Here is a 72,089-nt window from a genome sequence, read left to right on the forward strand (position 1 = left end):
AGGTACATTACCAAATTTGCCTGAAACTTTGTTCTTCCCATGTGTCTTTATTTATATAATTTCTTTTAGTAATTTGTGTCAATTTTTGTTCTGTGTGTATCTGTTTAGCTTGAATTTGCAAGTCAGTAATGAAATCCCAGAGTGGTAAATGTACAGGTTCTGCCTCTTAATACAACCAATTGAAGTTTAAAAAAATGTTAACTTTGATGTGACATAATATCGAGTATCATGAAAACAATTATAGATTTGTATTCATTTTGATTTCTACTGTGATTCTTAATTCAAGGATGTACGGGCAATACTGACGAGGAGAATTGAAGGGGAGACTCTGATCAAAGAAATGGAGGAAGGTTTGCTCAGTTACACCCTTGCCTCTAATATGATCAAAAACTATGGCAAACAGTAAGCTCTATCTACATTTTCTGTGTCCTCTATTTTTGTCAAATATGAAATTACATTGCAAGCAATCAGAGCAGGCGCGTACGCAGGATTTTTTCAAGGGGGGGGTTTTAACATTTATAAATCGGTCCGAAAATTTCGCAACGACTCAGCCAGCCGCTGAATAAGCGGGGGGGGGGGGGGGGGGGGGGGGGGGGTAAGAGGACATATTTTTTTTTTTTTTTGGTCCCAAAAAAATCGCAACGACTCAGCCGACCGCTGAATAAGCGGGGGGGGGGGTAAGAGGACACTTTTTTTTTTTTTTTTTGGTCTCGAAATTTGGAAATTTGACATTTTGCTCCGTTGGGGGGGGGGTAAGGTCACCTTTTTTAGGTCGGCCATGGGAATAATTTTTTTTTTTTAATAATTAAAAAAAAAAAAAAAAAAAAAAAAAAAAAAATCCAAAAGGGGGGGGGGGGGGGTTTTAGGTTTTTTTTAGGGGGGTTTACACACACAAAATTTCCAAAGGGGGGGGGTTTAACCCCCCAAACCCCCCCCCCCCCCTGCGTACGCGCCTGAATCAGAGAGTATGTTTTTTTTAACTAAACTGATGTGTTGTTGTGAAAGTTTGCAAAGTTGGATTTAGCTCAATTATGCTTAATTATAATATATGTATTTGTAAATGTCCAGCACGACCGATTGTTTATGCTCAATATGGAACACTCTTTCTCAAGTGATCAGAAATAGCAGTAATAAGTTGAAATAACTTCAAAAGTACCCGTATCTGTTAATTTGGCATATAATTATTTCTCTCTTATTGCATCTTTCTCTATTTGTTATGTGATCTTTTGCACAGGTTGCGCCTTGAGCATTTGATTATCATGTTGATCTAGTGCCTTACAAATCATGTTTATTATTTATATCATTGTAATTCTCTCTTGGTAACCATGTGTTCAGTTGAATAGTGATTTTTTAAATTGTGTCACAATGCCTTCTTATTCCAACAGTTTCAAGTCACATGTCAAACTGGCCTTGGCCAAAGCTATTACCGAGCAGTTTCCACTCTTGGATAACAAGGACGGTGATGGTTATGTAAGTCTATGTCATGTTCCGATTTAAGGAAAATATCATCGTGCTCATAACATAAAGGTCATTAGAGTGCGGACATAGACGCACAAAAGAATTATAAAGAAATGTAGACAGTAAACCATATGTGATACTTGGTTTACATTTGACCCGGATGCCGTACGATAAATTGGTCTACAATTTTTCTGGGGCATAGTAGGTGGCTACAGACTACGATGTTTGTGTTTACATTATCTACGAGCATCATGCCATTTCTTGTATTTGTCATCGGAGGCAGGCCACAGCATATCCGTACAGAGCAGGGAAAAAATACACCGAAATGCCAAAAAGAGACAATATTTTCTTTAGTTTTACGTACTAGCATGTAAATGAACAAATTGAATTAACTTGTACCAATGTTTTTTCTAATATACTATCTTTCTAGGCAGCATGGTTCACTCCAGGCAGAGGCCATCGTGATTCATCTGGCTTCCTGGAAAACTAGTATGGATTTCCCATAATTGGTATGAAAATTAAAGATCATTATGGCAGTACGGAATGTTGCCTAAAATTACGGATTACAAAAAAACACTCAGTGAGAAAGACGGGAAAGTATCAAGTATTCTCTTAGTAGAAGACAATTTTTCATGGAAAACAGATGTGTTGTGATGACCTGAAAATCAATATTTAGCAACTTTGGGTGAGTAAAATCACCAACAACAAAAAAAAAGGAAAAAAGAAGAAGATAATCGTGCGTGCATGCATCCGCGCAGTGTTGGAGTGCTGTTTTTCTTTAGATTCATAGCGTCACATAGAAAATTACTGATTTATTCCCAAAATTACTGATTTTGAGCCTTACTAAATTTCTGTTCTGGAGGTTGGCAGCTCTGGTTGTAGTATCTTGATATTTGACATACTATACTGTGTAGCAAGACCACTGACCAATGGTTTGGAAATATAGATCATAGCAGAGTAGCTTGATAAACGTACAGGTTGATAGTCCACCGGATGACCACCCACAAGAAACAAGAAAGCCTTTGTGTTTGTGACAACAATGTATGGTCAGCATGACCACATGGTTATATGGCGAGTTTAAGCATTCTAGCCTCAACAAAGCTTACAGCTACAGTATTGTACGTAAATCCAATATCTCTCGTGTTCATCTATTCATTTGTCTGATTGTAAATGGCCACTCTTGACAGGTGGCCTCCATAGGAAGGTAGCTACAAGACTGGATTGACTGTATTATTAAACATATATTCACATAAAAAAAATAAGAACTATACATTGTAAATATTACCTCACATTTATGATGGCACTGTGCCTTTGGGTGCAAAAATGGTGATTTTGTAGATGGGCAGTAGAGCTAACATGGAGAGATTAGCGAAGATGATGAATCCGGCCACATACCCTGTATGGTCAACGAGCAGTCCGGCCAGGGCCGTGAAGATGACCTTCCCCAGGACTTCAGCAGTGGCCATGGTGGTGTGTGTGAGGGTCTGCACACAGGCCTGAGAGGCACGCTGGGATGTGGTCATCATCAAGGTGAAGGTTGCCGTGGTGATGGCCCCGCCCAGTAAGAGGATGAGGTAGAATGGAAGGCACAATACTGCAAGGATTTGAGAATTTGGTGTGGAAGGGGAGGATGAATATTAATGGAATGAGTGCACTGTCCTTAAATATACTGACAAACATGATAAAGAAAGAAAGAAAGAAAGGAAAAGATCATTTGCTTAAGAAAGATATGACGATGTGCAGGGAGATGTATTGATAATAAAGCAAAGCATCTGAGAATTGTTGTGAGAGTGTGAATGTCAATGGGTAGAAAGATATTGCCTTTTAATTCAGTGACATGCATATATGTTGCAGCAATTCATTGTAATAATTATTTGTTTGTATGATTGCTTGTGCGATCTCAGTGACATCAATGTGACATTCAATGAAATTAAAGTTTAGACAGGTATTTAACAGATTAAAGCAGTCACTTAATTATCGTTTCAGTGTGTCAAGTAATATTGGCTACCTCAGAAAAATCAAAACATTCCTTGCTAATGCTATTGCCCTTGAAATACATTTAAAAAGGTGCATGCTAGAGATTTGGTGGTGTACTCAAGAATCACAAGCAAATAATGGTTGGAAATGGAAAATGATTGACACAAAACGGTAACTTACACAAAGGGTTAAAGCTGCCATCTAGCCATATCATGAAAGACAGAATGGACAACGCGATGAACCTCCAGAAACAGAGACTACCAAGCTCCAGGGAAAGTGATCTACATAAGAAACAGAGGAGTTGTATGATTGTTATTAGGAATTTGTTATTATAATTACGTATCATGTATTATATTGTTGTAATTTGTAGGTTAACATTACTCTGTATTTTATTTTTTGTTACACGCTTAGAAACTTTGTATTAAGCGCTATATAAATGTAATATATTATATACCTCACTTAAGTAATCCAGCAATCTGATTGGTCGAAATTGCATTCATAAACTTTAACTGTTCCTGTAAAAACAGACCTATTTTCCCAATAACCATGGTTATTGGGAAAATAGGTCAGTCTCCATGGTTACCCCATAGGTTTCAGGGAATAATTTTCCTGGTATCGCATCGCAATTTGCTATGCATTTTTGCATGACTGCTATACAAAATATCTTTTGTGTAGCAGTTTTCTTCCATAGAAATGTACAGAATTTCATTTGAAATATTTATCCATCGGCTGAAATTGCTAATCAAAAAATTTGAGGAAAATTATTCCCTGGGTTTACATGTTAAAAAATGGTTTGAGCGATGGAGGATACCGTACGTGTGCGAAGAATTGGTCGGTAATTTCAATACAATTGAATCTTGATCGATCTTACCGACAATTTTATCTTGCATTGTTGACATGAAGACGAAAATAAACTTCCAAAAACAAAAAAAACAACATCTGCCGATAGATCTTGATCTAAGTTCGTGCCAATATGCATTGCAAAAGTAAAAGGAGGGCCCGATTAATGGAGCAGCCGCGAATCATCAATCACGCGAGGCCATTTTCAATCCATTTTAATGTATATATTAGAGAAAACTGTTAAGTATGGTAACAGAGCGAGATAGCCGAGCGGTTTAAGGCGCTGATTTTAGTTACATCACCTTTTGTACGCAAGAGATCGAATCCCATCTTCGACAAAAGTTTTTTTATTTTTTATTTTTTATTTTTTATTTTTTATTTTTTTGGCATATAAAAGTATTAAAGGAAACCAAAACCTTCATACTAAGTTACTTTTATTGTAAAGTTTAAAAGATTTGAATAAAATCAGTGAAAATTTGAACAAAATCAGGCAAGGAATAAGAAAGTTAGAGCTTTTTGAAATGACTAGTCACTAGAGGGCAGTATTCAATTTGATGACATCATCTGTGAACAACTCTCCAAGCCTTTTGTACATAAAATTTCATAATTTTGTTGTTTTCTTTGTATTTATTTGTGTTCTTGATCCGACTTCATACCATGTGAAGTAGAATATCATTTTGCATTCTATATCTTGCTTTCAGGGGATTACATTATCTCAATCACAAGAAAGAAGGAACTAGATGGAACTTCGACTGCGCGCAGTCGAAAATGATGCCTCCGTCATAGAGCAATTTTACAAACCAAAACAGAAGAAATTTTTCAAATTCAAGTTCAATTGTAATCCATTAAGAGGTTCTCAGAATATCGTGATTACAAGCAATTTCTCATTTACAATTAAAAGTATCCCCAAACACTCATTGGGGTACATTAGTTTATTATATTTCTTGCTGTTCTTGAGATAATGCGATCACGAGCTCTTTTTGCATACCTAATGAGCCCTGTGACCTGTGACCTTTGACCTTGTGACCCCAAAATCTAATCAGTTCATCGGCTCTGCAAGATACATACAAGACCAAAGTTTGGCAGGAATCCATCAATCGGTTCTTCAGATAACGCGATCACGAGCTGTTTTTGCATACATAATGAGCCCTGTGACCTTTGACCTTTGACCTCGTGACCCCAAAATCTAATCAGTTCATCGGCTCTGCAAGTAACATACATGACCAAAGTTTGGCAGGAATCCATCAATCGGTTCTTCAGATAACGCGATCACGAGAACGGGACGTACGGACGTACGGACGGACGGACGGACGGACAACCCGAAAACATAATGCCTCCGGCTACTTCGTAACGGAGGCATAAAAACATGAAATTTGGTGTACAAAAGGCATGGAGAGTTGTCCACAGATGATGTCATCAAATTGAATACCGCCCTCTAGTGACTAGTAATTTAAAAAAGCTCTTACTTCCTTATTCCTTGCCCGATTTTGTTCAAATTTTCACTGATATTTTTCAAATATCTTAAACTTTACAATAAAAGTTACTTAGTATGAAGGTTTGGGTTTCCTTTAATGACTGCTTTAATATTCAAGAAATAGTTGTTTTTATACGCTCTTGGGAAGGTTACAATTGGGCTATTGCCCTCGGCACGCCTCGGGGCAATAGCACAATTCTAACCTTCCCTTGAGCATATAAAAACAACTATTTCTCTCAAAGCAGTCATTAATACTATATTATTATTATTATTATCATATCAAATTATTTGTCCAGTAATCATAATAAACATCTGGGCAAGTGGTGCTGTAATAATAATCTCTAATTCATGAAGTGGAAATGAAAAATTTGAATGAAAATGGTTGATTACGTATTCACATTGTATATAAATGTGTATGGGTGCCTACTGTATCAATGGCCCAGAAAGCTAATTGAGTTGATACATATTGGAATCAAGCAGGTACAGTGGAAAGATGCTGACAAAATTCTTCCTCTTTTAACTGAATTCATCGTTTAACAATGTTAAATCTGAGATGCACGGCCCTACATGTTATCAGTGTCTGTGATATGGTGTAATATTGAAGCCCTACAAAAATTGCGCTTCAAAATGATCAGAAGTGCCTCAAAAAAAGTAAAAATCTTTAAGTGACCGATTTTTCCCACTCTCATCTTCCCCAATATACTGTAATGTTATGAAAACCGTTTGGCAAAATTTGTAATTCCAATCATAAATATCTTGATAATCAGACAGGCGATTGGCTTGTAAAAGTTTATAATTATCATTGCAGCATGAGCTAAATCCAGGATTTTGTTTCAGAATCTGAGACAAAGTTACGAGATCCCTTTAACAGAATTTTAAGCTGTGAAAATTTCATATATTTCTCTACTTTCTTTCATAATTTAGCTATTAATACAGGATGGATTTCTTTTTCTTTAAGTGGGTGATAACAACATTTGTTAATTCCTCTGACATGTCTCTATTACCTGTGCTTTGTATTATGGTTGAGGAGCCAACCGCCAAGAAGAGAGCCACTAATAGATACACACTGGGCAAGGAGACCTGTCCAGAAGGCTACTTGATTGGTTGTGACATCACAGTCAAGCAGGTACATTGGAAAGATGCTGATGGCACCTTGTTCACCTGAATAACAGAAGAGGGAAAGATTGAGGAAGAGACTGAGTGAGAAAGATTGAGAGCATGTGTTCAAATTACAGGTCAAGGGACGGAAGGAGTGAGAAATACAGGGGAAGAGAAGTACAGAGAGAGAGAGAGAGGGAGGGAGGGAGAGAGAGAGAGAGAGAGAGAGAGAGAGAAATGAGAGTACATTCAAAAAGCAGGAAAAGAAGAGGAAAAACAGAATGAAAAAAGCAAGTGAATTACAGCGACAAATGATAAGGATGGTAAAACAGGATGCAGAGATATAAGAGAAAGAGAGAGAGAGGGGGGGGGGGGTAAAAAAAGAAAAGGAAGATGTATAAAAGAGTTAGTACAACAAAGTATGAGACAGGGGAAAGATTAAAAGAATGCAAGAAGATGGATTGAGAAACAGTATTATGTGGAGTGGATATGTTCTCTGTTTTAATTTGGAATTAGAGAAATCCAATTCTGATAAGTACTACAGTATATCATTTTAAAGCTGAAAATCTTCTCTTTTATAAAAAGACATAATAAAGCTCCACACACACACAAAAACAAAAACAAAAAAATAAAATTCTGGAGACTGGCATTTGGTAGTTTTGTGGTGCGCTGGGTCACTTGCATAATGTCACAGAATGTAATGAACATTGTCATCTTCTTTACGCTTAATCTCATTTCAGTTCTGACGTCATACAAAACATGTACAATGTATGTTAATCTTAATTAAATGACAGCGAAATACTCTCATCTGACACTATTGCATTTATTTTCACTATACCTAGTTTGTAGATTAGAAGGTATAGCAACAGCCATAGCATGCCTGGACCTCTCAGCACAGAGGCCAAGTCGTCATACAAACTTCCTTGGTGGGCATCCTGCATGTGAGATTCAGAGTGTTTCCCACATTCCCAAGCTGCTGTATGTCTTGCCAATGGTTGGTCATGAACGCATTCCCGTCTATGCTTTATTGCAGTTCTAAAATGGTCATCACTCGAAAAGTCTGATGGTGAAGTATATTGTCTTAGATTCAAGGATGAGCTTCGCAGATTATATCCATGCGAAGGACAAACTACCTGGTGTTTGCTGTACCCGTTCCTCTCAATTTTGTAGGTGGATGTATCATCTTGCTCAGCACCAAGTTTAGAAAGGCACTCTTTATCTTGTTTATGGTTAAACAGATTTTTGGAATCACTGCTGAGAAAATCAGCAGTTATAGAAATATTTTTCTTATCAAGTTCTTCATTTTCGGCATCCAGGTCAGATTTCTTAGTTGGTAGCCCCAAATAAATCACAATTACTGTTATAAGGTACACGGTGGCTACCCATGTCATTAGCACACTCCATGAATAGAACTGACTTGCCCATGTCAGCATGCCGCCTCCGAACATTGCCCCCACTTTGTACGCCACGACCTGGATCGCGTTTCCCATCCCCATTTCTGTCTCTGTTAAGTTCTGAATGGCAAAGGTGTCCACAGCGATGTCCTGCACAGATACAAGGATGTTCATAGTTAAGAGAATAATGCTCAATGTCCAGGCAGATTGAACCGATATCATGGACGATGCAGCAAAGACGACAGAGAGGCCCGAGAGGCTAAAGGTCAAAGGACGTTTGATGGATGAAGAGCTGGTCACCACCGGAACCCACATGAGTTTCAGCATCCACGGAAGACTGAGTGCTCTTAGTAGAGAAACCTTTGTCAGTGAAGCACCAGCAGTATGCATGAGGATGGGTAGGAATGCCACCTGCGTGTAGAAACATACAATTTTAATTTGATCAGAAAGTGCAATGGACACACATCCCATTCTCAACTTCTCATTGGAACAGCAAGAAATAAAATAAGCAAATGTACCCCAATGAATGTTTGGGGATACTTTTAGTTGTAAATGGGCAAATAAAAGGCATCATTTAACAATATCAAATTTGAGATGCATGGCCCTACGTGTTATCAGTGTCTGTGAAATGGTGTAATATTGAAGCCCTAAACAAAATTGCGCTTCAAAATGATCATGAAGTGCCTCAAAAAAATAAATATCTACGTACGCTATATCCTCGCCCGAGTCATGAAAATGTCACGCATACATGTAGCTGATCTTTGAACTTGGTGTCTCTGAGACTGCAGTGTTATGAAAACCGTTAGGAAAACACAAAAATTTGGTTTCGATTCCAAACATATATATCTTGATAATCAGACAGGCGATCGGCTTGTAAAAGTCATGGGGTTCCTGACTGACCTAAAGGTCTATAATTATCATTGCAGCATGAGCTAAATCCAGGATTTTGTTTCAGAATCTGAGACAAAGTTACTGGATCCCTTTAACTAATTTCTTACTTAAACAAGTTACCTTCTGGCTTTGAGCAGACGTTGTCTTACCTGAAACCCATATGGCACACCTTGCAACCCATAGAGAAGCATAAGCCAATACACGTTGGATGATAGGACCTCCATTTAGGATTAAACATAGCCAAGTAGCTAGTAGCAGATCTTACTTCAATCAGTAAAATGTTGACAATTGTTTTGTTGACATTTTGCCTGCAATATATATCAGTTTCACTCTTCTCAACTGGCATCAGATTTGAGTCGTACCTGAAAGGAAACAAAATAACAAATACAATCATTAGTTTGTAATTTATTCAGTACAGTGAAATAAACTATCATGAAAGCTACACACACATACCACCCCTTGTAAGGCACAGTAGATGCCATATACTTGGACTTCATGAAGGCATTCGATACGGTGCCTCACCACCAGTAGACCGAATTTTCCGTCTCTTTCGTTCGTTAGCCTCTTATTGGGGTAGGGTCGGCCGGCTCTCTCTTTAGAGACGGAAGCCGTTTATACACATGTCCTTGCTAACGCCACGGCCAGTCCTGGTCGTAGCGTTTTGCCCCCAAAATCCCCCAAAATGTCATTTTACCTCGAGCATGTTATATTGTAAATTAGGCCTAGGCTATAATAAATCAGTTCCACTTACCAACTTGACTGAAATAATCAGTTTAATAGTCCCTTTTTAGGAAATTATGGGTGAAAGTCGGAATCCATGTTGAAAAAGATTTTCAAAATGGATTCCGATTTTGACCCATAATTTCCTAAAAAGGGACTATTAAACTGATTATTTCAGTCAAGTTGGTAAGTGGAACTGATTTATTATAGCCTAGGCCTAATTTACAATATAACATGCTCGAGGTAAAATGACATTTTGGGGGATTTTGGGGGCAAAACGCTACGACCAGGACTGGCCGTGGCGTTAGCAAGGACATGTGTATAAACGGCTTCCGTCTCTAAAGAGAGAGCCGACCCTACCCCAATAAGAGGCTAACGAACGAAAGAGACGGAAAATTCGGTCTACACCACCAGCTGTTTCTCAAATTAGAATCGTACAGAGTCTGTGGGAATCTACTTGCATGCATGGTTAGAGTCTTTTCTGAGTGGACGGCAGCAAAGAGTAGTGGTCAGAGGCAGGCAGTCTAAGTGGGGCAAAGTACTGAGTGGAGTGCCACAGGGCAGTGTGTTGGGTCCGTGTTTATTTTTCGTGTTTGTCAACGAACTTCCAAAAGTTGTGAACGCAAATATTTCAATGTTTGCAGAAGATAAAAAGTTGTATGTTCGTGCCGATACTGCAGATTTCAGAAAGCAGCTTCAAGAGGATCTGTCACCGATGGTAGAATGGGCTGAGAAATGGCAGCTTTCCTTTCATCCTGATAAGTGTGTAGACTAGTGTTTTCATATAACCGCCATTTTGACTGCACAATACGGGTTGCGGGCGAGCGGGCGTTATCGACCATAATGTCTCAGATCCTCATTACGGTAGATAAATTCACACAGACGCGCACTTGCTCGTAACCCACCATCAGTATGCACTTGTACTGTACAGCGGTTTGCCGTGAAACCTGCATGTGAAGAAGTGACTAATATCAATGTTTTTCCGAAAAATACTACAAAAATAACAAAAAAGTTCAAACGAAATAGAGTCTAGCTAATAAAAATAACGACTTTGAACTCATGATCTTTATTTAACATTTGGTGAATATTTGCTTCATTTTGGGTATGTTTAAGTGGGGTATCTCCACGCCGGAGTTATGGGTCAAATTTTGGATAGGCTTCTAAACTAGCGCCGTCAACGTCTAGAGCCTAGGCTCTACATGCTAGACTTCTTCTAAGTTCTAGCCTTCTAAAATTAAATCAAAAAAATTAATCCATCACTTTTGAGTACAAGAAGAAAATGCATCAATTAACGCAACAGATCATAAATATTTGTCTTTGATAATATTTTCTAACATACATCTTAAAACATTTCTAAAATACCACATGTAAACTTTTTCAAGTTACCGCTTTAATTCAACTGGCCGGGCACACAACAACGAGTGGGTAGGCCTACGTCAACAAGCGCCCCGCCTAGGCCGGCCGTGCATGCATGAGCCTGGCCATAGTCGACGCGTGCATGTGCCCAGTCCTGCTGCATGCTGTCCTCGATCCGGTCTCCACTCCAGGCCTGAAGTTCAGCTGTTTTACTGGTTAGCTTGAAATTGGATCCCTGGAATAAGCCTCACATCAGTGGTATGATACTTTTGCACTTCTATCCCTTGTATTTTCATAGCTCAAACAAATACAATTTCATTTTTAATAAGGAGCTCAGCTCAGCTCAGCTCAGTCGACTCGAGTCTTTTCTGCATGCACTGTGCAAAGTCAATGTAAATTGTCGGCAGTTAGAAATGTGTGGTCCCAAACACTGACATTGATGTGTTGTTGATTTTTTTCTTGAAAGTTTTTTATTTTTCATTCAATGAACCAAATTTAACATAATCGAGATGGAAATGGAGAGATTATCATGTTGATTTTGATAAGATAATAATTACAAGCATTACATTAAAATAGCAAAAAATCCAGCACTTCTGTATAGCGGTAGGCCTAGCAATTAACTGTTAAGAAGTGTTAGTAGTAGGGAGGCCAATGCCCGGGCGTAAGGCTTCTACACCTACGATTTGTGCGCTCGTCGCCCACTTCAAAAAATTAGCAAAGGGAAAAAAATGATGTAAAAATAAAAATTGAAGAAAATATGAAAAGAAAATACAATTATACATTTCACAACATACCTATAATCACGGATCTGTAACAGTCTTTCACCATTTGTTGACAATCTTGCAGATTTTGACGTTTTTTAATCCAATAACTGTGGTTGCAGACGACCTTGACGCACTCGCACCACCGACTAAGAAAATCCTAGAGGGCGTAGAGGTTTGCTCACTAAAAACCTTCTCATTGGCAGAAGGTAGACCCTAAAAATATGGGATCCGTTTTGAGTAAAGAACTTTTGATAGAGATCAACATTTCAGATGTTCACAATTGCCACTTCTAACAACTAGAAAATATAAAGAAAAAAGATTATATCTTTTTAAATACAGATTTTTACAAACTGAACATTCGAAAGTAGATAGAGTACGATGTTTCTGTCAATCTTGCGTTGGTTTGAGCCCTATAGCTACATCCATCTCAAAATGAGAAGGAAAACAGTGAACAGTGACGTCATTGTTCGCGCCAAAAATAAAGGGTATTGCGACATAATCTGAGCTCCGGTCAGATCGTGCGGAAAGCGTAGTCTTATTTATAGACCCTAGTACCTTATTCTCACAGCACTAGATACGAGTGTCGTGCAGTAATGTATGAGAAGTGTTAAAAAAGATATTTCAGTAAAAAAAAAGTCTACGTGAGCAGTCTATACTCCAATTGAGAATTGAAATGAAAGCCATGATTTGAAGGTGTGTGTATGTTACGTATAGCGAAAGGGAGAGAGAGAGAGAGAGAGAGTGAGAGAAATATTAGTACACGTACGTTGCATGCATGGATGTGCGCTATGATTGTGTTCGCTGCAAGATGGATTTTAATTGGACCTCGTAACTTCTCGATCGTTGATAATAAGGAATACTCATGAGGAAATCAAATTATTGGAATACACATCTAAGGTAAATATCAATGAATTATATATATTTCTTTCCTTTTTTGAACCATCGTCTTCGGCTCGTAGTAGTAGAAGATGTAATCGTTCGCACATTGATGGCTGGACTTCAGCCTGCATCGGGGCTTGCCTGTGTCGGTACGGTGGAGGGATCAACTAAGAAGAAGAAGGTGTGTACGTGTGCGACCGATTCAAGGCTAGCCGCTGTTGAGTGATTGCACTTTCGCGCGAAGTTTTAAACTTCATCATGAACTTTGTCCCTCGGGCCTGTCTAATTATGAACGTAACTTTGCGACATGAAATATAATTGTTTCAAGGCTCTTACGTACGGAAAGGCGTAGAAGGAAATGGCTACAAACCAGCTGGATATCTCCTATTTGATGGAACTTATGGAGTCGGCAGATGGGTGGATTTTCTTAGTGAAAGTAAATGCTTTCTTTTAATCTTAGTTTTAGTATAAACAAATTAGTAATTAAAAAGTTAGATTTGGGCATTGGCCTCCCTATTAGTAGGGTGTCTGAACGATTTTTCAATTTTCAATTTGGGATCGTTTTTCACCATTTTTGTTTGATATTTGAATAAAAAAATGTTATCAGAATAATACATTTCAAATTTCAAGTCTCACCGATGTTTCTATCAAAAGTTACAGCCCCTCCAAAACGCTGGTATATTCATATCATTTTGGTCAAAATCGACGAAAAAGACGTCCACGCAGAGTGATGTTGTTTTGCTAAATTTAGCCAAACAGCTGTATCGCGCGATATGCAAGCGTATGCATATCGTACGCATGCTGCTAAGCCAATCCGCGACTTGCAGCTTGAGCTACGCTGTCTCCGCGACATGTGCCATTGACTAGTATGGTTGGCAATTCCCGCTGTAGAACCCGGAAGTGAATACACGTTGTAGTCAATGGCAATATCGCGGAGACAACGCACGTTGTCTCCGCGATATTGCCATTGACTATAGCGTGTATTCACTTCCGGGTTTATCGAGGGAATTGCCAACCATAATTTCAGTCACTATGTTTCGTTCGTGCGCGGAGATGTTACGCGATGTAACCATGGTTTGGACTGAGCGGAGCGCACGCCCCCTAATTAGCTGATCCACCAAACAGCGAGAAGGGTATTTTTAAACTGTTATCAGTTGTGATCCCTGGGGGCTAGCGAAAATATAATCACATAGAATTGTTCCTTGGGACTGGGACTACTTATCGATCGGGGCGTCATATCTCAAAAGTGACAAACCTCAGAGTTAGCCAGGACACAATGTTTAAATTGCTGTTTTGACCAAGATATTTTTAGAATTTCGGGGGCTACGCCCCTTTGGAAATATTGGAATTCACCTGCTCTTTCATATGACACCTCATTCATTGATTTTCACCTTCAGGATCACAACAGATAAAGGTTTGAATCTCGATTTGAAAAAAAAAAAATGACTTTTTTTGCATGGTCGCGCAATGCACGTAGGCTGCATAGGGATGCGTGTAATCTCTATGGGAAGAATTTTAGCACACAACATCGGGTGCGCGATCAGACACCCTAGTGTTAGTAGGGAGGCCAATGCCCAAATCTAACTTTTTAATTACTAATTTGTTTATACTAAAACTAAGATTAAAAGAAAGCATTTACTTTCACTAAGAAAATCCACCCATCTGCCGACTCCATAGGTTCCATCAAATAAGAGATATCCAGCTGGTTTGTAGCCATTTCCTTCTACGCCTTTCCGTACGTAAGAGCCTTGAAACAATTATATTTCATGTCGCAAAGTTACGTTCATAATTAGACAGGCCCGAGGGACAAAGTTCATGATGAAGTTTAAAACTTCGCGCGAAAGTGCAATCACTCAACAGCGGCTAGCCTTGAATCGGTCGCACACGTACACACCTTCTTCTTCTTAGTTGATCCCTCCACCGACACAGGCAAGCCCCGATGCAGGCTGAAGTCCAGCCATCAATGTGCGAACGATTACATCTTCTACTACTACGAGCCGAAGACGATGGTTCAAAAAAGGAAAGAAATATATATAATTCATTGATATTTACCTTAGATGTGTATTCCAATAATTTGATTTCCTCATGAGTATTCCTTATTATCAACGATCGAGAAGTTACGAGGTCCAATTAAAATCCATCTTGCAGCGAACACAATCATAGCGCACATCCATGCATGCAACGTACGTGTACTAATATTTCTCTCACTCTCTCTCTCTCTCTCTCTCCCTTTCGCTATACGTAACATACACACTCACTAACCATGTATCATACAACACACACCTTCAAATCATGGCTTTCATTTCAATTCTCAATTGGAGTATAGACTGCTCACGTAGACTTTTTTTTTACTGAAATATCTTTTTTAACACTTCTCATACATTACTGCACGACACTCGTATCTAGTGCTGTGTGAGAATAAGGTACTAGGGTCTATAAATAAGACTACGCTTTGCGCACGATCTGACCGGAGCTCAGATTATGTCGCAATACCCTTTATTTTTGGCGCGAACAATGACGTCACTGTTCACTGTTTTCCTTCTCATTTTGAGATGGATGTAGCTATAGGGCTCAAACCAACGCAAGATTGACAGAAACATCGTACTCTATCTACTTTCGAATGTTCAGTTTGTAAAAATCTGTATTTAAAAAGATATAATCTTTTTTCTTTATATTTTCTAGTTGTTAGAAGTGGCAATTGTGAACATCTGAAATATTGATCTCTATCAAAAGTTCTTTACTCAAAACGGATCCCATATTTTTAGGGTCTACCTTCTGCCAATGAGAAGGTTTTTAGTGAGCAAACCTCTACGCCCTCTAGGATTTTCTTAGTCGGTGGTGCGAGTGCGTCAAGGTCGTCTGCAACCACAATTATTGGATTAAAAAACGTCAAAATCTGCAAGATTGTCAACAAATGGTGAAAGACTGTTACAGATCCGTGATTATAGGTATGTTGTGAAATGTATAATTGTATTTTCTTTTCATATTTTCTTCAATTTTTATTTTTACATCATTTTTTTCCCTTTGCTAATTTTTTGAAGTGGGCGACGAGCGCACAAATCGTAGGTGTAGAAGCCTTACGCCCGGGCATTGGCCTCCCTAGTGTTAGATCTAGCAACAAATGGACTAAGTCGGACTTATCACTCGAGCTCGAAGAGTCGAAGATGAAAATATGAAAGTTTTCCGGACCCCCCCCCCTCCCCCCGTGTACACTGCCCAAGAAACCTAGTCTCCCTCCCCCATCTCCCTTCCTACCTCACCCTCCGAGTCCTCTCCCCTCCTGCTCCTTCATGAACTACCTGATTTGCGACGGATGGGGCAAATATTAATTATAGGATTAGGAGGAAGGGGTGAAAGAAAAGGAGGAGAAGAAGATAGATGTGAAGAAGATGGAGATGAGGGTGAAGGGAATCGAAGGAAGAGAGAAAAGCATTTGTAATCATTTAAACTCTTCCGGAAACACTAATGCAAGCAAGTAACTGGTTAAATGTTTCTTTCTTTCAGGTAAAGCACACAGAAGCTCTTTTGGCCATCACACATCATGGCGTTTCCCCCCAGTATGAAGACGGTCTTTGTGATTGACCATTCAGCCTCCTTTGCTGAATCCTGCAACCAGCCATTTGAATTTGATGTCGTCAGCAAAGCAAGGACACCAGGTAATGATATTGATGACATTTATTCATCTTTTCTACTTTTCTGTGACGTTTGTGGAAAGTACCTTATAACAGATTGAGATTTTGCAGAATAAACGCATATTATTGGTGTCTCATGTTTCTCTGATATATTGTACAGCATTCTAGGGTGGGTTTTTTTCTCACTTGCTCTCATGTCACAATCAGCCCACATTCCCACTGAATGGTCACTTTAAATGTTGGGAGCGTGTACATGTATATCCACACTTAAACTACACAACTCAAACTCTGACCTTGCTCTAACCTGCTCTGAGCAATCTCTGATTCATCGTATCAGGACAATTACCCCCTGAAAGATCACCCCGCAAAATTCCCCCTGAGAACATCCACCCCTGAACAATTACCCCCCCCCCCCCTCCCACCGGTTATCCAAGGAAGACCAAAGACAACCACCCCTGAGGCCAATTACTCCCCAGAGAATATTATAAACTTTTATTATTTATAAGTTTTTTTTATGACTGAATAGATTTACATCAATTTTCAAGGGGGTAATTTTCCCGCTAGAAACTGGCCGGAGGGCGATTGTCCAGGGGGTACTTGTCTTTAATAAAACCCTGATTCACATAATTGAACTTACTGAATTGATCAATTTCTTCTCTTATTTTTATTTTATTTTCTCCTGCATATTCTCCAGGTCTCATTCCATTAGCTCCTCTCTCCAAGTCTCTATGGACCTGTTGTATTGAAGGCATCATGGAATACTGCAGAGTGGTCTATGATATCTTCCCTCAAAGCCGAAATGTTAGTATGAAAGCCTGGCCCATAGCATGTTGAGAGAAAGAGTTTTGACACATGCATGTTAATGTATGTGAGCGTGGTTCATAGGTCAAATCACAGAGCTCCAAATAGTTCCCTCTCACGTACAATCTCTATGGTTGGTAGCATTTTGGAGTACCATGAAATAACTGTCCAATCAGAACCAACTTTGTTTGTTGGAACTTCATTCGATTTTAATTAGCTAGCTATGGCCTGGCCAATGTAGCGATGAACTTCCTAAATCCCTACAGGGCTACGTCCTAGAATTTGGGATTAGTTTAAAACTTGTCTTGCACAGTGAGTGAGTGATGACAAATCAAAAAGCTTTAAAAAAATACCTATATAATCTCCAAAATTAGTCATTAAAGGTAAAGACCAGTTATGGTCGTGCGATTGCATTGTGAAAGAAACGTTATGAAATCGATCAGAAAAGGTTGATCATCTAGCATATAAGTATTGGTGTGTACTGCAAGGTTCTGGAATCATCAAAATGATAAGAAATATGGCCCAGTCTTCGTAAAGTTACAAGCACTGTACACAGGAAGATGTATATGGGACTATACGCACACGTGCGCGACACATGAGTTTATCTCTCACAGACCATGTAGATAAACTAATTTACCAAATATATCTATTAGTAGGCGGTTTATCATCATGTATTAGTCAAAACATATTCTTTCACATGATTGGTAATAAGAGCTTCTATTTCATTTTTTGAAATTGGGGCGTTTCCAATACTGGTCTTTACCTTTAATAAAAGCAGTACGAATGAGAGCCAAATAGAGGGCCACCAACAGGCTCACTCCTCCCTGGCTTATGATCGATGTCATGATAAGAGAGCAGAAGTGATTGAACTTTAATTTCAATTTTTTTTTGGAGAAGTTTGGAAACATGAAGCAGTGTGTTGCTATCCACTATATTACCTTTGTTCAATTTCACATTCACAACATCATGATGGACTCTCTTTTTAAATATTTCATATTGTTCCTCTCTCTTTCAGGTCTGTCTAATAGCAAGTGATAGTCTCGCACACGTTATCAATGGCTGGAGGGCAGCTGAACAGAACACCACCCATGTAAGAGTTTATTATTTGATTATTATTCAACTAATCTGCAATGTACTTGTAGATGGGGTCACTACAAAAGATGGACTGCATTTAATTGATGAGATAATTCTGTTTAAATAAAAAAAAACAATCAGTAAATATTTTATATATTATCAAATCAAATAAAATGTAGCAAACAATGAACTCAAGATTTGGGGAGTTGGGGTAGCAGGGGAAGAGGGAAGTTAAAGAAGTCAAGAGAGAAAGATAGAACATTTATCCTTTAAATCTTTTTTAAATATGCTTTTTGGGGAGCTTGTACATCTAGGAGCCCACGATAGTTAACTAATAATAAGAGCATTCAATTTGTTGTAGGAGGAGTTGGTTTGAGAATTGCTTTCTTTGAATAATAGAGGTGCTGTGGTCGAGTGGTTAAGTCGCCGGACTGTCGATCACAAGGTCCGCGGTTCGAGACCCGCCGCGGCACTAATGTCCTTTGGCAAGACATTGATCTACATTTGCCACACTCGACACAGGTGATGTAAATGGGTACCTGGCAGGAATTAATTCTTTGAAATGCTAGAATGCTGCAATGGCAGCACAGCTAAAGCCGGGGTAATAATCTCCAAGTTTGGAAGCGCTTAGTGATTCTAATAAGTGCTATATAAAAACTGAGTATTATTATTATTATCATCATCAATTGTTTTGAATTTGTTGAGAGGAATGCCGATTACCCAAGACCTGCAAGTCAAAAACCCAGACTATTAAAGAATTGTTTATATTGCACTGGCTCATGGGAAATCCACAGAATAATATCATTTTCCCCACAAAACACACTCCACTTTGGGTTTTCTTTCATAATTCTACAGATCATGACAGCACTTGCTCACCTAGGACCCCCTCCAGGAGATGGAGAGACGGCAGACGTCAGCATCACTAATGGGTTAGAGGGCGCTGTTGAGATGCTGTGTGAGAGAACGGATCTCCAGCGAGAGCTGTCTGATGATGAAGCTAGTCCCAATATAAACCGTGGCCGTATCATCTGCCTTACTTCTCTTACAACGTGAGCAAATGATTCCCATGGTCAAGAGTCCTTTAACTATTAAATATTGAGCCCAAGATCTTTATAGAAAATTAAATGCATTAATTTATTACACTCTATCAAGAAGTTGTTCTCCACCATGAATGATCTATACTTTCTAAGAATTACGTCTCAGGTTTACTGCCTTCAAAAACCTGTATTTAATTATTCCTCTTGTGTTACTTTTAATTGTGTGAAGTTCCCATACTTCCTACATAAAGGAACCTCACCTCTCCATGACCAGTTAAGCATTGAGGGTGTAGTTTCAATGATTTTATAATCCAATCGTAATAGTTTGCTTTTACTTGTAGATTTGTTTTCTTTTGAAGGCTAGTGTAGTTGTTATGACCTTCTCTTAGATAGAGCATGCTGTACATAGCATTTGTTTACAGATTATGGAAAAATGTAGACATGTACTTTGTTAATGAGCAATTAACTATTTGTACCCCCTTTTAAGTGTTCTTCCTCACATATTACAGCAAATTTATTTTTTTCCTCATTGCTATGAATCTCACCATCATCATCATCAACGAGGCTATTTGACACATAAACATGCCTCTTTCTTTGTGCAGGATTGAACAGATCGATGAAATCAAAGACTATTTGAAGGAAAACATTCAGCACCAGAACAAGATAGCATCAGCTTCAGATGAGTAAGATAATCAACATTCATGTATTCATTTATTTTATTTTTGTTTTAGAAAGGAGACAAACAGATATAAAAAGTTAGAAAGATAGATAGCTTGCAGTGAATTTGTTACCTCACCATGTGAAGGGTAATTCTGAAACATAATCAACTTCTCTATTCTCGCTAAATTGATCACTTAGTACTTTCTACATTCCAACTTTTTAAATCAAATATGTATTATTGTGAGCTTCTTTTGATTTTTATCACGAAAGTTCATCTGTATTGGCAGTACATAAATATGTTTGAGAGTTAAATTTTTGATCTCAAAAACAAAATGTTTACCTGTAGATTTTTTTAGAAATTTGCTACAATCTGTTTTGATTTTTGAAGGCTCTTGGTCTATTAGATTTCATGTTGTCCCAACCACCGTCATTTTGGGGGGCGTTATCTTTATGTGCTCCCAAATAGATGTATCATTTTCTCATAAAATCCCTTCTATGCACTCTCTTATTTAGTCTCTTGCCGATTGACCATTGTGAACTGTGTTTGGTCAACATCCATCCTGTTGACCAGGCTCCAGCTGTGAGGTTGACCCAAGATCTTAGCGTTGTCTCCTCCCATCAGTCATGTCATGTGACCACCACCAAGGCGGGGCGTCACCTAGCAACCAAGCTTGTTTCTCTCCTCCAGACTCACTTTGATCTGGCTATAACCACTGTAACAGGCATCCCCATGAAGGTACATGTAATACCTTGCTTTCCCGCAAGGCTATTTAGTACGGTGCGTCCAAAAAAAAACGAAACCAAGAATTATCGATGTTTTAGTCATAATTATAATTGATAAATGACACATATTTGGAAAGCTTAGATCCTCTTCTTTTATTTGATGCAACTTATAATGATGCCCATTTCACGCATGAGTGATTAAAATCAATTTAAAGAGAGGAACCAAAAAGTCTTTTGGTGGACGGTATCTGAATTTCAAAGAGAAAATCACATTTCTAGAAAGTTCATTTTCTGCCATTTCATATGACACCTTAATCATGAAAAATGAGAGAGGAATAACAAAGTTCAGTTTGTTTAAAGTAGTGGTTGCATTTCCATAATTCGATTAAACGAATTAGTTTTCACTGGGTGCCTGCCGTAGCAACAAGTAGAATTGAGAAAAGACTTAACTCCGTTTCGTTGACAATCAGCCGTGCATGAATTCTTTCGACTATATGGCTGATCTACAATGAAACTTCTACAATGATACAATATGAACAAAAGCAGAAATGACTCTTTAATAGGAGGCGTGATAGCTCAGTTGGTAGAGCAGTGGTCTCGTAATCTGGTGACCTGGGTTCGAAACCAAGGCGATGCGCTAGCGCCCTTTGGTAAGGCATTAATCCTCATTACCAGGTCCCTCGAAGAGGACCTAAAGTTGGCGGCTGTCTCGCCGCTTACTAACAGGCATTTATGCTTTCTTAGCAGCCAGGTAAAATAACCACCACCACCTAATAAATATAACATATATTCAGCCTCAGGAGAAATTATTTTTTCAAACAAACCTAATATTTAGCAGGCCTACTGGAGTATAGAATATAATGAGTTAAAATAGAATGTTTCTATGGGAAGGTTGTAAGAAACAGTTGAGTCTTTCCAAGATCTGGTAAGGGGAAAAGGGGCAAGTCCAAGGTATGTGGCCATTTTATGTCCATGCATCACTAAGTGGTGAGGAGTTAAAAACATAATTTGACACACAAAAAGTATAATTTGATTTCATTGTTTGGTCTGGTCCAAGCTCTAGCAGGATTATTACACAATGAAATTAATGCAACGACCATACAAGTCATGTACCATACTAAATTCTCAGATCCAGGCCCCGTCTTATAAAGAGTTGATATTAATCGCAACTTATTTTGGATGGATATCTATTGCAACTAAGTACAAAAGAGTTAGGGGACTACAAAATTGCAATTGATAAGAGGACTTGCAAATCATTATAAGAAGGGGCCCTGATCACTGATGTATTGGACAAAATAGCTTGGACTCTGCCCATAGAGCAGTCAAATACATATACATGTATGCATGTACATTGTCAAAACATTTGTAAGTATAGAAATCATTTTCTGTACATTTTCAATCAATGTAATTTTGTTGAAGCCCACATGGAGTTTAACGCCTGTCTGTACTAGTTGGGCCGGAAGGGATTAGACCACCCAGTGTGGTCACTGACAGGTGGCTATCTCATCACCTCGGCTCTCAATTAACATAAGAAAAAGATGATCATGGGGGACCAACGGGCACCGCTAAGGCATTGTTTTCTATATGGATGGAGCAAGTAGCTACAAGTAGTACAGTACAAACTAGGCGTTGTGGCGTGCGTCTGTAATCCAGCTAACAGTGGAAGTTACAAACTGATTCAGCCGAGAACGCAGGTTCGAAACTGAGTCACGTCTTTCGGATGGTGACGTTAAAAGTCGGTCCCCAGATGTAAATAATCATATCTGATTGATACACGTCTGTAAAAACCCAAATACACACACACACACGTACAGTGGGGCTTTAACATTTTTAGTTTGGTTCTACCGTAGGAGGAGCAAAATGCAAGCAGCTCTGCCAACTATGACGTGGAGCTGCTCCACCACCGTCAAGCTCATGTGGAGATTCACAAGATGGAGCACATTGTGGCTGCCCAGGAGCTGAAGAGTGAAGGAGACGGCAAGGGAGCAGGAGGAGGAGGGAGCTCCGGTGCAGCAGGAGCAGGGGGAGGAGGAGGTGGGGGATCTGGAGATGGAGGAAGTAAAGCAGGAGGTGTGAATAAGGTGCTTCTCAAATGGTGCCAGCCTAGGGTGGCAGGAGCAGGTAAAGATCCAACATATCATTTCCTTATTTTCTCATTATGTAAACATTATTTTCTTTACTTGTATTAATATGTACATTGAGGGATTTCAACTTCAAGTTAGGTGTTTAGGGCTGTTGTTAGTGTTTAATAAACACTAACATCAGCCCTAAACACTGAAATGCAAATCAACTGGTGTTAAGGCTTTGACCTCTGAATATCGTCAACTTCCAGTGGCTAGTGTTATCGATTTCGCAAAATTGTTGTCTGCTGAACTACCTTTGTGGCTAGTGCTAATAGTTTACGAACAAATGTCCTATTCACTAACGCTAGCCCCTAGGGATTAAGCAAATGTTGATTTCTAGTTTGTTGTTAGTGTTAAGCTATCGATATTGAAATTGGAATCAGGCTCTTAATTTCATTAGCAAATTTTTAGCTCATTTTAAGAGCTCTTGACTGCTCTAAACACTAACATCCAACTTGAAATCACTCATTGTACACGTATTAAAGAGTTGCAGCTGCAACAAGAAACTTGGCTTTTAGAAGAAAAGGAATTGTAGCGAGGTTCCATGCGCATTATTAAGGAGAGATCAGGAGATTGTCTTGCCAAAGGGTGTTTTAATCTTTCAAGAATGGAAATTCTTTAACTCTTTTGAAAGGCAAAGAGAAAAGAAATTTGGCTTTTAAAAAAGAGAGATAGATCAGCAATTGTGTCAAAATTATAAAAAAAGGGTGCTTTTTTCTTTTACATGTATCTTCCACAAAAAGCCATAGCTGGTTTAGAAAGCTCAGAAAATAAAAATTAACAGTCTTAAAAAGGATTCTGTTCATCTCCAGTTCACTGTTAAACATGAGTGGGCGCTTTAGACTATTTGAAACAGATAAATGGTGCCATACAAGTGCTGTGGATCATCATCATTATAGTAATCAGTAGAAAGGAAAGAGAGCTTTAAAGAGAGTGGAAGAGAGAGAGAAAAAAAAGTAACAAAAAGAGTCTCCATTGTAAAAAGTTTCAAAAATGATATTGATGTGTGATTTTTTAAGAATTATTTATGTTTCTTTTTAACCATCCTGAAAAAAGTATGATGTTCTGTCATGCATTAAACATGTATGTTAAAAACCAGCATGTATTGTTTATTCATTTCCTACAGGTAACATTATTTCCTCATTTTGTATTGAAGAGAAATCATACTTCTGAATATTTATTTTTCTTTTCTTTTTTATTTCAGAGCTACTTCATTGCACTGGAGCTTATGGAGTCTCGCCTGTTGATGTAAGTATTGTATAACTTATTATAGTCTGATCTATACACACAAACTTTGTTGCATGCTACATGTACATGTATACAGTTTTAAATCTTTATGTACACCTTTTCCCTCTTTAGTATATCCCTTTTAAAGGCCAAGTCAAATTCCTTTGTCAATTAAATTCAATTAAATTCTTCTTCTTTTCCTTCAATTCTGTTAACAGAACACTTCAGTTTCAGACAATTAAAAAATAAATCTGTAAAATGTTTGCATTAGTTCTCCTTTTATACAACTCATGCACCAGTATCGATATCCTACACTTGCCAAATTGTTCACAGAAACCGGTCACCAAAGACTCCTAACCCTATACTTGACCTAAAACGAAATGTAGATACTGTACATTAACGACATCATATTTTTCAGTTGTCATCATTTTTCTGACTACCCTTTAATGTGAACAATGTCATCAGATTTTTTTTTTGCAAGATCCCTAACACAACCCAACACTTCACCGAATATGTTTGGTGAAATAAAACACAGGGCAGTTGTTGCTGGATCATTCATCAGGCCTGATAATTACCCGATTTAAATTGTTTTTTCTTTTTTCCCCCGATTTTTATTTATTTTATTTCAACAACAAAATTCTTCCCAATTTCTTTCCAATTTTTTCCTGATTACCTTACTCAAAAGGGGGGGGGGGCGGGAATGCTGTTGGATGCCATTTTTTTTCTCCTGAATCTATTTTTTTTTTTTTTACTTAAGAAAAAAAATGGTGACAAAAAAAGGTGGTTTACTCTTACCCCTGATAGATGTATATGTCTGTTTGGGGCAACAGCTCTCCTAACATGCAAACATTCCACCATCATCTACAGAGCTTCCAAGTATCACGCATTAGGCGTGACATCACACATTTCGAGGGTCTGAAAATGCTCTTACGCATGACGCACGCGCTATATTTTGAAAAAACGCTATACCTTATACGTGTGTTATACCCTCGCACGTGCGCTTGCGCGCCAAATCATGAAAATGTCACGCATTGCCGATCTTTGAACTTGGCGTCTCTTCATCGATATATCTACAGGTTAACAGCAGACCGTCTTTGTGCCTCACCAATTTCCTGCTGAACGGGCGTCAGGTGATGCTAGAGCAGCCCCGTAAACAAGGTACGAAGTGTATCTCCCACATGCTGGCCAGCCATGGCGGTCAGATCAACCTCCACTGTCTGTCCACCTCCCGGTCACCCTTAGAAGATCCCCCGTCCATCAGTGAGGGGTGTGGAGGGAGGGTCACTAACTACCGCATCAATGACTTTGGTGACTTCATGAAGGAGAACCGGTTGGCACCGTGCCAGGAAGGATCAGACAGTGAATCTGAGCTGCCTTTGGAGAGAGGTTAGTCAGATTAGGCCTGTTTTCACTAGCTCGAGATTGCCAAATGTCCTGCTATTTGAACTATCCCGATCGCAAACTATCCAGCTAATTTGCGTCTTCATCAGCCTGAAGTTGCAATTAGCGGGTTATTTGGTTGGGATAGTTTGCGGAATATCCCACTATTTGGCAAAATATACAGCTATTTGTCCATTGCGTCTTCACCAGACCGAAGACTAGCATTATGCGCGAACGCTACGCAAAAATATCTGGAGCTAATTTCTAAAGGTCGAGTTTCAAGTTTTGAGGTCAAATCTCGAGCTGATGAAGACGCGATTTGTAACTTCAGGATTATTTCCCAAATCAGAAATAGCGGGCTATTTGGCAATCTCGAAATGATGAAGAAGCGCCTTAAGAGAGGCTTCATTCTTTGTGGTTATTGATAAAGCCCCACTGCACTACTAATAGCTAGATGCACCCTCTAAATAGCAAACAATGCCTAATCGGTGACCATTGGTCTCCCATGATCCTCTTTTTCTTATGTTAATTGAGAGCTGATTTGATGAGATAACCACCTGTCAGTGACCATGGAGGGAGGTCTAATCCCTCCTGGCCAAACTAGTGCAGTGGGGCTTTAAAACCAGGAACTGTCATGAGTTTTGTGACTGGTTCATATTGGTAAAGTTTTATGCTGCAAAAGAACTGAATCACAACTGAAATATTAGTGAATTAATTCAATGTGCAGCAATTTCCCTGTTTCCTTGTGACATGTTCTCCACACGGGCTGGTCCATTCAATAGATTTTGTGATATCAGAGCAGTACTGGTTCATCAATTGTTGATTTGTTATTTGGACTTTTGTAAGGACACCTTGGAAGGTCTTGATATTGAAATGTTAATACCTTAGAGGGAAACCAAACCTTTGTCATGAATTCATTTCTAGGAAAGCAGAAAAGTAAGAGAACTGGAATAGCGAATATTTGAAATGCAAAATCAATAAACCTGTGAGGATCTCAAGTTTGCAATTAAGTCAGTGGATTGGGATGTAGTCACAGACAACTCTCCTATTTGTCTTGCACAAAAATGTCATTAATTTCTGTTTTAATCCTAAGCACCTTCTCCATATGGGCACTGAGCTGTCATCCTCTTTTGCGTTGCTACATGTATATGTTACCTCTGTCATATAAAGATGTCTTTACAAAATAATTGGCCAATTATTCTGCCAGTATTTGTTCTTTTTCACAATGAATTTATATTTCAACATAATTCAAATCAAAGAGTAATAAAATGTTATCTGAAATGATATATTTGTCTTCTACCCCAGCTAAAGCACAACTAGAGAGAATGTCTAGACATTGGCCTCTTATCATCAGTGATACAGTCATCTTCAACATGCTCTCAGTAAGTCATAGGTCATAGATCTGCTTTAGTGACAATTGCTGGGGCTTTAATTCACTTTAGTCAAATGGGTTTGGGATTAATAGGGCTATACATACATGAAAGCCATACAAGACTGCCTACTGGTGGCTACAAAGTTAGAACTGCTCATCATCTATGTGGATGGAACACTTTATATTTTCATAGAGAATACATACAAAATCAATTTTCATTTTCGTTATACTTGTACATTGTGTGTGTAGATATTGTAAATTGCTAAGGACATTGATTCAGTTCATTAGTATCGTATTGTATGGCTTCTCCATGTATATTTTTGTGTTTAGGTACATGTACATGCCTGAAGTTAGAAATATTGATTTAGGAAAGAAGAGAGAGGGGGGAGGTCACGCAACCTCTCGTTTAGTTTATTGATTTTTGTTTTTCTTTCTCAGATGTACCGTAGCAAACTAGCAAAGACAAAGATCTATTATTATTGAAATTTCATGAGTATGATCTTAAACCAGATCAGATCCATGTATTTTCATGTTAATTTTATGAACTTAGATAAATAGTAATGAAATATTTTAAAGATTGAGGTCTGTACAGGTTTATTTCCATTTCTTTATTTGATGTAGGTGCTCTTGTCCATAAATGGCACATTCTTGCACAGTACCCCCTCTAAACTTTTCCTCTTTAGGCAAAGTTATAATATCTGACATGGCAGTGATCGTTCAAATTTTAAGATTTGGCAAAACAATTACAACAGTCGGATTTTGAGAGGTTTTATTTCCAAGAAAATTAACCTCAAAATTCCATGATTTTATGACCTTAGTATTAATCATCTACCACCTACATGCTGACATGTTATAACAAAAAAACAATATGTACATGTACATGAAAGCCATACAAGAGAACTGCCCATCATCAATATGGATGGAACACTTTATATTTTCATAGAGAATACTTACAAAATCAATTTTCATTTCCAAGACATACTTGTACATTGTATAATATATGTAGATATTGTAAATTGTTAAAGACATTGATTCAGTTTGTTAGTATTGTATTGTATGGCTTCTCCATGTATATATTAGTGTATAGGTATATGTCGGAAGTTAGAAATATTGATTTAGGAAAGAAGAGAGAGATAAAGAGAGAGAAGGGGGGGCGAGAAAAGAGGAGAATTACCTGTAATCTTCAATTTTGTATTCCTTTATTTTTATCCCAAGCATATAGATCCATTACCATCACTTCTAATGAAGCCTGTTATAGATGAAGATGATGTTCTGGAGTGTAAAAAAGCCATTCTTCATCTTGTTGGCATGGAAACGAGAAATGAACCCCTGCCTATACCAAGCAGCACTACACGTGGGAAAGGTTCTAAAAAGTAAGATGCTCTTTAAAACTTGTTTTACCTCGTGCGAATGATCACAAGCTGGAGGCGGCTTTGTCTAGAATTTTTCTCTGAATGACCTTTACTACTGCACAAAGGAAGATAAGTGTGCGTGCAAACACGTGCTTATTCAAGACAAGGCCGGTCACCGGCGCTTATCTCGTAGCAGGAATCCCTCATTTGGTTGAAATCACACATCCAGTCGATGGATGTATGGTTGTTTAGTTTTCTGCTTTCGGGTTCGATAAAACTATACTTCCGTTCGATGGCTATATACTGCCCTTCCATGACAAAACAGCATAACTGACATTTCTTGCAAAATGGAGTAATTTAGGGTCTAAAACATACTGTTATCACTTATTTTGATAAGTCAACACTGAATAAAAACATTAAAACACCTTGAATAGCAGATTGAAAGGCATGTTTCTTCCTATATCTCAGAAACACTAAAATGTCAGTTATGCTGTTCTGGTGTGAAAGGGCAGTATAGTTGTATATCATTATGGCACTTCGAACCATACGCTGGAAACTATAAATGTGTTCATGAGTGCTTAGATGGATGGATGCATAGTTGTATAGTAGTATGGATGTACAGTTTCCTGTGTTCTGATTTTATAAAACTATACGTCCATTCGATAGCTATAATTAGTTTTATAGTTGTATGAATATTGGCAGGTTGTATATAAGCGGTGTCATTCAGATATACTGTACTTAAAAGGGATGTTTCCTTTTAAATGTTTTCTGTTAACTCAGTGCAAAATTCCAATACCGGTACTTTTAATGAAGATTCCTACATGTGTACTCACCAATATCATTGAAAACTATGTTTTGGCAGTGTTTTTTTATTCTTGGTAACAACAAATTTAGACTATTTGAATAACATGAGCTTTTTCTTTTTGAGCACACGTTTACTCTAATGGTGCCACCAAGTTTGTATGAGGACAATAATAATATTGGATAGATTAAAAGTGGTCATATTGAACAAAAATGGTGCCCATTGCTCTCTAGGATTATCCTGGCTCAAATCATAGTAGCTTTAGAGGCCATCGATCTAGCTCAGATGCAAAGTCATTTGTCTACCAGTAATTTTAACAAAATGAGACTTTCATGCCAGCAACAAGGCAGACTAGGGTCTCTACCCTGAAGACTAGCACACCCATTTGACAATACGACCGCTATATTGATAGTAAAGTAATATCTTGAACAACTCTACTACAACAGGGTATGGTAGTAGAGTAATATCTTGAATAACTCTACTACAACAGGGTATGGTAGTAAAGTAATATCTTGAATATCTCTACTACAACGGGGTATGGTAGTAAAGTAATATCTGGAATAACTCAACTACAACAGGGTATGGTAGTAAAGTAATATCTTGAATAACTCTACTACAACAGGGAATGGTGGTAAAGTAATATCTTGAATAACTCTACTACAACAGGGAATGGTAGTAAAGTAATATCTTGAATAACTCTACTACAACAGGGTATGGTAGTAAAGTAATATCTTGAATAACTCTACTACAACAGGGTATGGTAGTAAAGTAATATCTTGAATAACTCTTCTACAACAGGGTATCAGTCAGACCGCAGCCGGTGCGAAAACCCTCTATTTTATTCAGCACGTATGCAAGAATTTACGTGTCTCGCATACGTAATGAGTAGTGCAGACGGTCTTCCCGATCGGCAGTTTTTGCCTTTATAATTGTTCATTTCTCATGAAATGGGTCTTATTTTAAAGATAAGAAGTTGCACTCTCTATATACTTATATGACAATCATGTTAGATATATTTTGGAAACAGATATTTCGCCTTGAAAATGGGGTTTTTCGACGATAAATCTATATAAAGAGTAGGGCTAATTTTCACATAGAAATCATTCTTGCGTCAAGAAGATGTTATAATCAGCATAAAGCATAAATATTTTTCTTTACAATGATATCAAAATTATTATATTTTACGCTGTCCCAAAGTCAGGAACCAAAAAAGATCACGCTCATGTTCATGAATAATTAAAAAAAGTAGTAAATTTTGCCGATGTGATAATAGAGAGTTCTGATTGGTCAACTACGTCAACTACGTCACGTATGTTTCGCTTTGGTTTATTATCATTCTGAATACCACATCTTGGTAACCATGCGTTGTGGCGTGCGCCTGTAATGCACGTGCGCGCAAGCCGTCTTGACAACAATCTAAGGACCCGAGATCAAATACCTCACATGCCATGTAGATGTTTCTTTTCTACTGTATTTCTTTTTTAATCATTTTTCTAATTTTTTTTCGGCTAGTCGATGGCGCGGCGGAGCTCCCTGGAGTTTAATAATCAGTTATGCATTGCCATTGCTCAGACGGCGAGCGTGCACGAGTATGAAATCACACAATTTCGCGCTATCATAAAAAGAACAAATTGGTAATTTCCGGGTTTTTAGGGTCTTAATTACTATGATTATAAAAAGAACATGATTTTGCGTCAATTAGGTTTTGACATATTTTTGATCAGTGACTTTTCATCTTTCGAACGAATCTCAAAGTGGACAAATTTATTTTGTCCCAAAGTCAGGAACCAAAAGTGAAATTCCCGGGTCAAAACAGCAGTTGAAATGTTACAAAAATAGCGTCAATAAAAGTTGTGAAAATTATTGTTTACAAATTGCGAAATATGGCAAATTACATATCAAACTGATGCTGAAAATCTCGAGAGTGACTTTCCGTTGCATGCTGCCATGTTGAATGAAGTTAACGACCAAAAACGCAGCTACATGTACACCCCTACAAATCTCACTGAAAAGCGCATGGAAATTCAGCAGACGTAAATGTTATGTGATCGCCAGATATCGCTGAATAAAAATCAGCTTTCAGCCTCATTAACGCGCGCGCTGCGGTCTGACTGATGGTAGTAAAGTAATATCTTGAATAACTCTACTACAACAGGGTATGGTAGTAAAGTAATATCTTGAATAACTCTACTACAACGGGGTATGGTAGTAAAGTAATATCTTGAATAACTCTACTACAACAGGGTATGGTAGTAAAGTAATATCTTGAATAACTCTACTACAACAGGGAATGGTGGTAAAGTAATATCTTGAATAACTCTACTACAACAGGGAATGGTAGTAAAGTAATATCTTGAATAACTCTACTACAACAGGGTATGGTAGTAAAGTAATATCTTGAATAACTCTACTACAACAGGGTATGGTAGTAAAGTAATATCTTGAATAACTCTACTACAACAGGGTATGGTAGTAAAGTAATATCTTGAATAACTCTACTACAACAGGGAATGGTAGTAAAGTAATATCTTGAATAACTCTACTACAACAGGGTATGGTAGTAAAGTAATATCTTGAATAACTCTACTACAACAGGGTATGGTAGTAAAGTAATATCTTGAATAACTCTACTACAACAGGGAAGAACAGTACAGACTGATGTGGTCAGAGTTAGAGACGTATGTGAGGGCAGCAAGCACAACATCATCGGCTCATGAAGAGGTCTTGGAATGCCTCCTTGCCTGTAAGAAACCTGACGAAGCATCCCCCTCTAGAGGGCGCAAGACGTCTTCTGAAAAATCAACCACCAAATCCGAGAAGCCAGAAGCAGAGAAGATGGACACCTCTTCTAGTAAAACAGAAGGGTAAGTCTGATAGTATCTGAATTGTTTTTTAATTAACTTTAATTAACTTAATTTTTTATTAACCATAACAATATTTATATCTATTTGATTTTGCAATACACAAAAGTCTTTTTTTGTTTTCAACAGTTTTAATCATTGCCCTCGAAGCTATCAATATTTGTAAACTAATACATATTATATACCTCTTTTTAGTATGTTAAATAAATCTTGTCATCTGATTGGTCGAAATTGGAGCAACGATTTTAGCCATGCTCGCCTACCGGTCAATAATTTTTAAAAGATGCCCGTTGCCCCAGGTAACGGGCCGCATGAATAAAATTTGCTTAGATCCCCATTGGTTTACGTGTAAATTTTGTTTTGTGCGAGCACGGAAACAAAATACAGTGCTGTGTGTGTGTGTTTCCCATCTTGGGGTCATAACAGGTTGTAACGTCCCCTTGAGCCTATAGAAACAGCGATGCCTGCCGTAGCAGTCAATATTTCTATATTAGGGACTTTTCGATTTGCACTTTCATAAGTGGACTGCAACGTATGCGGTCATTTTTAAGCAGGGTACACGAGGCACGCTGACTGATGTTCGTTACCTTTACGATTTTACACAACTACGACGCTCGCTTAGTGAGCGCGAAACTCGATCGAATAGCTAAAGATATAACACCAAATTCTGTGCATGGCACTGTTCTCAAAAATTATGCTGCAACAGATTAGCATTGCATAAGTAAAATGTGTTCATTTTATGAATTATTCTGCTTAGTGAGTGCGAAATTCAATCGAAAAGCTAAAGATTCAACACACCAAATTCGGTGTATGGGACTGATCTCAAAAATTATGCTGCAACAAATTGGCGATGCACATATAAAATGTGTTCATTTTATGAATTATTCTGCAACAATTTTGACTTAAGGGAAATTACAAGCACGAAAATGTGTTAATTTAAGAGAATTCACGCTTCCACCACCCTCCGGTTCTAGAATCAGGTCAATTGGGTCCATTTTGTGACTTCAATGTGAAGTTTCGTGCCTACAAAAGATTGCTTACGAACATGTATCGTCACAGTTTGCGAACGGAGGCAAAACAAGGGCCTACGCGTTCGAGAATTCTGCTACGAACAATGAGCTGGTCGATGCGCATGCGCACTGCTTCAAAAGTGACAGCATACGTTGCAGTCCACTAGTGAACGTACAAATCGAAAAGTCCCTATTCATGTATAAACAATTTCACGGCAAATCATTTAATTTTATTTCAACAGGACTGCCACCACAACAGATGTAGCAGGAGCCAACCTCTTCCCCAGGAATCCCTTAGAGCCACCACCCATCAAGAAACAGAAGATAAATGCTGGAGACACAATTGGCAGGGCAAAAGGTAAGACCAGAACAGGAAAATATTATTGGAAGACTGGAGATATTGTAGGCAGAGGAGGACCAGTAAACTAGCCGAAGAAATGGAAAACAGAGATAGAAAAAGAGACATAGAGAAAGACAGTCAAATGAGGAGAGTGAAACAAATAAACAATTTCCTTTTGCATATTATAGTTCTAAAAGTACTTTTAGCCACAATTCTTTTAGAATACCGATACAGATAACAGTACAGCTCACAACAGGTGCTCACTTTTTAAATTGCCTATTGTTTTGAGCTACGAATATGAAATAATATGACAAAATAAGGAAAGGAGGAGGGTTTGGGGTTAGGGTGAAGCAATGAATAGAGATGAATATGTGCATCTTCATGTATTAAATTTCATCATTTCCTATTGTTATGTCTTAAATAACATTCATAATCATACCTTGCCTGGTTATTAATTTTCTAGGTGCTCCAGAATCTCTCCTTTCTTTATGGAAGACAAGGATTGCTAGCCTCCATTCCAGGAGTCAGAGGGAATTCTCAGGGCGAGCCGAGTCAAAGGAAGCAAAAGCTGATCTTTATCCCAATCTCCCGAAAAAGGAAAATGGCAAATGAAGAGATCAGTTACAAACTATGCTAGGGAGATGAACATGAACAATTCTTGATGGAGTGTGAAATGTCTTGGAATTGAAGATGGTTTACATCCTTGCTGGAGCTATTGAAATATGATAAGATCATGTAATTCTATCATTGTAATATTTGCACATTTTCAGAGGTGATTCACAAGGCTATAGAATTGCTATAAGTTGATTTTTCATATTCTTTGTGATTATATAAGCAAGTGAAGCAACTTTTGTTCTACAAGAATCGTATAAAAGCTGAATATGCAATAAGCTGGCCATTCGGGTCGCAGCCTACAGATAAAGTCACATTGTGAAACTCCCTACTGGTAGACTACGATATCATAGTCACATGCTTGATATGACGCTGTATGTGCATGGGTGCAGGACCGACCGTGCTGCTCAGAAAGGATGTGAGTAGCACAATCTTCAGATGATAATGTCTACACTAGGAAACAATAGGAGAAGAGCATGAATGTAGAAGATTGCTGGACATTGAAGGAGATATACATGTACTATTGCTGGACATTGAAGGAGATAAACATGAACTACATGTAGATCCAACTAAAGATTGTCCAAGGTGACCTGTGTCACCATCAAGACAGTAACCAAGATAATACCCATGCAATTGTCATTGAGGTTATGGTTTAAGACAAAGACCAAGGTAAAGACCAGTATTGGAAACGCCCCAATTTCAAAAAAAGAAATGGAAGATCTTATTACCAATCATGTGAAAGAATACGTTTTGACTAATACATGATGATAAAAATTTTGTTGGGAAACCGCCTACTAATTGATATATTTGGTAAATTAGTTTATCTATTGGTATGTGAGAGATAAACGCACGTGTCATGCACGTGTGCGTAGTCCCATATACATCTTTCTGTGTACAGTGCTTGTAACTTTACGAAGACTGGGCCAAATTTCTTATCATTTTGATGATTCCAGAACCTTGCAATATACACCAATACTTATATGCTAAATGATCAACCATTTCTGATCGATTCCACAACGTTTTTTTCACAATGCAATCGCTCGACCAGAACTGGTCTTTACCTTAAACCCGTTAACTACTGTATTACCGGGGTATCTAAATCCAATATGATTAAAACGGAGACCACCCGGTTCCAGTGGGCAATGGGTTAAAATGGTGATGGATTACTTACACAAATGTACACACAAGTAATAATTCACTTTCTCAGATTCATGAGCATTTCAAAGGAGCAAGATCCCATTCTACATACAGTCTGAAAATTCCATTTGATCAAGAAGATTGAGATTTAATCAAATGAATTGTATGGATACAAGATATCTTATTATCCAACTATATTAAGAGCAAGAGTTTTCCCTTTATAAGTTTGCCTATTATTCTGACAATGTTACCTCTTAAAAGACAAACATGGCCACAATGGACACACTTCTTTACATACGATGGTTCTGTGAGCAGTGTTAGATGAGAATACATGCTCTCTCTCTCTCTCTCTCTCTCTCTCTGTTTCTCTTGTAATCTGAAGTACGTATATGTAGCACCTCTAGTGTAGGCCTAGTCGGAGACACATGCCCCATGGTTTCCTTGAAATACTTTCACTTTACTTCACATATCATCAGGTCTATAATCAACTTCAGTGTCAATTGCTCAATGTGTTCATGTATTTAAGTTTCTAATGTTTATTTGAAAATACATGCAAACTTCTTTTCCAATATGTTAGTACAAGATTAGAAATTTCTTTATTTGGAAGATTCTGCAATTATGTAAAAAACAGGCTGACTAAGTTTATTTCTTAATATTGGAGAAAGGCATCTTATACTTGCAAGCTATGAAAGGTAGCTTTAGTTATTTAATATTAAGTCTCTGCAACTGAAAGTGGTATTGGGTTTTAAAGTGTATTAAATCGTATCTTAACATAATTTGATAGATAAGTTGGTATTTATTTTGAACTTGATAATGAATGGCTTTATTTTGTCATTTGTCATTTGTGAAAGTGTGGTTGTTTACTAAGACATTTGAAACCCTGTCTGTGTCTCTGGATATCTCAACAATTATCAGTAAAACAGTCTTTTTTATTGTTTAATTAATTTATTTACTTTTATCAGATTGACTAAAACAGCATAAATGTGAACATAAAAATAGAAATAGCCATTTTCAATCTACCTATGAAAGATAATGAATTGGTAGGTGGGATTCATGCAGTAATGATGAGCACATGAGCCACCAAGTTCTATCCTTCACCTTTACTTAAGTACAGGAGGGTGTTTCACAAAGCCTTTTTTCAATGACGAATGACAAATATCAGTGACAAATCTGTTGATAACCAATCAGAAGCAAAGATTTCTGTAGCTTATAACAAAAACTGTCATTTGTCACTGATGACAAGTTTTGTGAAGCGGGGCCCTGGACCACCATCTAAGACGCCAAGTTAAGATGTAGTCATTCCGTTCTTTGTGGCTTAAAGTGGACATTTTTCCAGATTCAAACTAAAATATATGAAGGAATGATATATTAAAAAGAAGGTTGAATTGTAGTAAAGGAAAGGGTAATTTGTGAGATTTGTTTTATATTGGTTAGAAAGAACTTGGTAGAAATGACATATGGAAGGATTACACTTTAATAGAATGCCCTCATAAGCCAAATATGACAAGAAATAGATGCAAGATTTTGACCCAACATGTGTGTAGTGTATATATTGGTTCTTAATTTATGTATTGTATAATCGGCCTTTCCCAATCGATTCCAGACAATTTATTTCTCAATCCCATCCCATGTCAAGAACTTCACTTAATCTTTAATGTCGTAATACGGAGTAAGTACCGGTAAGCCACAAAGAACTCGACCATGCATGCAGCTTGATTGTGAAGGGTGGGTGATGAGCCCATTTATTTGTGATCATCAGCAGTAATACATCAGCTTGAAGAAAACCCTGCAAATCAATCCAGAAATGACAAACATAAATACAAGTATAGATTCTTATCAACATATGTGAACAGTCGATTTTACAGGCATATCACATATCTGATTAAACTGTTGGTTTACAATATTAATCTACATAAACTGTGACATTAATGTACATCAATGACAATAGAATAATACAGATAATCTTGAAGTCTTCAAAAAGCACATGTTATAGGAAAGCATCTTCAAAATACATTAATACATACATTTCTTGCACTTCAGATGTGTCATTGAGTTCTGTTTATAACTTAAAGTGAAAGCCTTCCAGATTCAAAATAAGATATATCAAGATGAAGGAAGGAAAGCCTACAACGAAAATCTAAACTTCATTTCACTTAAAAAGATAAAAAATAATCTAAATCACTAATGAGAAGTGATTTATTTTTTAGGAATGATTAAGATTCAAAGTTGTCTATTTCTTTGAACTGTTCCTAATTTGGACAATGCATACCATTATAGCAACTATGACCTTTTAGTATGATATACGTCCTCCAAGAAAGATTACCGAGTCAGAGTCCTTTTCAGCTCTCTCTCTCTTACACATGGTGCAACCGCAAACCTACTGTATACGTCCTGCGATATATACAAAAACAGAAGAGGGAAAGAAGAAACAAGGCAAAGGTGTTTGTTTCATGCAATAATCTATATAAAACTCTTATTTTTTATTTTTTTATTATCCATCTCCTCTCTCTTTTTTTTGTTATGGATGAGGTCTGCTTAGATTGGTGCTGCGTCCTGCGTGTACATGTATTTGCAAATTTGAGCAGTTAAGTGATCAGACTGGTGTTAGAAAAAGATCTCACAGTTAAACAACAATGATATTGTAATCGACCATTATGTGTATTGCCCTTATAAACACTTGTGTATGCATCAAGTTTAGCAGAGTAAGACTAGCAGCCCTTATTTTACCAGAATTCAAAAGTTTTGTTTAAAATTGGGTTTAACAGCTTTTTTTTTTCTTGCAGATGATTTAAGACCCAGGGTCAGGTTTAACTAAAGTATTAAAAACATACCATTCAATTTTATGGTGATACAGCAACATAAAACTTGTAAATCATTTGTAAAAGTATGATTTTTCTTTTCAAATAAAACATCTTTATAAGAAATACGATATGTACTTTGTTTCGTATAATATGTATATTTTTTGTAAGGTACTATGTTTATCATATTTCTAATGTGGGGACAATGCTGGTCAATTTCTTATTATTTGGTTTTGTCTTTTGTGATGAATAAGAGCTTTCAATCACATTTGGTTAGGGAAATATTGAAGTGCCACCCCAATCCATTTATGTATATCTTTCTCTCTCTCTCTCTCTCTCAAAATATCTCTCCAATCATCCCACTCTAACTCTTTCTCTCCATACAAGGATGTATAACGAGTGAGTAAAAGTTGTGAGAGATATTGAATGCATGTACGGAGAATAATTTTGAATTAAATTGATGGTCTATTGATCCAAAATTTCATTAAAACTCAAATGTGATTTCTGTACAATAACTGAGATTGAAGGAAAAAAAGGCATACATACAAGCACTGACGTTTTGATAGAGGGGAGCAAATAAAATCCAAAGGTGGTTTATTTCTAATGTGATACCAGTGATATACAAATGATGCCGAATTGGCATGATTTTCCGGGGGGTTTTCTAATTTTTGTAAGCGTTTTTGGAAAATGACAAATTCCCAAATTTACAGTCAGCCTAAAAAAAAGCTTTTTTTTTTAGAAGCATACAAGCCAGGGCCCGCGGAATGGCAGGGCTCGAGGGTCCGAGCCCATCCCTCCTTCTTTTGAAAAAGAATGTTAAAGAGAAATACAGAGAAGGAACGAAATTGTGACCTGCCGGTGTCACAAGTGAGATATTAAAATATGCTCATCTGACCGTGATTAAATGCCTAAAACCCCTGAGCTTGTGGGGCTCCGCCCCGTGGACCCCACCTCCTGGATGCTATTGCAGAGCTGCCAACTAGTACGGATTTTCCGTAATTGGTACGGAAATTAACGACCATTACGGAATGTTGTCTCAAATTACGGATTTTAAAAAAAAAAAAATTTTTTTTTTTTTTTTTTTTTTTTTTTTTTTTTTTTTTTTTTTTTTTTAATGAATTAAATATGATTTATCGTAGCGAGTGCTGTGAATAGGAGCCATTTTTCATGATAAACTGTGTTGTGATGACCGCATAAGAAATTACTGATTTATACCCCAAATTACTGATTTTGAGCCTTGTGATTACTGATTTTCTGTTCTGGAGGTTGGCAGCTCTGCTATTGTGTTACAGATCAATGTTTTGTATTGGTTTTTTTAATGTTTAGTCCGTCTGACTTATTTTCATTATACTAACAATATGCTATTGCAATTTTTGTTTCGCAGTGTAATGTTTATCTATGAATTTCTGTATTTTTTGTGTTCTATTTGAGTTGTTGTTGTTGTTTTTTCTTCTTATATTTCCTTAATCAGGACCATGATCAAAAACAGCTTTGCTGATCTTGTTTTTATCCTGTATAAATATGTTTCTCACACACTCTTCTCTTTCTTATATTCTCCCTCATGTTCACTGAGACTATTCTCAGCCCCCCCCCCCCCCTCTCTCTCTCTCTATCTATCTATCTACCGTATCTATCTCTCTATCTCTCTCTTTCTCTCTCTCTCTCTCTCTCTCTCTCTCTCTCTATCTATCTCTCTATCTCTCTCTTTCCCTCTCTCTCTCTCTCTCTCTCTCTCTCTCTTTCTCTCACTATCTATCTCTCTATCTCTCTCTTTCCCTCTCTCTCTCTCTTCCCCCTCTCCCTCTTTCTCGCTCCGACACCTCTCTCTGCATGGCAACGCCAAATATTATTAAACAAAACACACAGTTGCAATGTGTTAATACCTATGCAAATAAAATTAATTAATTTTACGAGACAAAAATCGATCAGCAGTTTTGTATAAATGGAAATAGATTATAATGTTGTTCGATGCAATTTGAATTACTATCAGCCTGTAGGATAAGGTTCTATTTGATGAATATTTGTGCAAGTGCATCCAATAATACTAAACGTGAATGATTGAGTGTAAATTATTATGAATTGCTTCTACAGGCGGAAAACAACGAAGAAGGTGAGAATTAACATTTACTATAAAATGTATGACTTTTCTATATTGTTATTATCATGTGCATGATGAACGACTTGCACGAATCGTTATCTGTAATGTAGGTTTCAAGCATTCGATGTGCGTCTTTTATGTAGGCGTTTTGTTGGATTTCTAGAGCACCCTTTTACATGAGGATACAAAGCGATGAGGTACACTATTACGTCTGCTTTACCTTCACTGGAGTACACCGTTTCTCCCTTTTCTAAATAAATCTATCTCCAATCCAATTTCTCTCTCTCCCTCTCTCTCTCTCTCTCTCTCTCTCTCTCTCTCTCTCTCGCTGTATCTATCTATCTTTCTATCAACTTCTAATATTTCCCCATCATGTATGTCCACTTCTATTTCCTTCAATGTCAACTTGTCTATTTGTTTGTTTGTTTGATTGATTTTATTTCTGCGTTCAAAAATATACACATTCAAATTCAAGCCATCGAACATTGTTACGTTCTGAACTTCGCTTCCGATTTACTCTCAACTCATCAAAACATCATATTCGACGTAATCAAATCATAAAAATCTTTTTTTCTTCATGCACTTCTAGATGCTTCTCATCATATGTGTCGGTGTCGTGTTTTATACAGCATACACTATCATGATGCCAATCCTTGAGATAACATTATTTCTTCGTAATATATCTCGTGTAATGGAAAGTACAGATGACAGGCATCATCGTCTTAAAGTTGGTAAGGAGAACGTCACACCCTCATTAATAATAACGCGACCATTTATCAGAAACAAGACAGAACAACCACGACAACAACAATACTTCAAGCATAATGACCGCGAAATGTATGTTATTATTCATTCATAATATTTGGGACTAAAATGCTAGTCAAAATGATTAGAAATTACGATAATAATTCGTTTTGCTGTATTTATTATGTTGTTGTACTTTTCATTACATAACATTATCCACAATCTACACATGTCGATGAATGTAATAGGATATTAATAAATCCTTCCCTTTTGTAATGTGTTATATTATCTATCATTTCAAGTGTATTACTAATATCAGTAGTGGTCAAACCAAAAATTTGTTTGTCAATGACATTGGTTTGTATGAATAACAAATATATATAATTATATTACTTATGTTGGCGTTTTGCTTGAATTCGTATGCATTAAAAAAAGCAAGCACAAGCAATTACATCATACCCGCAAACAAATGTTAAAAGATCAAAAATTGCTTTAAAACGTGTGCATTAAAAGAACCATCTGCTTGTTTGTAAAAGCAATTGCTTGCATTTTTAAAGCTTCGTCATACCAGCTTCAGGCCTGCCTAATCGGGACGTTCGCTTTTAAGCATCATGTCCATGTTTGTAAGAGAAAAGCCAACGTTGAACAGGAATAGAATAAATCGAGAATAAATTGCTCGTGAAACCTATCGGAAACCTTTTCCTCTCAATAAGGAGAACTTAGAGTGATTGGCACATAGATTCGTTACTAAACACAATGATAAGAAACGAGGAGGGTGTCTGAATCCGGTGGAAAGCCCCCCCCCCCCCCCCCCTCCTCCCAACATGCATGATATTTGGACATGATATACGAAAACCATCGTTAAATTGGGTTCGCACTGGCTTGACGTCATAGTTGGCTATGACGGGCTGTACAAGCCAATATTCGTACAACTATACTGTCATCGAATGGACGTATACTTTTGACCAATCAGAACGCAGGAAACGTACGTCCAAACAACTTTGCATCCGTCGAAGCACTCATGGCCACAGTCAGGCGCGTACGCAGGATTTTTTCAAGGGGGGGGGTTTTAACATTTATAAATCGGTCCGAAAATTTCGCAACGACTCAGCCAGCCGCTGAATAAGCGGGGGGGGGGGGGGGGGGGGGGGGGGGGGGTAAGAGGACACTTTTTTTTTTTTTTTTTGGTCTCGAAATTTGGAAATTTGACATTTTGCTCCGTTGGAGGGGGGTAAGGTCACCTTTTTTAGGTCGGCCATGGGAATAATTTTTTTTTTTTTTTTTTTTTTTTAATAATTAAAAAAAAAAAAAAAAAAAAAAAAAAAAAATCCAAAAGGGGGGGGGGGGGGGGGGGGGGGGGGGGGTTTTAGGTTTTTTTAAGGGGGGTTTACACACAAAAAATTACCAAAGGGGGGGGTTTAACCCCCCAAACCCCCCCCCCCCCCCCCCCCCCCCTGCGTACGCGCCTGGCCACAGTTTCTAGCGTTCGGACCGAAGTGAATTCTATATTACATCCATCGAAGGGATTTATGATTTTAACCAAATGAGGGATTACCGCTGCGAGATTTCTCTGTAATTTGCCTCGAATGACATTTACTCAATTCAAAGAAAGACACGTGTGCGTCGAACACGTGCTTATCAAGACAAGGCCGGTCGCCCGCGCCTATCCCGCAGCAGTAACCCCTCATTCGGTCAAAATCACACAGCCATTCGATTGATGTATGGTTTTTCAGTTTTCTGCGTTCTGATTGGATAAAACTAAATGTTCATTCGATGCCTGTAAAGTTGACATAAGTAGACATAAATTATTATCCGTCTTTTGAGACACTAATGCTAAAATACACATGATGCAATAACCCTCTCTTCTTCGTAAGAAGTGCGCGTGTATGTGTGTGTGTGTGGGGGGGGGGGGATTCTGGCACTGCTAGTCGTCCTGTACAGAACAAATGCTATTGTCAAATGTCAATTTTGTTTTCGTGATCTCTGTAGGTAGACCAAGTGTTCCTGAGGATAGAGCCATACTTCCTCGTATGCCATCAGAAGACCACCAAAAGAACATCCAGATGGGTGCCACTTTGGCCGGCATCACTACAAAACGAACAGAGGATGAAAAGAAAGGCCCACTGCTCAACAACGATTTTGACCCCGTGAAAAACCTCTTGAAGGTAAGTGGTCTTAAAGGTACTATGTCCCTTCTGCAGCCAACCTCAAATTATGTAGAACTTTGCAGGAATTATGAATATGTCATGTATGTCCTATCTGTGAAATTTAAACGTCAGCAGTGTCCTCATACTCAAATTATGCAAGGAAACCCGTTTACTTGCTAGACTTCACTGTCAGACACATTGAGTGACTGACTGGCCTTTTTTCTTCTTCGGTAATAACATACATAAAAAGAGTTGTAAAGGGTACATGAGCATTTGTCTACATCAATAACCCACTTCTTGTGATGGCCAAGATTAAACTGATTGAATCGTTGCGCAGCATAAAACGTATGACCATTCTGTACAATTGTCTGAAAATCAAGACTATTACTTTTGGGCTCTATAGCCCTAAAGTCGATTTGACAACTAATAGTCGTTATTTTCCCACTTGAAGACATTTTCAAGCCCTACCTTTTTAGGGAAGTTCTAAATTAGTATTATCTTTCAAATGCAGTTGGAATTTAACTTTTTCATTTTTTTGGCCTGCAAATGGGACATAGTACCTTTAATAGGAAGGAAGCGATATACGGAAGGGTTCTCTATGACTTGGTAAGTGACGTCGGATCTGTTATGGAAGCCAAATGGCAAGCTACACATTAGGCTGGAATGACTGTGTACTATTACTACATATAATAATAATAATATTTATGATAATCATCAATGATTGCTATACGGTCTTAGCACGGATGCTATCAAAAAGGCCCAAGCATTTTAAGGGATTCTTTTTTTACCAGGTACATAATTATTCATCCCTCTTTGGTCAAGAGTGGCAAATGTAGATTAACGTTTGCCAAATGACGCCGTATTGTTGTAGATTTGAACCCATGATTCACCAACCCGTGTTTTATCCACTAGAACAAAATCCCATACAATAACGACTTTGCTAATCAAAAGTTGCTTCATCATACCTTTTCAACACACAACTACAAATGCATGCCATTAATCATTAATACAGTTTCTTACATTTAGTTATACGATGTAATATGTTGACGTAGGATGTCCCATAAATACAGTGTATAAGATCCATAGGTCTATCAGGCTATTATTTCATTTGTTGTTGCTATCCAGCCTCCAGGAGATCCCTATAAAAATTTGCTTTCATTGAAACCTTTATCCATGTTATTGTTTTGTTGACTGCGACGCGGTAGTATGGTGTCCCAAATTGGAGAAAAAATAGACAATAATCTTTTTTTGGTAACACTATACAAAAATTAGTATATTAGCTCGTGAATATGGCGAGAAATGATAGACAACATATATTATGACATGTTTACAGATGTAGTTTTTAAATGGGGGGGGGTGCGGGGGATGTGACATTAGTTTTATTATGGCTTCCTTTTACAACCTTCTGATTAGAGCTCCGAGAAAAGACTGTCCATGGAATTGGCTATCTTTTAGTTTAGCGTTGGTAGTAAACTTTAGACCTTCATCATGTTCGTTCAGCAAAACAGCAGTGGAATAATGGCACAGCCTAGGAGGGGCCAGGGGCGGATCTAGGGGGAATCGGCTTCGCCACTCCCCCTGTTTTAGTCCTAAATAGGGGGAGAGCGACGGGAGAAAAAATGGAGAAAACAAATAGAAGTTAACAGAGAAGAGGGGATGAAAAGGGAAAAAGAGAGAACAAATGAAAGAAAAGAAAATCGCTACCCTGAGTAACGGTTCGGCAACGTATTGGATGGGATGAAAACTCAACCCCACCGCAAGCTATGCGAAATGCGTGCATATATGTTTACGTAAGTACGGATTGGAGGAGTGAATCGGTCCCGGCCACTTTTATAGGAGCATACAAAATAGAAAAAAGAGATCGACTGTAGAAAAGGGAGAAATGAAAGGAAAAAGAAGGTTAAAGAGAAGGAGATAATATGGAGAAAGGAAAATGAAAGAAATAGCGATAGAGAGATAAAGAAAAACAGACAGACAGACAGAAAAGAAAGAAGAGAAAAATAAAGAAATGTAAAAAAAAAAATGTACACATGCATACTATTTAATGTGAATTGGCACAACATGTGCCTACGAATGAGAAGAAGAAGAACAAAAAATCGATGAAGAGACAGAGAAATGAATTATGACGAAATGTAATGAGAGGGGATGTGGGAATTTCAAGGAGAAAGTTCATATTTCTATTGCTCGAGAAGACCATCTTGAGGTTCTAAATTGTTAAAAACTCAAAAGCATCTTTGGGCTTAGATATCACACAAAATGTTGAGCTTCCTGGCGTATTCCAATTAACCCCCGTTTCTTTTCTTTTTATTATCATAATATATACATGTATTTGTTATCAATTTTGTTAATATCTTTTGGAGGTGATGGCGTAATTTGTTCAAAGCATAACATTTGGAATGACGTATTGCTCATTGTATTTCTAACATGCACACATTTTCCTATTTGGATCTTTATACATGTATGTAGCAGTTCGATCATTTAAAATGGCGAATAAAATAAAATCATCTATATATTATCACAAATTTCACCAGATGAACAAAACGAAACCATGAAGGCTAATATAATTGTACATTATGAATATATCCGCCCCCCAATGGATGGCTTTATTATTCTGGTTTCATTATGCCTCGTAATACATGTCCCAACCAACCCCTAATGATTCCAATGCCAACTCAATGACTAGACATAGGATACGCCATTGTAAGGTGGTTTTTTCACGGATACAAACATTCTCTTCAATTTCGTTCGGACTCCAACGAAAGTTTATTTTGGATCAGATAGATGAACCCTCATCCAAATTTGTTCCGTACGTCGACTGTGGAAATAAAGGTGCGCCATCTTGCGCCGATGCTCAATATCTAATCAGCGAACTGGCCAAGGCATACCGAGATTCTTCTTCTTCTTCTTCTTCTTCTTCTTCTTCTTCTTCTTCTTCTTCTTCTTCTTCTTCTCCCTCCTCCTCTTTTTTCTTCCTCCTCCTCTTCCTCCTTCTTCTCATCCTTCGTCATCTTCTTTTTCTCAGGCTCCCCCTACTTCTTCTTTATCTTCTTCTTCTTGTTGTCCTTGTCCTTCTTCTCCTCCTCCTTTCTCTCTCTCTCTCTCTCTCTCTCTCTCTCTCTCTCTTCCCCGTCTCCCTAGAACCATCTATCTTTTCTCTGTTGCAAAATATCACAAACTCATGCGAGATTATGTACCTCTACCCCTATACGCAATTAAATCGTATTTACCATGAAGTAGACTAGAGTCCTAGTTATAAGGTATAGAAAAAGACATTGGATGAATTTAACCATCTCACACATACCGTAAGACTCCCCCCCCCCCCCCCCCACCTGTCCTTCTCCCTTCTTCCCCTACCTCTCTCTTTTCTCCATAAAAAAAATTTCATACATATCTACGAACACCCGGAGCTTCATTTCTATGTTTCTATGTATATCCATGGTCTGTCTCACTTATTTCTTAATTTCTTTCTTTCTCTTTTTTCCAGTTCTTTTCTTTCGTGAAGTACCTTTTTTGGACCAAATTTTTTTATTTTTTTTATTTTGGCGGTTAACCCCCCCCCCTCAATTATTATCATTTATTTATTTTTGCTCAAGTGGGGGGGGGGGGGGGGTAAAAACAAATTGGTGCTCCTTACACCCCCCCCCCCCCCCCCCCCCCCACCCACCTACTGAGCGAAATATCGGTAGGCGCGATTTTCACATTTTCAAACACCCTCCTTGAAAAAAATCCTGCGTATTTTATTTTTTAGTTAGCTGATTTGCATTTTGTTTCCTATTTCAAGTTTCAATTTTAGTTACTGGTAGTCAGGTTCTTCCGGTCTTGAAGCATTCCTTATCATAAGTTTTCACCTAGAACTGAGCTGAACTTCAAAGCATAAAAGGATGGTTTCTTTTACAATGTTCTGTCTTTAAGGCAAGCCATAGTTAATTACTCTGTTGGAGAGCATTGTGGGAGTAGTTCAAACAAATGACAGCATCGATTTGCTTGGGATTACTTTACACAGATGCTGTCGAAGGAAAAGGGAGACCGAACTCTACACCAAGGAGCCGAAGGCGGTCAAGAAGGGAAACAATTTCAACCGGAGTTTGCTCCGTTGCTAGGGATGATGGGCGTGCCCGCGTTGTCGCGCAATTCGGATCGCATCAATGCTAAGGACATCATGCTGAATGCTGTCTTGAAGAACAAATCGGCCGTGAAGATGTTACCCATGTTGATGTCGCTCTTGAGAAAACCCTCATGAGCTCAACGTCCTTCAGTCTGTGAAGGCCTTTATTTCTTAAGGGTAGTTTCACACATCAGCAGACACTATAAATAGGGGAAGAAAGGAGAATTTCTCATCAACTGTTACAAATAAGGAACTTACACGTTTTTTGGCCACGCTTTCTCAACAGAACAATAGTCTTGATATCAAATGATAACTAATTTTTCTTCTTCTTCTTCTTCTTCTTCTTCTTCGTTATCTCATCCTCCTTGTTTATCTTCTTTTTTTTTTATTCTTCTTCATCTTTTGTCATTATTGAAGGCGAAAATGTATGTGCGCTGTAAAATTAATGTATAGTTTTGGACCTAATATCGATTATTGGTGTTTAGGTGCCATGTTTGTCCCAATTGTACTTTTGAAAGAATTAGAAATTTTCTTATATTGTGAATATTTAATAAACATAATATATCACTTGACGTGATAAGAAAAAATTCAACCATAGATTTAAGTACTACATTAAAAACGAAGTTTCATTATTTTTTAACCCTAATTGTCAAAATCAAGTTTCTATTGATCAGTGTAACGGTTGTCATTAAAGGTATGATATTATACAGTGATGTGCAAACAGATTCTCTAATATATATTTATGAATGTTTTAAAATTATAGACTTGTTTACATGATATTTGAAATGGAATTCATAATATCAAGAAATGCTTTGGTATTTAACGTTTGTTTAGACTTTTCTTTCTGATCAAAATTTAGTTAACTCAAATTAATAGGACAGAGAAGAAGTAGGCTCCGTACCACAATTAATTCCAATCCTTTATCATGTCGTATCAGTTCATTTCATTGCACTTCATTTAATTTCCTTTTCATTTCTTTCCTCTCCTTTCCTTGACTATATTCCGCTTCCTCTTCATTTGTGCAAATACTGGTTATAATAATGAATACCTTGTCTGAACAAAATATTGCTGATTCAGAAGTTCGTCGATGATGAAATATATGGTATGTTATATTCATAAATACGTGTAAAGGGGAACACGAAAAGGGAAACGTCATTAAGTTCAATTTATCACACATTGTCTCCATTTGTTTTTATTGGGTCGGAGTAGAAGCTCGTTTCCTGTATAAGGTAAAAGAAAACAAGTAAGGAACGTAACTACAAAAGGATATGTTCAACAAAAGCGTGAAGCCTAGCTCCCTGCTATAGATTGCAAATAATTATGTTGTTTCAATGATGTGTTTGGGAAAGCTCACAGAGCAATAATTATTATGATATATGTATGGAAAATAGCATTTGCCTCCCTTGAATTCGAGCTTGTGAGAACAGGCTCTAGCAATATTTACGGTAAAATGCCCCAGAATTCACACATGCGGGTGAAGGTTACCGAAGGTTTCCGAAGGTTTATAATTCCGAAGGTTCGTAATTCCGACAGTTCGTAATTCTTAAAATAGGCTTCGTAATTTTGAAAATGGGGTTTGTAATTCCGACAATAAAATAGGGTTCATAATTATGAGGTTTCGTAACTCCAAACCTGACTTATAACAATGTAACCCTTTTGGAAATTACGAGCCTTCAGAATATTAAACCATAGTAGGTCCATGATTAAACTAACCTTATTTCATTTCCGGAATTACGAAACCCCTGGTATGGGAATGTGTATTACGAAATTCCAACCTTCGGCATTATGTACCTTCGGAAAAACGATCCTTCATAAAACCGAATGCATCCCTGGGTGAAATAGTTATGGTAAATAGGTATATGAGGTTTCAATGTCGACGTTCAATGTAGCTTCGGGGATCTATGCCTGCTCCCACAGAAATAACAAACTCTTCGGAGACCAGAATGTATATTCTATTCAAAAGAGAAAAGGGTGGTAATTTGTGCTAGGTCAGATAAATTGAATTGTAGAAATTATGCACGCGTCCCAGGCATGATTGCCTGCATGGATTCCTTTCATTGAGCTTTGAGAGAATGGAGAGAAATAATCAGCCTGTGAGATCCCAGCAAATTTCGATTGAAAAGTCAAATTCGGAGATCGATTGGCAACAAAACAGCCGGAGTGTTCAAGTCTTTGCAGGACGAGCATGATATTATCCACTGTTGTTACAAAACGTTTCAGTAGCAAACACATATACGCGTTTTAGTTTTTTTTTAAAAGGGGAAAAGTAAAATCTCTCTTTCCAGATATTGATATATTCCCTGACAGACAGATATTTCCAGACACCAAAATGTGCTAATATGTTCCCCAGTCTGGAGGCCCGCGAACGAAATTTTGCCTATTCTCCCATCATGGACAAAAGAAAATAAAGCTTCTTCTGAGAATGCTATATTAAACGGCAAATATAGATAGGGATAGATTTTTTTAAAGAAAACTTGGTCAGGAAGAAAACTCCTATGTTTTCTTTTCTTGGGCAGCACCGTTGGGCATGTTTGTCTGGATGCTGAATAACTAAGGTATATTCATTTATTTATACATTATTTGGCCAGTTGTGTATACGGTTCTCGAATTTTAAATTTGACACGACGAAAAAGGGCTCAATATAATAAATTGCCAAAACAAAACTCTACCTTGACTATTATTACAAACATGTGGGTAATGATGACGCAAATAATATGATTGTGCTTACGGCCTTAGTATTATACTAGGTCGCGTTTATCTCATCTAAAATTCCAATTTCTTTACAATATAAATAAACAAAGTGAGTTTAAATAGAGCACGGGAATATAATAGGTTTGTGTCAACACGTTGATACGGTTGCTCTTGACGTCTCGAAACATTGATTAATTGCTACACCTCAACGTGCCAATACTTGACGCACATCCCTTCACAACGTGGTTCAAGCCCACGCACACGTTCTCACTCACGCACTACACACACCTGTGCCTTAATTACGCTTGCAAACCCGTACTCCTCTATAGTAAAATATATTTATATTGACTATACCTTTTTTTGTCTGGTATTCTCGCAGGAGTTTCTGAGATGCTAAATACACGAAACACCTTTCCGTAAATAAACCCAAGGGAATGGAGGTTGTCCATCGCCTTTAGAAATATACGAACAATAGCCTTTTTATGAAATTATGGGTGCGTTTATCGTCCATTTTGTAATAACGTTTCGATGTAGGTTTGTGTTTAAAATAAGATCACTTTACTGCCGTATATATAGTAATTTCCTTTATATTCGTAATATTTTCATTCTCATATTCTGCTGCCTCATACGAAATAAGAAGGCAATATCATCTACTAGGTAATCAAAAGCGGGGCGTTGTTCCCTTACATGATTTTGATTATTTAGGGGTGTAGATTAGACCAGATTAGCCGACTTGTGAACTGAGGGGATGACATGTCACCCACACACATTTACCTTTGTCCTTGCAAACCCATATATATTATGTATCATTAAAGAAGATACAACCGTAAAAGCAAACAACATCAACAAAAAGCAGACACATTGGAAAAGCAGACTCGTGAAAGTTTGAACGAAATCGGAAAAAATAAGGAAGTTATGAATGTTGAAAGTTGTACTTACTTTTGTTTCCAACTCATGATGATCTTTTCTTTCTAAAAAACCTGTAATGATCAAATATACTCTCCATAATATATTTGAGTAGTGCCGCAAGGGTGAAGGCACTTGGGAGAAAAACAGATGTTTTGGTAAACGACAAACGGGAGAGTTATCTGCGACTACGTCACAATCCACAGACCAAGTTGCCAATTTAAGATTTGCATAGATGTAGTGATCTCATATTTCAAACAATCACATTTTTTCTTACTATTGGTCCGATCTATTACGAACTTACGCCACCCTGTTTCTCTGATTTTCCTGCTTCAATTCGAATGAACGTAAACCAAGCGTTGGGTTGCCCTTTAAAGCATACATGATAGTAAGCTAATAAGAAATGCAAATTTCTTTTCTTTTAACAGAGTATATATATGAGACATTCACTGGGCATACAAACATGATAATTACATTATTCCGTTTTGGTATTCATGCCTAGAATTACACAATTCAAGTTAATTTAATCTGACTCGGTATGAAAGGATCCTGTAAATAGTCATGACCTACTTCATGGTCTATTTAATAAGAGGGACGTTTCTGTCGGTAGACCTACGTTAAGTATGATTGCCGTAAAGATAACTGGACAACGTGGCTGATTATGCCATTGTCTTTCATGCATGTATATGTGAACGGTGCTCTTTCTTGGAGTGAGGATGGTGACAGCTCATAGTTATTTTTTTAAGTATTGTGCAATTGCAAACAGTAGTCACTTCAGGTATGATCAGATTATTGTTGACAGCTGGTCACACCAGTTGTCGTCGTAAGGAGAGTCCCAGATAGGCCCATCAAATTGGTTCGCTGCTGTTCAGTTGAAATTATGCACATGTATGTTATATATAATCATCATAAGATGATGAAGCGGATCCTAGTCAAATGATTGGTTGAGAGCGTACACGTGACCAGTAGTAATTTTACTAATGACCGGTTATTAGTCAATACTTATGACCGGTCATTGGTGTAATCATGTTATAAAACATCATTTTATAAAACAAATGAAACAACATCTTCTAAAACAAATAATACACATCATTTTGTTCGGGTATTCAGTGAAATTACCCACAGTCGGTACCTTCGAAACAGTCCAAACACCCTCGGCTATCGCCTCGGGCGTGTTAGACTGTCCCAAAGGTACCTTATGAAGGTAATTCTTACTGATGCCATAACTGCTATGTATTAAATGTATACTTATACGGGTTTAAAAAAAAAAAAATATGGTTAAAAAAAAAAAATTCTGACACACGTATCATATGAACTTTGTTGACCACAACATGTCAGAATGTAATAGTGTACACTTGTAACATCTGAGAGAGAGGCGTCATTGCATGACAAAAGAAAAGATCTGCGTGTATCTATAAGAACTTCACGGCATCAACTATTTTGTGAAGAGTAACGACTATGAATATTATACAAATAATACACATCAGTGAGGTCATTAGTAAGAATTACCCGCACGAGGTACCTTTGAAACAGTCTAACACGCCCGAGGCGATAGCCGAGGGCGTTTGGACTGTTTTGAAGGTACCAAGTGTGGGTAATTTTACTAATGCCCGAACAAAATGATGTGTATTATTCGTTTTATAAGATTATGTTTTATTTGTTTTAATAAAATGATGTTTTCTAACATGATTTTGATCATGACCGGTCATTACCCAAATTAAGCGAGATTACGCGTTAGGCAAAATAAATGCCTGGTCATGTGTACGCTTTCAACCAATCATTTGATTAGGATCCACGTCATCATCTTATAATAATAACGTATCAAGTGAAGAAAATTTGATTTTGAGAGGAGTTAGAAAGAGTAAAATGAAAGTTTTAAATCCTCTCGATTATTATAATAATACGATATACATTTACCAAAATTGAAATTTTACAACTTACAGTCAAATAATACAATTGCAAATATGAGAAACAATGTTAAATTGCACTCGAAAGAGATATAAAACTACGACATTGAATAATACTCGCCGCCTATATTGTGCGGATGGCGAGGAGACCAAAGTCTGTTAATTGATAAATACCTCTTTGACTACTGGAAGTTTAATTGTTTGCAAAATTCACCTTTTCTTCATAATTATGACACATATAACTAAGTTAGCTCATGACGCACTCGTCAATATATGTTTTTCTTCTTCGGCTTCGCAACACCACTCCTTCCAGATAAAACACCCACTCCCCACTTCTAAGTAAATGTTTTGACGTACTTAGGCTTATTTGGTCAAGGATTCAATGTTGACCAACTCCTATAAGAAGGTTAACCTATTACAAGAAGGGCTGAGTTTCGGACTCCAGTCAGAGTTATTACTCCTGATTAGATTCCAGACAGTCACTCATAATATCCTACTTCAGAGAGAAAGAGTTAAATCACTATCATACTTGCTCTACACTTCAACTCATCGTTATTATTCTATTCTTATCTTCATGTATCTTAATAAACGCTATGCTTAATCTTCTAATCAGCTATGTCACCATTCTTCAGGATTAACTCTCTTTACTCGAAAAAGTATCGTTTAACAAAACGATTTCCAACGCTTTCCCTAAGCTAGGCCAAACCAATCCGGTTAGAGGAGTGTGTGTATAATAACATAATATAATAATAACGTTTTATTTACCCAGGGTAGCCACTTCAGTTATGCAACTGCTCTTCCAGCGGGCCCTGCATAACATAACATGTTATTACCACCCTTCTCCGATCTAATATGCTGAGCGCCTAGCTAGAAGGCAGAAGGTCCCATTGTTTTAAGTCTTTGGTATGACTCGGCCGGGGTTCGAACCCCCACCTCCCTTTCATGAGGCGGGCGCTCTATACCACTGAGCCACCATGCCTGGTATGTCTCTGTGAGCAGTATTAAAGCTAATTTTGAGCTCTGGTATGGGAATTTTTTTTTCGAGAAAATTGCTATGATTTATTCTGGATTGTTTATCCTGCAGTAGAATGGTTGTTTGAACCAGTGAAATAAAAACAGACGCACAAAAGCTAACTGGGCATCATCTTCGATACAAAACAAAACTCTCAATTTGTGTCGGGCCAACTTACCCGGATTTCCTTATCTTTCTACATGTATACTCGTCACTCAGCCACTATACATTTGCTACCAAAATTGTTTGGCACATGACATTTATGTGTAATCTTGAACATTCAGTGAAAGTTCGTTTGATTCTTTGAGCATTTATTTTCAATATTGACCAGAACTCAAGCAGTTAGTATGGTAGAAAAAAAAATCATAGAAACTGCCGGAAAATAAAAAATCAAATGATATCGATAAAATTTATATTGAAAATAACAATGATAATAACCAAGTTCTAAGATGATAATTATGACAACTATTCTACTACATATAACGACTAAAATATTCATACCCTTTGTAAATTTGATGTTTTTGTGTTTTTCGTAGATCAGGGATGAAAGGTGAACCACTTGATTTAGGGCATTTGCTTAATACGTTTAGATGTAGGTTTTGATATGTATCATTTTTTTAGAAAGATAAATCGGTTTTGAAAAAAATTCACAAACTTGAAAATTGCAAAACTTGGTGAGAGTATATATAACTTTTTATAATCTCCTAATTTATCGCTTGTTTTTATCTCTTTATGCATACTAGCAATAGCAGCCCGCGGGCATCTACGGTTTTACGATTATTCACCAATTTTGGCCTTTAAAATGTATAGCGTCAATCTTCAATACGGAATATTCTAAGGGTGAACCTTTCTTTTCTAATTTATTTGTCTCCTAAGTCGAATGCATAATATGGTCGCAGAGAATTTAAAAGCTCCTGATATCCTTCCTTCAATCTATAAGTTCCAAACAGCACGCCTATTGCCATGCACCGTTAAAGTTTAACAACTAGACAAAGTCTTTATGTAAAAACTGTGCCCAAATTGTGGCGTACATATTTTCTTTCATTCCTTTTTTTTAACAGCAACACCAAAAAATGATAAGGATTTCTTATACAGCGCATATTTTGACCTGCAAATGGGACATAGTACCATTAACAGAGTATCACATAACGTTGATTTAGAATAGTAATGTGTAACGCTACAATACATACATATACATACAAATTAGGAAGGTGATTTATGAAATGTCTCTTGTACAAGGGATTTACAGAGTACCCATGTAACTCAGGAAACTTGAATTATAATGTTGGTAAATCTTTAAATGGAAAGCGTTTTTATTGTAACGATGCAATTGGCTAAGAGACAGGTTTGATACATACACGTTACAGAACAATCCTCAACATGAAGAAAATTATTTATAATAATATCTATCTTGTTGCATGCATATACAATTAGATTATCATGCTCCAAGCGCCCGAAATAGATAACCATAGGCCTACTAAAATGACAAATAATCATTCGGGTCAACTCAAATACTAAAGAGATAACTAATTTTACAATTGCTTGAACATGTTAACTTTAAATGATTAACTAAAGGTCTAACAATCATGAAATATTTAAGGCTTTAGGGCCTACATTATTTTCACAGAGCATAAATGAGCATCCTTATCTGTCTTTCAAATGTTTTTCTTCACCTTTTAGTTCATGAGAATGGAATGTTCTTTCTAAAATACTTGCTATTAAATAGCAAGTATTTTTTTGGATCCAAGCAGCATTCATAATACCTCAATATATTTTCATTAAAATCGTGCTAAATATATCAAAACAATTTTTCTTAAAGCGCTTTGTGCAAAAAGCTTTCAGCAAAAAAGCCTTAGGCAATGACCGCTGTGAGATAAAAGGTGGCGAACTATTGATCAGATTGCGAAATTAAACGGTTTGGATTGCTCTGCCGGCTGACGGGGACTGTAATTGGTATTAATCTCATACTAATCATTACCAATAGATATTAATCAAATCATTGATGTATATGCAAACAGCTATGTCTGCGCAATTTGCTTAGCTATGACGCAAGGAAGCCTGATTAGGCCAGGGCGTTTTATTTGAACGAGAGAAAATACCATTATCAAGGTAGGCTGCAGGCATTTTAAAAACATGTTTATTTTATTTCTTCTCTGTAGAATCTGATGTAGACATATTCAATAATAGAATGTGAAAGTTAAATTTGTGTTTTGGGTTCGTTAACAGTTGACTAAGACAGGAATTTAAAAAGTAAAAGTAATATTGTTAAAATAATTTATTCGCTGAAATATCTTTGCTGAACTCGTGATTTTTCAAATTTTACTAACTTTCCGACGGGGATCGAAATATTATGTTTCTTGGTTGAAGATATTGAATATATATACAGTCCTTAAAAGGGGGCAGCGCAGCCTAATTTGTGTTTATTTTGATAAAGAATAATATCCAAATATTAATTTCCCTGGTAGTTGACAAATAAATAGATGCGTAAAATCATGTTAACATGAAAATGTGTATCTCAGGGTTTAGAATTTGCGTTTGATCGATCACATCTTCAAAAACAATTTTTGTCGTATTCTTCTCGTAGCTCCCCATGCACTCTTCTATGTATTGTCTATAAAGACATTGAAAGAGTGAACTACTACATGTATTATTGGTATTTGATAGAGAGCACGAGATAGAGAGAGGGGGCAGAGACAGTAAATAAGTGGAACCTTTGACACGTTATGTTATGATCCTCTTCGTATACAGCCCATGTAATTTTAGCACATTCTGATTATGCCTGAAGTATGCCTCAGATACCCTTTTTTCTTAAGACAAATGTTTGTCAGAGAGATAAAAAGATCCTACCGCATGAAGCCTAAAGTGGTAATGTATGCGTTTACAATTATTAATTATTTGATTTCATGATGTTGAATGGGGGAGATGTACATTGTTGAGGATTGAGAGGCCCCGTGTTGCTTCACAATATTAAAAATGATGATAATAATAAAAAAAACCATCCACCATACCGGGGACACTAATCTTCTTTAAACATTTTGCTCGTCGTTTGCGATCTTTTCGTTTTTACTTTGACCTCACGGCTGGTAATTGGATACAGTGCTTCATTTAATACGATTGTTAGTTATACAAAAGGAAACTAAATAAACATACAAAATAACAAGAAATAAATCATATACATTTAATACACATAGAATGGAGATTTGTCATTACATAACATTTGCAGGATGTCGAAAAACAAGCGTTTTTTGTTGTAAAATCCTAATGCAAGGCTAACGTGGTGAGACAAATACAATACGGTAAGGGAAACGTGCTTTAGAATACATTTTCTTCAGTCAGACCAGTGGTGTACGCAGGATTTTTTTTCAAGGAGGGTGTTTGCAAATTTGGAAATCGCGCCGACCGATATTTCGCTTGGTGGGGGCGGAGGGGGGGGGGGGGTAAGGATTATTCATTCTTTTTTCAAAACAAATTTGAGGGGGATTTAACCCCCAACCGCACCCCCCCCCCTGCGTACGCGCCTGAGTCAGACAATACATGTACAACTGATCTGTAAATTATATACCACACCGCCATCATCTCGTCATATTTTAAGCCCCTACGTCCATGATATTTGTATTTCTCCCTAGAGATACGAGCGAGAAAGAGGGCAGATATTACATCCCACGGAAACTAGAAAAGACATAATTGCCATTTCCTTAATGAAATGATGATAAGCGGACACTTTCTTACTTTGGATAAATGGGCCTAAGTGACACTTTAAAAACTAGGGTAAACTTGATTTCTAACAGAATCAATCTACCTCTCCGGCAAAGATCGGTTTCACTTAACCGAGGTATGAACGCATAGCCAAGTGCGTTGGCGCCACCGTGAAAATTAGAGAAGCTTCTAAATTTTAGCGCCCAAAGTTATGGAAGTGAGGGTGATATGGTGTTGTAAACACCATGCTTTGTTCCAACGCCTATATTATACGGCAGTACAGTGACGAGAAACCCTCTGTGTCTACTTGTATGGCTATGCAGACATTATCGGAACATTTGATTTTCTGAGAATATGGCTGCTATTTTGTATACATTACAATGTGGCGACATTGAGGTCCAGTCACTCAGTCACTTTATTTATTTTTTTTTTTGGGGGGGGGGGAGGGGGAAGGGGGTTGTAATGATGTTATGGAGTTGGCTTTGGTCTTACTTGGTAGATGATATGTAAGTAGAACAAGGTAAGGAGGATACGGGATTTGGTCTATCATCATGTTTTCAATTTGCCTTTTCCCTCCTCCAATTCATAGTGGTTATTTCTTTCTCGTTTTCTCTTGCTGTTCATTATTTTAAGGGGGCTTAAAATTACTTTGTTTTTGTTTATTGCTCCACATTCCACATCACAAGGTTGTCTCATACATAATATTAACAAGAGAATGGATAATACAAAAAAATGATAGACATGTAACAGAGACAAATAATAGTGTGAAATATGGGGATCATATTAAGAAGCAAAGCTTGACGACCGATAGTCAACCTGTTCGAAACGTCGAGCCACTCATCCTCTCCAAGCGCTATAGTTCTCCTGAGAACTATATGCTAAGAAAGATAACAAACAGTCCTTTTCAGGACTACACTCCTCCAAGAAAGATTACCGAGTCTTACCTCTCTCTCTCTCTCTCACACATGGTGCAACCACAAACCTACTGTATACAAAGCTTGTATGTTATAGCTGCTGAATAAAATACAAATACTGTAACTGAATTGGATAGCAATAAAGAAAGACATAATATTAGTTTGAGTCACCGACACATTAGTATCTTCAATAACATGTAAACAAAGAAGTAGTAAGTAAACAAAACGTGCATGTAACCATGGTTACCCGAGCGAATCAATATAAGCCTGTAACTTGTAAGCATGATACAGGAGAGAGAGAGAGAGAGAGAGGGGGGGGGGTGAAAGACAAAATTGTTGCACATATGCAGTAAAAATGAATCTTTTAGCTTACGCTTGATGGAGTATAAAGAATTTTACGGTGTCTTTTGAATTGTGAGTCGAGGTGATTCTTTTTTCATTTTTGTATATAATCTAAGAGATGCTTCTAAAAGATAATTGAAAGCCATGTAGAGAGAAAAGTTCTGTGACACGTTACGAACTCAAGTTTCAAAAATCTTATTTTCGAAAAAAGGTCTCTAACAACTTATCAATTTTGAGATGGACTATAAAATGTGAGTGATGTACAATCAAAGTGACTGAAATTTGTCACCACTATTATCAATATATGCTAACGTTATAAAAAAAGACAATTTTCCACTCACCATTGAAATTGAAACCTGTTATCAAATCCGCGCTTAACCTCAAAATCAACCACAACATGGAAATGCTTGCTATTAAGTTCTTAAATGGATTTTTGATGGTATAAATATAAACCTTCAATTGATTCTCGGTCACTCTTCGCTTAGACACGAGTGCATTAGCTTGAGAGGGATCGTCTACTTAACATTAAAGGAACAGTCCTCCCCTAAACGATCTTAACGAAAATAAGAAAACGGGTCAATGAAAGCTAAAGGACATTCAGCATAGCTATTAAAATCTGTTTAAAATGAAAGCGATTTAAACTTTGTGGCGTTTAATACCGCTGCGAATATCTTGGACAACGTTTATAAGTCTGTTGATGTCTATTAACACTTTGGTTGCTTTTTTCGCATGTTTGCACGGTCGCCCGATTGCCCCACGTGCAATTTTGCACAAAACAATATGCATGAAATGTTGACGAAAGTGTAGCTCTGTACAACACGATGGCTTTGCAAAGTTACAACATATTTACGTTTAATCCACAAACAGTTATAGTCCTTATAATGTTTTCAAATAAATGTCCACATATACCGGTACGTACAAAGACAACATACAAGGGAAGGCAAAGGCTCACTACATACTACATAACCCTAGACATGTGAGAAAACTAGGCAAAGCCTCATTTTGTATAATGTAGGGTCAATCACCCTGGTAAAGTAATGAAATCTGATATCCAAAAAGGCCAAACGAGGAGGCGCCAAATTATATTCATCTCATGATTTCATTTCCCGTATGTCAAACAGATCAGATTGCGTATTATAATTTCAATCGATGTGAATTTGCCCAACGAGGCTTCACAGTTTAAACATTCACTAATAAATGTGAGTTCATTCATAGCGTGTTTTTTTTTTAAACGTTGCTTCATCCTTTTTCCAGTATATTTTCATTCACACAAAAAAAGTTAAAACGTCTATTAAAATATTTAAAGGAGCCAAATTCTGACAATTTATATGGGATTGTTACAACATAACCAACAAAAAACACGCATCGTGTTATTATGTTTATTGATGTATCAATTTTTTTCATTGTCACATACTTTATTGATTGAATGTAACCACAGAAAGCACGTAGAAAACAACAATAATAAATATTCAAGCCTATAGGCTACGTACTCCCTGAATGCACAGGCATGTACAATTCGGAAAATATTATACAAATATACAATGACACTCGAGGATCTAGCTGAAACTATTCGCATCGAAGGAACATCAACTAGTACTATTCTCCCGAGGGCCATCGGCCCGAGGGAGAAAAGTACTAATGATGTTCCTGAGTGCGAATAGTTTTAGCTTGTTCCGAGAATGAGTCATTTTATATTTGTTTTATATCCCTTCCATCTGTATTATTCCTTGTACATTTCTGTAATTACATAAACCTTATACTCACATTCACATCTACATTCAGATCGAAAAGAAATAAAGAAAATTGCACGGCTCAAATGAAACATTGAAGGATGTAAAAAATGTTTAGCTGTCGTATGGCTTGAGCTAGCGCCGTGACACTGCGGGGTTGACCGCGCAGAGGCATTTGAAATCATGTACGCGCTCGCTTGGAAAACGCATAGTTCAAGAATATGCGTTTTTGTATTGTGACGTCACGCATAGTACCTTTTTTCCCTAGGGAAAAAAAGGTACTATGCGTGACGTCATCAATAAAAATGTACTATTTCGATCTAGTCGGCAGGAAACGTCTTTTACAGTCAAACTATTTTTTTTCTTGTTGTGTACACACCTAATGCAACAAGAAAATGAAAAGTTTTACTATAAAAGACGTTTCCTGCCGCCTACATCGAAATAGTACATTTTGTATTGCTGACGTCACGCATAGTACCTTTTTTCCCTAGGGAAAAAAGGGACTATGCGTGACGTCAGCGAGCGAACAGGATTTCAATGCCTCAGCTCACAGCGCTCAAGCATGCGCACATGCACTTTGCGCTGTGCGCGCGATAATTGCACTACACTATACGCAATAGCGCCAGCTAAACCCTGTTTTTGAGCCGTGCAATTTTCTTTTATTTCTTTTAGATTTGAATGTAAGATGTGAATGTGAGTATAAGGTTCATGTTATTACAGAAGTGTAGGAATAATACAGATGGAAGGGATATAAAACAAATATAAAATGACTCATTCTCGGAACAAGCTAAAACTATTCGCACTCAGGAACATCATTAGTACTTTTCTCCCTCCTTCGATGCGAATAGTTTCAGCTAGATCCTCGTGTGTCATTGTATATTTGTATATTATTATACATTTAGAACCAACAAAAATATTTCCAAAATAGGATAAATATATAATGAAAGAAATGCATGGAACATGTCATATGGGCGCTTGGAACATTGACTTGAGTAGCATGTACTATCATAAATTAAAAAATACTAGCAAACGGACTTCCGTCATGGACAAAACCGGTGAATAAACATAAGATATCTGGCACTATAGGGTAGTTCGCCCCGATCCATCAAACTCTGTAGAGTTCCTGCGGCCGCCGCAAATTGTGTGGGTCATGCAAAAGTCAATTGTAAGTCAAAAGACCCTAGGGCAGCCGCATTGCAAACGCAAGTAGAGCAAATGTGACGTAGGCATAAAGGTGTCCGGAAAGAAAAATCAGCCTAACCCCTCCCAAGGTTTGTCTCCTTCGGCTCTTTCAAAGGTGGATTCTTTCATCCCGATCAACTCGCTTACAACGACCCAAGTGCGATATACCTATTCGAGGGGCTCACCGCTCCGTCGCAACAAAAATTTGCAGGTCTCCCCTCTGAGTCCGAGAGACGATTCTAACAACGAGGGGGTCGACGACGAGAACGTACCTACTAATAGGCAAGCATACCCATCATCACGATCGATCGAGTTCCATGCCACAATGATTCGCAAGCGCAGATTACGCGACTCATCCCCAATACACTCACTTCGCAACAGGATCCATTAAGTACCCTTACATCTAGCAAAAACATGATTCCACCACAAGTACTCTCAACTACATAATATTGAAATTTGGGGGAATATTTTGGCTATAGTTAATGGCAATAAGGCAGAGGCGGTGCTCCCGGAGGGGGGGGGGGGCACAGTGCCCCCACTTTTTCAAGTACCCCTAAAGTGCCCCCTTTTACATAGGAAAAGTGCCTCTATACTTTGACAAGTGCCCCTATTATGTCTTAAAAGTGCCCCTCCCCTTTCCACCTCTGACAAGGGCCCCTTTTCCAAGTTTCCATTTTCCTTTGCAATAAGTGTCCATTTTCCATTCTCATAAGTGCCTTTTTTAATCTCTAGTAAGTGCACCTTTTCGGGTACGAGAAGCGCCCCTTTTCATTTTTGATAAGCACCCCCTTCACCTCTGGTAATTGCCCTATTCAAATGTTAGAGGTGCTCCTTTTACTTTGTCAAGTGCCCCATTTCCTCTTTATAAGATGTAATTTCTCGCACTGCGACCTCACAAATCTTAAATGTTTTCCTCGCTCGCAAATGCTTTTTCAGACCATCACACCCAACTGCAAGATATGATGCTTAAGCAGTATGTTATATGATGTTTGAACATAAACAAATATGAAATCATCCCTGATAATGTACCCACATCATAAGGGTATATACCAATGTCAAAAAAATTGTATATTTTCGCTCTGAAATTTCCCGTGGTAGGTGCCATTTTTTTCACCAGAAAGTGCCCTTTTTTGTTAGTGCTCCCCCTCCCCCTCTTTGGAAGGCGCTCCGCCGCCTCTGCAATACAGTCCGATCGATAACCATCAACAAATACATTAACAATATACAGTCAATTGTAATAAAATCGATCGAAATCTGCATCTCAGAAATCTGACTTTGAAAGGTCATGCAATGACGTCACAATGTGAAGTACTGTCAAATGAGACATGAAATAGTATACTATCGTTTTACTAAATATAAGCATATTTCTATCATTTTTTAGATTTTCGCAAATTTCCTTAAGTTAAATAGTTCACTGAATGAAATTATACATTCACCGAGGTTTCTGAAGAGCTGAATAATATGTATTCAAATTTATTTATTTCGAATTCTAAAATCGACAGGGTAAGAAGAAACATCCTTGTATAAAATTATAGCCCAGTGGGATTTTGTTTTATCGACGTAGAGAAAAAGAAATTGAGTTTTCGTTTAAGAGAACTTGGAACATTATTGGATGACAATAACGATCCATGGAAAGATATTTACTATTATTGATATGATAATTTCGGTTGCGTAAATCTGATGTTAAGCTGTCATTATGAGCATTCATTATTATGTTCAGAAATGACAATGATATCTACTAAGAAATATTGTAAGCCTTGAATTATATTAAAGGTAATACTTTTAGTGAAAATTATCCAGTACAGGATAAATGTTTTCATAAGCAAATAATATGGCGTAACAACATTCTATTGTTGAATAATTTATCCAAAACAACTCTTTGATTTTTTGTTTGTCTGTTACTGTTATCGATTTGTCAGAACGCCTTGAAACAATGAAAAACAGGCATTATTTAAATTCGATTATACTAAACTGAAGAAAGCTATTTCAAAGATATGGTTTGATATTTATATGATTATTATTACGAACATAGATTTCTTCGCTTGAGACAATTGTGAAATGCGATAAGCATGACAAGTGATATTCTAAGGAACAGAGGATGAAAATGGATCTTATAATTTCATCTCGCGTAACTTCAAATTAACTAAGTACGTGTTATGAATTGGCAATTTATCGTGACGTAGTATCGAACGGGTATAACCAAGCATACAATATGCTATCGGCTTCTTTGCATTGCCAGTTGGGGATATATAGGCTGAACTTATAATAGGATAGAGGTGTAGCACTGCATACTCAACTTAGTTAAAAGGATTAGGTATCTTTGCCTCATATTCTAAACAAAATCCTGGATTTACCTCATGCTGCAATCATAATTATAAACCTTTAGGTCAATTATGAATCCCATGACTTTTACGAGCTGATCGTCAGTCTGATTATCAAGAACTTTATGATTGAAATTAGAAATGTCGAACCCGTTTGCCAAACAATGTTGAACAACAATAAAGTCTACGGGGGAAATGAGTATGTTAAAACCGGTCACTCAAAGATTTTTACTTTTTTGAATCACTTCATGATCATATTGAAGCGCAATTTTTTTTAGGGCTTCAATATTACACCATATCACAAACACTGATAACACATAGGGCAAGGAATGTTAGATTTGTGAAACTGGAAGCATTGTTAAACAATATAATAATAATAATAATAATAATAGCCTAATAGTCCACTCCAAATTTTATTAAACCGAAACGGAAATTCTTTTTGCCCAATTGATCGTGAGCCCGGCAGCCACTGAGCAGCGCCAGATCGACGTTGATCTATCCCTTATTGTTGATCATATTGAAGCGCAATTTTTTTTAGGGCTTCAATATTACACCATATCACAAACACTGATAACACGTAGGGCAAGGAATGTTAGATTTGTAAAACTGGAAGCGTTGTTAAACAATATGCCTTTAATAGGAGATGTCAAAAACGAAAACAGGAAGAAAATTGAGGGGAAAAATGCTCCATATTTCACCTAAAATGTATCTTAATGTATAAGAGGATGTCATTTAAGACACATTTCTTCAATGATTTTTTAAACAAATGTGTTTGAAGTCGAATATTAATGAAGTTATACAACATTTTGGCTTTTTTGAACAGATGACCCAAATTATGTATTCTTTAATCAATATTTGTCTTCAAACACATTACATTATTTTTTCTTATGGGTGGGGGAGGGTTCAAATATTTGCAGAGGTGTGTCTTAAATGACATCCTCTTTCACACTATGATACAATTTAATTTAATTTTTCATCAAATTTTTAGCGAGTTTGGGGCTCCCAACGCTTTAGAAGGGGTTTGATAACAATTTTGATGGTGAACCTATTACGCATAATCACGCGTGCTTTCCTGCGGGAAATGAGGGCATAACTTTCCTTCTTCTCACATTTGGGAATTTATTAAATGTTGCTCATCGTAACGAAAACTGTATGATACTGATGCCGACAATAATATTAATAATGATAAGAATAATTATGATCATATGACAATAGTAAATGATGTTGATGATGATAATAAAAAATAATGATTATAGAACATTAAAACTATTAAAAATACTGAAATAATATTGAGAATAATAATGATAATATTGATATTAAGAATAATGATAATAATTATAATAATCATAGTTATAATAATAATATTAATTTTAATAATAATAATAATAATAATAATAATAATAATAATAATAATAATAATAATAAAAATAATAACAAAATATTGAAAACATTATTAAATAGCTCATTTTTCATCAAGATGATTATAAGCTTAAATTCCCAAAATTCAGCCGTACTGGTCTCTTTTTTACTCACGCAATATGACCGTTTTCAAGCAATCCGCGGTCTCTCCGTCAAGCCTTATATCTTTGTATAAATATCAGTAAGTATGTACAAATATAGATGCCAGTCATATCCTGTTGTTAAGCATCCAATGAGAAACAGGGTGTGTATGAATATGACGGACAAAGAAAGAGGACAAAATATACAGTTCCTCAGGTAGACAAAGGAACATCCCTTTACTGCTATTATGTAAAAATGTGTAGAACAGGTGTCACATGCATATTCACCTGTTCTACATAGTGGCTGCAACAAGATATTAAACACGTCCAGATAGTACAGTACACTCTCTAAATCCACAATCATAACTGAAATTTGCATACAATTTAAAGATGTACGATGTGCATTAAAATTATCATCCCTATCAGAATCCTTGATGCTTTCTTTAAGCTGTGTTGATCCTGGAATTCTATCCGTAGAGTTTGGCATTCTTTTGTGGAATATCACAAATAGATTTCTATGAAGATCTGTGATTTGTGATGAGTGTATGGAATCGGCTTGTACATATGCTGTTTATCGTTTGTGTTCTTAAGATGTCTTGAAACCTATTCCCATGGCAATACACTGAGATTATAAATCCCCCAGCCATCCACCCGAAAAAATCGGAAGAGACGTGGTTGATTTTGTTTAATGTGATACGACATATTCCCAAGACAAATTAAATTCACTACTAATGTGCACGTTCCTGCCAGTCATGAAATAATACTTCCCATCGCAAGAAGCTGAGTAAGATTCAATTTTTATTTCCTGAAGCTCAATCTTCCAATTTGATATGTCTCGAATTTGTACAGCGATGCCACATTATTATTCTACTCTGGTTTGATAAGAACCCATTAGCACGGCGCATAATTTTTCCCGTGAACGTCATATCTACGGCCTAAACAAAGGTGTAATGGATTAAATATTCATTGCATGTGTTTGTAAATAATGAACAAGTGAGAGTCAAACTAATTGAGTTTAAGAAAATCATAGCTTTTTAGCTCCTTAGGGATATCGGATGAAAGCCAGTGACAGGGGAAATCAATGTAGTTCCAGCTCAGCAGAGATATATCTGCATTTTAGGAAATGCCATTTCATCTCTCTCTATGTTTTTTTTTATATTAGGGGTTTCCGTCATAGTAGTTTATAAAAGACAATTATTATATGTTAGCATGCATGTTAGCACGTCGCATAAAAGCGTTGGTGTATTCTAATATACAAGAACGACACTGATTAGGTGGACTAAGTCACAATGTTTCGTTTATACATTATGAAGTGGCATTTGACTCCGGAAACACAGTTATGGCGTATTGTTTCAATTCACTAAGCCAAAACTCATATTAGATTTCATTGGTGTGAGTTTTGTTAATCGGGTGTTGGCTGAGAGCCATAACAAATTGTATGCTGGTATCTACACTCGACAATGTATGTTAATGTTTGTATTATGTCATACTTTCCTTGTCTGTCACTGTCTTTGTCGTGTTTATTTGTTCTATGTGGTCTTCTGCAGCTCTATTGTGGTATACTGCACTGGTTTATTCCAAGTTGAAAGTATTTAGTATTGCGCTACCTCAAATATTCCCTCGCTTTTTTATCACTCATATCTGTTACATTTGATATGAATATTTTTCCATTTAAAGATAAAGACCAGTTATGGTCATGCGATTGCATTGTGAAAGAAACGTTGTGGAATTTATTAGAAAAGGTTGATCATCTAACATATAAGTATTGGTGTGTACTGCAATGTTCTGGAATCATCAAAATGATAAGAAATTTGGCCCAGGCTTGGTAAAGTTACAAGCACTGTACACAGAAAGATGTATATGGGACTACGCACACGTGCGCGACACATGCGTTATATCTATCAGGTCCAAATAAATATAATAATTTACCAAATAAATCAATTAGTAGGCAGTTTTTCGGCAAAATTTGTATGATCACGTATTAGTCAAAACATATTCTTTCACATGATTGGTAATAAGACCTTCCACTTCATTTTTTGAGAGGGGGACGTTTCCAAAACTGGTCTTTACCTTTAACGATGTAAATGATATTGAATTCAATTTACTTTTACATTTACATCATAATGTTTGCAGTAATTCCGTATCTGATGAGCGATACAAACACAATATTTCAAACGCCTTTAGTAACAATTCAGAAGAAATTGAATATACTTTGGATGTTAATGACAGATCATTTGTCAAGTCTTGATATTTAACTGAGAACCAATTTATTATCAATTCACAATCTGCTTCCAAGAGTGACCTGAATTTGTTTACATCTTAATTTTCGCAGTGTAAACAAAAAATTTGAGCAGCTGAGCTTATTGTTAGATAACATCTGTTGTGATTGGTCTCACAGAAACCTGGTTTACAGATGGCCCTTGCACTATAAATTCCTTGTCTAAGCATAACCTATTTTTAACAATAAAGTTAATCCAAGAGGAGGGGGGTTTGTATTGTATGTTCCAGCTCACCTAAATAAAATGAATCGAACCATGAACAGTTTTTATTGAAATTAGATTGTCCAAGAAAAAACATTAGTTGTAGGCACGATTTATCGACGACCGTCTTCTGATCATATCTTTTTAAAACTTAAAATGCAACAATTTCAAAATAAACAGTGTTCTGAGGATACTTCGTAGTGAAATTTATTATACATAGATTTCACATCGGATTTTAACAGAGGAAAAGTTTCAATTTCAATTCGACTTGGTTCTACAGAGTATACGTCGTAGTGGATAGTTTATACTTGGATGTCTTCTGGGATTCTACAAAGGTTACCTCTGAGTGGAAAGTTAAGTATGACGATGGTTTATCCATATTCACTGTGGTTCACTCTAATTTGTTTACTCAATTGTTTTTGTAGACTGTGTACTTGAGCTTGGTCTCGGTCGTGTTCAAAAAGGTGTCTGTCATTTTATTCTGTTTACGGTTTTAAAATTTATTCAAGTTAAAACGAAAGATATTGTTCACGATTAATTTGGTTAATTGGCATATTTGCTCAAGCTTCAAATCGCAAAAAAAGTATAGTTAAACAAAAATAACCAATTAGGTGATGGGTTAAGTTCATATACCTGGTGGGTTTTTTATATTATGGCACAATATGACCCCTTGATTAGTGAAGCTAGATTAAATGTTGATTGGACTGTAGAAATTAAATTTAAAATTGATGATAATAAATTTGTTATTATTAACATTTACACCCCCTTTGAAAGTATCGATAATGAAAGCAATGTTTGAGAGAATAGATTAATGCTTCAGCTGCTGATGAATTGGATACCCTTAGTGTCTTTATACACTGTTGGGCATAATGGTGGAATAATTATTTTTACCCAACTTATTGAATGATTTTGACAATTATTTATTCCTAATAGATCTAGATAATAGTATATATTATAAGATTTGATTGAATGACAATTGGGGAATGTTTGTTTTTCGTGACTGCTAAAGCATGTGTGTGCTACAATGCTAATCAACTAGGGGACCTGCGTCATTGAGTCATAAATGACAGTAATGGGGATTAATACCTCATAAAAGGGCACTAATATAGCACATCGACACGGTTTTGATCTTGGTGGCTCACAGTAACGAGGCCATTGCTTAGCCAATGAATCATGATTGTACGCAGCGGGCGCTAGGGTACGTCGACGCCCCCACAAGAACAAAAAAAGAAAAAAATGCAATAAAGTTTCAATAACTCATTGCACTTTTCCCCAGTCCCCAAAAGGAAAAGTTCCTCTGTAGGGCCATGCATTATGGTACAAGGCATGCCCACATAGAAGATTTTTTTATGTTGGGGGTCGGGGCTAAGCAATGGCCTCGTTACTGTGAGCCACCAGGATCAAAACCTTGTCGATGTGCTATATTAGTGCCCTTTTATGAGGCATTAATCCCCATTACTGTCATTTATGACTTAAGGACGTAGGTCCCCTAGTTATTTAGCATAGTAGCACACACATGCTTTAGCAGTTACGCAAAACAAACACTCCCCAATTCTCATTCAATAAATTCTGAGAATGTATACCATTATCTAGATCTATTAGGAATAAATCACTGTCAAAATCATTCAATAAATTGTGGGTAAAAATAATATTCCACCATTATTACCAACAGTGTAGTTGGCGATTGGAATGCTGAAATTTCTGATCATGTATCACTTTTTGGCAAATCATTTGAAGGCCTTTTGTGGTGACAATAATGACATTTTGTCAAGTCTTGAATTTTATTTGCTGATAGTATACGTATGTAAGCGAATTTTAGCATATTACGTTTTGGTTGGATCATTGCATTAGTACAGCAGATGCTCATGCTTTTATTGAGGATATTCAGATAAAATACCAGTTTAATACATTAGATTATATTCCAATTGGTATAGAAATTGATTCAGGACACTTGCAGGGTCATATAGACACGGGGCAAATAATATTAGAAAAAGGAAAGTTGGATTGGGCAAAGATTAATGGTAGTCTGAAAGGTGAATATCACAGTCAGACTGGGTTTTTGTTAAGTCAAGTTAATTTGGATTATGATGCATTTTTATACAGAGATTTTAATTGTACAAATATTGGTTATGTTGGGGACTTATTTATTGTGTATAACATGATTGTAGATTGTGATGACATGATATGTGCAGCATGTGATTATTAGCATAAGCTTATAGGAGTATTTTGCGTAATATTTGACTTGGCTGGAATGAACATGTCGCAGAGCTTCATTTAGAGGCTCGAGAACCCCCTTTTGCGTTGGGTGGAGCTCGTAAAATCAAACTAAGTATTTCGAGCTTATTGTACACGGTTATAAACTGCACATCTTGGAGTAGGTATAAAAAGAGCAGTATAAAGAAGCTAACTAGGCGTTGTGGCGTGCGCCTTTAATCCAGCTAAAAAGTGGAAGTTACAAACTGATTCAGCCGAGGACGCAGGTTCAAAACTGAGTCACGTCTTTCGGATGGTGACGTTTAAAGGTCGGTCCCAGACGTAAATAATCATATCTGATTGATACACGTCTGTAAAAACCCAATACACACACACACACACACACACACACACACACACACACACACACACACAGCTAACGGTAGCCTATAACGATTATATGAGGATGCACTTACGAATACCTAGGCATTATAGTGCAAGTAAAAGGTTGCAGATGCGAATATACCTACATGTTAAGTGGTTGGAAGAAATAATGTTCAAGTTTATTCAGAGATGCGACACTTAAATAAGTCTTGAATGGAATATGTAATGTACGTAAAATCAATATCTTCGAATTACCTTGGCACTTTAATGCAAGTAAAATGTTTGCAAATGTGAATATACCTGCATGTCAAGCTTTGTAAGAAATTTAATTTTCAGGTTTATTTAGAGAATTGACAATTATAACAGTTTTGAATTGAATACGTAATGTACATTTAACAACAAAATTAATAATAATAATAATAATTAAAAAACAATATATATATATATATATATATATATATATATATATATATATATATAGTCCTAGGCTATATATAAAAAGAAAACAAAAATATTACGAATACCTTTGCAATTTAAGTGCATGTAAAAGGTTTGCCGATGCGAATATACCTGCATGTCAAGCTGTTGTAAGAAATCTAATTTTCGAGTTTATTCAGAGAATCGAAATTTATAAAAGTCTTGAATTGAATACTTAATGTACATAAAAATAATATATACGAATACCTAGGCACTTTAGTGCAAGTAAAAGGTTTGCATACGTGAATATACCTGCATGTCAAGCTGTTGGAAGAAATTTAATGTTGACGTTTATTCAAACAATAATTGACGCTGATAAAAGTCTTGAATTGAATACGTAATGTACGTAAAAATAATATATACGCTCAGTGGCGGCGGGCGGTGACATGTGGGGGAAATTGTCATTTTTGCCTCTTCGCATATAGATATATGTATGTGTATATATGTTAATATAGACATATAAAGGGTATTATATGTATTACACACTGTTGCAAAATACCTCATGGGAAGGTTGCGTTTTTCAGAATATGAATTGCATTATTTTAATTGGCCATTGTATCTTACAGAGCTCAATTGGTTTCCGGTGGGGCCCCGATGATAACCGGCATTCCGTCCTGTCGTTTGTTTATAACCTGTACCCGCCTGTAACTTAGGCATCTGTTAGCCTGTCAAATGCAGGGACCTGTTGGCCTTCTTGTATGCAGAAGGGTGTATACGTATATCCTGTACTCACAGTTCCAGATCAGAAGGTAATACTGTTCGCCTGTTTAGGGCAGGGAACAGTGTCGCCTTTTTAGGGGCTGTGGGGGTTGCACACAGGTCTCGTCTGTTGTTGGCCTCAATGCAGAGAGTACTTTTGATTGGACATGGTAGCTCAATGCTCCAGTGTTTTCAGGTGCAGATACTTGTATAAATTGATCAAAAGATTCGAAAGTAATACCCGGGTCCTTCCCTGGGGCGTATTGGAGCAGTGTAACATTTAAAGTAAAAGTATTCTATATTCGGCTAGGAAAGTTCGTGTCGTAGTTGTTGCTATTGTCATGATGTTGATATTCAGGGTAGCAAGATTCCATCCTCTATTAAATCTCCAGTACCCGCAAAAACGCATTCCGTTTAATTTTGTTACTGTGAATGTAACAAAGATATGGTGATATGCATGTTTACAATGATATTGTATGTTTCATGCTTCTTATGTTTGATTGAAATAATGTTGTATTCGCGTTTATTTTATTATTTTCTATACCATTACTTTGTATACGTGGGTAGAATATATGTATAGAATCATTGAGTTATATAATTGAACCTTCTGCCCCCCCCCCCACCTCCTCTTTTTTTCTCCCAACTATACTCCTCACTTTCCCATTGGCACAATTTATCCTTCATCAAGTTCATTCAAATTCTATGAAACCCATTCTTTCCTTTTAATTATCTGTTTTCTTATAACTATTATTATTTCACAAGCCTGTGTT

The 72,089-nt window shown here is 37.0% G+C and overlaps 3 protein-coding genes across 4 annotated transcripts; 2 read left to right on the forward strand and 1 right to left on the reverse strand.

Moving 5' to 3' along the window:
- Positions 1 to 962: 962 nt before the first annotated feature.
- On the reverse strand, positions 963 to 11,310 carry LOC586559 (major facilitator superfamily domain-containing protein 3-like). Its single transcript, XM_030981627.1, has 6 exons — positions 11,239 to 11,310; positions 9,282 to 9,494; positions 7,686 to 8,652; positions 6,754 to 6,910; positions 3,616 to 3,716; positions 963 to 3,052 (listed from the first exon to the last, which is right to left on the reverse strand). Exons 2-6 carry the CDS (start codon positions 9,354 to 9,356, stop codon positions 2,751 to 2,753), a joined length of 1,602 nt encoding a protein of 533 aa, XP_030837487.1. The 5' UTR covers positions 9,357 to 9,494; positions 11,239 to 11,310; the 3' UTR covers positions 963 to 2,750.
- Positions 11,311 to 11,338: 28 nt separating this feature from the next.
- LOC586539 (integrator complex subunit 13) lies at positions 11,339 to 34,375 on the forward strand. 2 transcript variants are annotated; one of them, XM_030981625.1, is made up of 15 exons: positions 11,339 to 11,466; positions 16,356 to 16,507; positions 17,178 to 17,284; positions 18,300 to 18,374; positions 19,214 to 19,407; positions 19,998 to 20,078; positions 20,569 to 20,791; positions 22,629 to 22,899; positions 24,106 to 24,149; positions 25,205 to 25,514; positions 26,814 to 26,890; positions 28,096 to 28,253; positions 31,674 to 31,898; positions 33,148 to 33,263; positions 33,709 to 34,375. In XM_030981625.1, the coding sequence occupies exons 2-15, from the start codon at positions 16,393 to 16,395 to the stop codon at positions 33,855 to 33,857; spliced, it is 2,145 nt and encodes a 714-aa protein (XP_030837485.1). In that variant the 5' UTR covers positions 11,339 to 11,466; positions 16,356 to 16,392; the 3' UTR covers positions 33,858 to 34,375. The 2 variants fall into 2 exon arrangements, with proteins under 2 accessions (XP_030837485.1, XP_030837486.1); XM_030981626.1 differs by having other exon boundaries at positions 11,377 to 11,423.
- Positions 34,376 to 40,714: 6,339 nt separating this feature from the next.
- LOC105446757 lies at positions 40,715 to 47,255 on the forward strand. Its single transcript, XM_030982539.1, has 3 exons — positions 40,715 to 40,727; positions 42,624 to 42,799; positions 46,785 to 47,255. The coding sequence occupies exons 1-3, from the start codon at positions 40,715 to 40,717 to the stop codon at positions 47,019 to 47,021; spliced, it is 426 nt and encodes a 141-aa protein (XP_030838399.1). The 3' UTR covers positions 47,022 to 47,255.
- The last annotated feature ends 24,834 nt before the right edge of the window (positions 47,256 to 72,089 follow it).

This window comes from Strongylocentrotus purpuratus, unplaced genomic scaffold (genome assembly GCF_000002235.5).
Source record: "Strongylocentrotus purpuratus isolate Spur 01 unplaced genomic scaffold, Spur_5.0 spur5_scaffold_12, whole genome shotgun sequence".
Lineage (NCBI taxonomy): Eukaryota > Metazoa > Echinodermata > Echinoidea > Camarodonta > Strongylocentrotidae > Strongylocentrotus > Strongylocentrotus purpuratus.

Excerpts from the sequence above, each read along its gene's own strand:
- LOC586559 (XM_030981627.1), bottom strand. The coding sequence starts at position 9,356 with ATGGAGGTCCTATCATCCAACGTGTATTGGCTTATGCTTCTCTATGGG. Across the intron at positions 8,653-9,281 it reads GTGTGCCATATGGGTTTCAG|GTGGCATTCCTACCCATCCT; the intron begins GTAAGACAACGT and ends TTCTACACGCAG. Across the intron at positions 6,911-7,685 it reads CCTTCTAATCTACAAACTAG|GTGAACAAGGTGCCATCAGC; the intron begins GTATAGTGAAAA and ends TCTGTTATTCAG.
- LOC105446757 (XM_030982539.1), top strand. Across the intron at positions 42,800-46,784 it reads CCGTGAAAAACCTCTTGAAG|ATGCTGTCGAAGGAAAAGGG; the intron begins GTAAGTGGTCTT and ends TACTTTACACAG.
- LOC586539 (XM_030981625.1), top strand. The coding sequence starts at position 16,393 with ATGGCGTTTCCCCCCAGTATGAAGACGGTCTTTGTGATTGACCATTCA. Across the intron at positions 20,079-20,568 it reads ATAGCATCAGCTTCAGATGA|TCTCTTGCCGATTGACCATT; the intron begins GTAAGATAATCA and ends TCTCTTATTTAG. Across the intron at positions 33,264-33,708 it reads CACAATTGGCAGGGCAAAAG|GTGCTCCAGAATCTCTCCTT; the intron begins GTAAGACCAGAA and ends TTAATTTTCTAG.